At 42.8% G+C, this 71,738-nt stretch overlaps 5 protein-coding genes across 6 annotated transcripts in view; 1 reads left to right on the forward strand and 4 right to left on the reverse strand.

The window, feature by feature from the left end:
* The window catches only part of LOC101408925 (uncharacterized), a 4,505-nt gene extending 1,788 nt beyond the window's left edge, over positions 1–2,717 (forward strand). Inside the window, exon 2 of the mRNA XM_014790708.2 lies at positions 2,279–2,717. Within this exon, the coding sequence (XP_014646194.2) occupies positions 2,279–2,717 (439 nt within the window). The remainder of the gene's footprint in view (positions 1–2,278) is intronic.
* A 23,182-nt stretch (positions 2,718–25,899) lies between these two features.
* Positions 25,900–26,925, reverse strand: KRTAP29-1 (keratin associated like protein 29-1). Its single transcript, XM_004434870.3, has one exon. It carries the CDS (start codon positions 26,923–26,925, stop codon positions 25,900–25,902), a length of 1,026 nt encoding a protein of 341 aa, XP_004434927.2.
* A 5,167-nt stretch (positions 26,926–32,092) lies between these two features.
* KRTAP16-1 (keratin associated protein 16-1) lies at positions 32,093–33,733 on the reverse strand. 2 transcript variants are annotated; one of them, XM_087440221.1, is made up of 2 exons: positions 33,509–33,733; positions 32,093–33,448 (listed from the first exon to the last, which is right to left on the reverse strand). In XM_087440221.1, exons 1-2 carry the CDS (start codon positions 33,731–33,733, stop codon positions 32,093–32,095), a joined length of 1,581 nt encoding a protein of 526 aa, XP_087296347.1. The 2 variants fall into 2 exon arrangements, with proteins under 2 accessions (XP_087296347.1, XP_087296346.1); XM_087440220.1 differs by having other exon boundaries at positions 32,093–33,733.
* Positions 33,734–38,936: 5,203 nt separating this feature from the next.
* Positions 38,937–39,215, reverse strand: KRTAP17-1 (keratin associated protein 17-1). The gene has a single exon (XM_087440222.1). The coding sequence runs from the start codon at positions 39,213–39,215 to the stop codon at positions 38,937–38,939; it is 279 nt and encodes a 92-aa protein (XP_087296348.1).
* An 18,943-nt stretch (positions 39,216–58,158) lies between these two features.
* On the reverse strand, positions 58,159–63,179 carry LOC101408145 (keratin, type I cuticular Ha3-I). Its single transcript, XM_014790694.2, has 7 exons — positions 62,832–63,179; positions 61,721–61,803; positions 61,051–61,207; positions 59,343–59,504; positions 59,123–59,248; positions 58,716–58,936; positions 58,159–58,507 (listed from the first exon to the last, which is right to left on the reverse strand). The coding sequence occupies exons 1-7, from the start codon at positions 63,177–63,179 to the stop codon at positions 58,390–58,392; spliced, it is 1,215 nt and encodes a 404-aa protein (XP_014646180.2). The 3' UTR covers positions 58,159–58,389.
* Between the last annotated feature and the right edge of the window lie 8,559 nt (positions 63,180–71,738).

Below are 71,738 nucleotides of genomic sequence, written 5' to 3' on the forward strand. Positions count from 1 at the left end.
ATGAGCAACAAAGTCTTGCACACAAAAATGAATGTCTTGGCGTTATCTTATTCATCTCATTTTGTTATGAACTATTGAGGTTTGGAGACAAAAAATGGGAAGTAAGAAGTTATAATCTGCAGATTCAAAAGGCCCTTTTCCTTCAACAGCTAGGTATTTTGCACCTACTGTGCACCAGTCATTGTGCTCATGCAGGGGGTACAGAAATAAACAAAATGACCAGGACCCTGGCCCTTATGAGATTTGCTCATTATGAGTACCAGCATAGAAAGAAACTATAATCCCCTGGGAATGAAAAAGATAAACCAGATTTGTGTTTATGCTTTTATGCTTATAAAATAATAGAGGGAAGACAAAAAATTTATACAAGAAGTCAACTGGAAAAAGGCTTGACTAGGTTAAGTAACTTGCCCGTGAGTGGAAGAACATGGAGGAGAATACTCAAAAACCAAACTCAGATTCCCAAGTCCCAGAGATACATCCTATTGTCTGTTGCATCCACAATGGAGAACAAATAAATGAAAATTAAAACAGAGACGGATAGAAAAGCTGTGATTGACGGAGGTTACTGCAGAAAATGGATGCTGTGCTCTCAAAACAGCTCACAAAATGATGCAAACAGAAATGAGAGGCAACAGGTATGAAAACACTAGATATTTCACTCTATTAAAATAGTATCTAGGAAGATCTTAAACATTCAGCAAACCACTCTGAACTGGATTATAACAAGAAAGAAGAGTTCATTGCCAAAGTCAGTGAAAAGGAACTTGAAGAAATTAACCATGCTAAAGTTCACGACAGCCAGGCAGGGACATGTTCTGCGTGAGCAGAGGTAGATCCCACACAGTGGGAAGGCAGGTGCCTAGGTTTGGAGGAAGATGAACGTGATTTCCTATAAATGGGAGCTGGGAGGGAAGATGGCTAATGAGGACAGGAACCTGCAAATATGCCTTTCAGACTATATAATCACAAGTGAACCCCATGAGAAAAAAACGAAATGTATTTATATATACAGAAATACTTTGTAATATACCTACATAGAATAGGCTACCTTGGGGTATGAATTCACAGTCACTCAAGGTAGCTGGACAACTGCTTGACAGGATATTGTAGCAAAAATCTACAACTTTGAGTGAATGAATGATGTATATTATTGGATTTACGGGTTCCCTTCTGTTGAGACAATTCTCCACCAGTCTCTCTCATTTCTGCATTTCTTTTGAACAGAGTTGGTTCTATGAAAAAGCAATAAAATTAGTAAACCATGGCAACATTATTAAAACAAAATAGAGAGTAGGATCTGTAAATAATATTCCAAATGAAAATAAGACATGACTACAGATTCTAAAGTATTAAAAACATAATAAAATATAAAAACTTTCTGCCAAAATTTTAAATTTTACATGAAAAGGATAAATTCCTAGGAAAAAAACTTATCAAAACTGATATGAGAAGCAACAAATCTAAAGATTTTTATATGAACTCAAGAAATTTAATCAATAATTATAAATGCCAGTCTCCTCCCTCACCCCTCTCCCACATGCACACACACGCTACAGACACTAATGGCTTCCGCCAGTGTATTTTATCAATCAAAACATATTCAAGGAAGAAATAATAGTGTCTTAAATTCTTTTAGACATTATTAAAGGGAATATCTACCCACCTGCTTTGGTTCTGCTTTGCCATATGGAGGAGATTGTGCCAACATCCTCCACCCCAGTGTCTTTGACAGAACTGAGCTACATAGGTGGGTAAGTTGCTACAGAGAGAGATGCCTATAATTATCTTGATTCAGGCTTTGTGGGTAACAGACTTGGACTAAGCATGGATTCAGTTCCTCACTGTGAACATGTCAGCATCATGCCCCTCCCCAGGGACACTTCCCAATCTACAGACAACCAAAGGACAAAGCTGGGGAGAGATACCTGCTCTGACCTCCCGAGGCCAGCAGGAAATAGATCACATGATCAGATGTGATTGAAGCAGGAACGATGCTGATGATGTGACCGCCTTCCTTTTATCTGAAAAAGCTTTCTATGAGTTATTCTCAATTAAGAAACAGATTTAAACACTTATTTTCTAAAGATTCATGATATTTAGGGAACAGCTTCCTCCATGACAACTCCCCCAGTGACTGTGGAAGATAATGTAAACAATAACAAGGAAAGTCCTGCTCATTGGTGCCAACTTTGGGGGTCAGCGTATAAAAGCCCCAGAAGAGAAGGAGTCATCAGATTCTTGAAAACTCACCTCTGAACAGGAGCCCACCCTCCAGCCCTGACACCATGACCCACTCCTGCTGCTCCCCCTGCTGCCAGCCTACCTGCTGCAGGACCACCTGCTGCCAGCCCACCTGCTGTGAGTCCAGCTGCTGCCAGCCTTGCTGCCCCCCAACTCGCTGTCAAACCACCTGCTGCAGGACCACCTGCTCCCAGCCAACTTGTGTGACCAGCTGCTGCCGCCCTTCCTGCTACAGCTCAACCTGCTGCCAGCCCAGCTGCTCTGAGTCCAGCTGCTGTGGACAAACCTGCAGTGGGTCCAGCTGCTGCCAGCCTTGCTGCCCCTCAACTTGCTGTCAAACCACCTGCTGCCAGCCAGCTAGCTCTGGACCCGTGTACTGCCGGAGAACATGCTACCACCCCACCTGTGTCTGCCTGCCTTGGTGCCAAGTCCAGAGCTGTGGATCCAGCTGCTGCCAGCCTTCCTGCTGCTGATCCTCTCACCACGGAATCGTGTGACACAAACCAACCTTCTGACAACCAACCTGTCAGTTCTTCCTTACTGCCACAAGCTCGGTCCAGCATGCTGCTACCATCTTTCTATTAGTCATATTCTTGATTAAAAGGCTCTGTGAGTAGGCGTGGTAAGATGCAGTCAACTACAGTCTAATTTTCTTCATCTTTATTTGCTGTTGATCCCTGTGATAGCTGCAGGTCTAAGGTCTCCTTGACCTATGGTCATTGTGATAGCCTTGCAAAAATGGTCACCACTTTACCTCTAAGTAACCTAAAGCACAAATCCTTGTGACAATTTTCTTAGGTTTCTTCCATGTTTTCTGTCTCTCCATAGTCATTTTTTTCTCATAGTCTCATTGTCCTTCTGTCTTACTCCCTCCTCTTCATGGCTACTTTGCATTGTCTTCCCAGCCTTGGGGAAGCTTCTCTGGTTCCTTCCCAATAAAGTCTTTGCTATCTTCAGCCTATATTGTGATTTTATTTTTTGTACAGCATTTACTTTTAAATCCTTACATTCATGTTTCATTTCACAAGTATTATCTATTCTGAGCCTGACAGTGACCTCTGAACTGACAGAACCAAGATGGTCACCTTCCTCCTACAGACGAATAACAGACGCTTGCTAGTCATGGACAGAATTTGGTCAAGGGCTAGGGCCTCTGATTCTAGCTCCAGGGTCTTGCACTCGCATCTTGCTATAAGCACAAAGAGAACAGTTGTCTGAGCACTAGGAAGGTGTGTGCTTTGGATCACCTGTGTACCATTGAAAATAAACCTTTCCATACGTGGATAATTTTTCTGTTTACGAACATATTCTCCCACCTAGTTCCAAAACCTCAATGACCACTTGCACATGTAAGGCTCATAGGCTGGTTTTAAGAGCCATCCATTATGTTTAAGCATTAGTTGTGTTCCTGGAGCTGTGCTGGCACATTTAAGCCAGAGGTTCATCCACAGACACCTGTTCTTTGATGTCAGGGGATGGCATCCCAGGATGGTCTCTTTCATCTGGCCACATATAGTGTGGAATATAAAAAAGAGATCAAGGGGCCTGCCCCTTGGCGTAGTGGTTAAGTGCACGCGCTCCACTGCTGGCAGCCTTGGTTCGGATCCCGGGCGCGCACCCACCCACCGCTCGTCAGGCCATGCTGTGGCGGCTTCCCATATAAAGTAGAGGAAGACGGGCACGGATGTTAGCTCAGGGCCAGTCTTCCTCAAGAAAAAAAGAGGAGAATTGGCAACAGATGTTAGCTCAGGGCTAATCTTCCTCACAAAATAAGGGGAGGATCAAGTAAAACACATACTCTTGGCCATATTTTATGTACATCTAGACTTTCAGTCCATTTTTTCTCTTAGCCAGAACATTATTGAGGGAATTAAGTATGGACACAGTACTGGGAGTTGAGCTAACCACATCATGGAAATTTTACCTTTGAGCCGTCCACAATCTCTACAAAACGCCATCCTGAGTTTGATGAGAGGAGGCTGAAGCACGAATCAAGCCTAGATGTAGTTGAGATTCTCTGAAGAGACTGCCTGGTTCATGACAGGGGAAGGGCATACGTCAAGGTAATAACATTTGTTAATTATATTTAGATATTGGTCTAAATCAGTGTTCCTCAACCTTGGCACCGTTGACATTTGGGGCCAGACAATTCTTTGTTGGTGGGGTGGAGGGGCACTGTTGCGAGCATCGAGGAAGGGTTAGCAGCATCCTGGCCTCTACCCACTAGATACCGGTAGCGTCCCTTCCTAGTTGTGACCGACAACGCTAAGATGGTGGGGAAAGTGGATAAATGGCAAAACACAACAGTGGAATGTGTAGAGGAATTGTCCAAATGTACAAAATTGGATAATAACAAAACATAACATCAAAACTCATGGGATGCAACAAAAGCAGTGTTTTGAGGGTAATTTATATGTTTAAATCTTTATATTAGAAGAGAGGAAAACCTCAAAATTAATGAGTTATATGCCCATCTTAAGAAATTAAAGGACAAGCAATAGTATTGCCCCCAAACTACATAGGAGAAAAAAAATACTTAAAAGAAGAGTGGAAATTAATAAAACAGAAAATAAAAGAAAAACAGTGAAGTTCAACAAAGCCAAAAGTTTGGTCTTTTTTTTTTTTGGTAGGAAGATTGGCCCTGAGCTAATGTCTGTTGCCAATCTTCCTCTCTTTGCTGAGGAAGATTGGCCCTGAGCTAACATCTGTGCCCATCCTCCTCCGTTCTGTATGTGGGATGCCATCACAGCGTGGCTTGACCAGCAATGCTTAGCTCTGCGCCCAGGATCCGAACTCGCAAACCCCAGGCCACCGAAGCAGAGTAGGCGAACTTAACCACTACACAACCTGGCCAGCCCACAGAAGTTTAGTCTTTTTAAAAAAGTGAACAAAATAGATTAAAACACTGGGAATTCTGATCAGCTAAAAGGATAGAAGACAAAATTAAATAATATTATGAAAGAAAATTGGGCATAAAATATGGATGACAGATTTTTAAAGTAATAACAAAATAAAATTAATTTAATTACCTGTTGCTGTGTTATAAACTATTTATTACTAAAGAACAACAACTATTTACTATTTCTCATGATTTCATGGGCTGACTGAGCTCAGCTGTTTTGTCCCACGTGGTATTGACTGGGAGAAGATAGTCACAGTTCACAAAAGGGGCAAAGGATTGTCAAGAACATATAAATAACTCCCATAAACCAGTAACCATAAACAACTCAGTAGAAAATTGAGTAAAAGATATGGATGTGAATTTCACATTAGAGACAACACATATGGCCAATAAACGTGAAAAAATACTCAAAATTGTAAGTAATTAAGAAAATATGAATTAAGACCTCAACAAGATTCCAATTTACACCACAGTATTGGAAAACAATTTAAAATTCTGACAATACTAAGAATTAGGGAGGACGTGAATCTGCAAAATCTCTTGCAGGTTGGAGGGGAGTGGGTGGAGGTATGAATTTATACAGCCACTTTAGGAAACCCAAATTGGCATTTTCTCCTCAATGAGAGACCTGTCAATCAAACTTACCAATAAACTCACTCCCCCAGCTTTGTTGACAATCAAACATTCTGTTAATTACCTCGTTCATTTGTGAGGCTTCTTAGTGGAGTGGAGCCTATTTCACTTTTGTTCTTTTCTTTGTTCTTTCCTATAGATCAACATGCCGGCTGCTGCTCTGCTTCATCTATTCTTGACATAAGATCGTGATCTCAGCCTTGGAAAGGTGATCATCCCCTTTTTCCTCTAAGAATCTTAAAAAGAAAATTCTTAAGACTGTTCTCTTAAGTCCCTGCAACTGATCAATATCTCTGCAAATGATCGGTATCACTGATGTTTTATCAGTGTATTCATTATTCCTGTGTCCTGCTCCTCACTTCCAAGATCACTGACAATTATCTTCCCGAAGTCTCTGCTGTTGTGGACGATACATTGGGCTTTTGTTTTGCACGGCTACTCCTTTAAAAGTCCTTGCCTGTGTGTTGCATTTCATATTATCTCTTCTAATCTCACAGTAACCCCCACAAGCTGGGCAGAGCAAGGATGATCATTTCCTTTTTATAAATGGGAAAAGTCATTTGCCTCATGTTCTACAGCGAGTAATTGATAGAATTGGGTCCAATATTCAGACAGCCTGACTCCTGATCCAGGACATTTTTATTTAGATTTTGCTGCAAGTAGAAACAACTCTGGTGACTGAGTTTTGAGAAGGTGTACAACTTGAGTTGCTTGTCTACCGTTGGAAACAATGATGGCTTGCACGTGCAAATCACTTTTCTACCTAGAATGACAGTTCCCAACTCCATTTCCCACACACTTATAAACAATAGCAGCTGGTGTTAAGGACTCAAGTAAATGAAGTGAGACCCTCATTGTCTTAGGGCTCTGGTCTTCAACTGAGCAATTCATCTCCATCAAATATTTCCTGGCACTATCCTAGGACATTGAGAAGGAGCTCACCTAAAAATACTTTTGCCTCCATGCCATGGAAATGGCAGTCTTGCTTGGTCTCATTGACCTGGTTTCACAGATTATATTTTCCAGAAATGGCCACAGAGGTAGCTAGAGTCCTGCTTACTCAACAGACACTTACCAGGCTAATTTCTCTCCCTTTGAATATCTGGGCCTGTGACTGCTCTGACAAGGAAAGGACAGAAGAAGAGATGATCTGCGACTTCCTGAAGGAGTTATTAGAAGGATGTAACTCCTTCCTGGCTCTCTGGCTCTTTGAGGATGCTCACTCTGGGAGAAGCCAGCCACCCTGCTATGAGGAAGACCAAACTAGTCTATGCAGAGAGACCGTGTAGAAAAAAACTCAGCTCCCTCCTCCCCCAGCTGACAGCCAGCAGGAACTACCAGATAGATGAATGAACAAGACTTCAGATGATTCTAGCCCTCAGCCTTTGAATCTTCTAGCTGATGCCCCAGACATAGAACATCACTGTCTGCATTCCTGATCCACAGAATCTACAAATACAATCAGCAGTTGTTTTACACCAGTAAGTTTTGGGGTAATTAGTTATGCAACTTTAGCAATTAGAATATGGACCAAAAAAAAAGGACTAAAAAACACTCTGCAGAGCACACAAGGCACATTTTTGATGCCTCCAAATTCTGCATCAATTTAGTTCCTGATCAGAGCATTATAAGGAAATTATATACTTACAGACTTCTAGGAATTGAAGTAACAGCAATGGGTATATAACCCTCCGATCCAGCCAGTTTCTGGATTTTATGAGGCAAAGATGAAGCTGAAGAGATTCGGCGTCAGAATCAGAAAACAGAAGGATTTGAGGAAAAAAAGAAAAGAAACCGAGCACTCCTAGAAGCTGCAGTGGATGTAACAGATACGAGTGTAGTCCTCCAAAGTGGGAGCCAGATTTTCTGAAAAAGAACTGAACAATAAAGAGGGTACCCAGATATTTGCTGGGGAAAAACCTGATTCTGGCTCTGGGAGGAAAAGACTATTTTGTGGCCAGAGCCAATTCCTTGTGGTTAGGTCCTAGAAGACCCAACAGGTAGGAGGGATTCTCTGAAGAGGCTGCCAGGCTATCTGACTTGCTAAGTGCTTGTTTCCTTGATGCATGATTGTTGGAGGGATGAGCTGAGGGACCATCATTTACTGAGTGACTACGAGCATTAGGAATTATATTATCTCATCGTTTCTAATTCATAATCTAGCAATTCACAATCTCCATTTTACAGATGGAAATAGAGGCTAAGGGAGATGAAGTAACTTGCTCAAAGTTGCACCACTAGCCAACAGTTTAGTGCTTCAAACACTAGGCTGTTTGTGCCGCACTCACTGTGTGCCCTGTGCTCCCTGCCCTCTGCAGGCTGGGGAGGGAACATGGGTCTATGAAGCCCTGAACATGAAAACACATTACTTGGTGTTTTCACACTTTTTCATCTCTCTTTCCCATCAATGGTTGGGATCTTGTGCAGGAGAAGGAGAACTAAGAGTTACATCTGGATATTAAACTGGTCCTTTATTTCAACAAGATTCACTGAGTACTTGCTGTGTGTTAAGTACTGTGCCAGGTGCTGGGACTATGGAAGGGAACAAGACACTCACGATCCCCACCCTTATTTCGCTTCTAGTGGAAAACAAACAGGAGATGAAACTAAGCACCAGAAGTGGGGATGACGAGCCTGTATCACTAATAATAGAGGAAGAGTGGTTCGAAAAGGCTGCATCTATGCAGGACTGTGTCTGGCCAACCCAATCAGGGAGGGAAAGAAAGAAAAAAATTCCGTATCAACCCCATGAATCAACTTACTGTGTAGTACAGCAGGTGAATTACTGAAAGAATTCAGATACAAAGTTCCCCAACAATATATGTGCAAAACAATGAAAACCGGTTGCAATATATTGAGTAATTTTTCCAAAAGCCTGCAGTTAGCAGGTAGCAGAACGTGAATGAAGTGACTTCTCATCTATCTGATTTCCATCTCCATGGCCCAGCCTCTTCTAGCCTCTTCTGCAGTGGAGAACATACGGATGAACACAGAAGGAGAGACGCAGAGATGAGCTCTCATTGTGTGGGTATGCTATACATGTTCCTGGCCAGACACAGAAAACTGATGAAGCACCGAAAATGTAGGTCACAAAACAGGCACATATGCAAGGAAAAGGGATGAAGGGACATCCACATCTCTAGGTATTGCGTGGGGGACCGCAGTGCAACTAAAACAGGAGAAAGTTATTAAGCATCTAGGTAAACTACTCTGAGCTTAATTTTAACAATGAGGAGGACCTGGTGAGCAAAGTTAATGATGATAAACTTGCTACAGATCGACTGTCTTAAAATTTGTGATAACCAGTCAGGGAAATGCTTGCTTGACTGGAACTGCATTCTACAGAGCAGGGAGATAATTGCCATGGTTAAAGGAAAAAGAATGTGATTTCCTGGCAAAGGGCACTGAAATAGAGGGCAGAACTAACAAGGGTAGGGAAGTGCTCAGAAATACCATTCTGATTGTACAGACACAGATGCTTCCGGTGGAGAAAAAGTTCAGGGGGCCTGGAGTGAGTGTAGCCTGAAATGTGAAGAAATTCTTTAAAAGTGCTTCCCAAAGATGGAACAGACCACCCTGGGTGTATGAATTTTTGATTGCTAGACATTCGAGCATTGGAACTGACAACCACTTGGCAGGAAGTTTATCAGGATTCCTTCCATGCCTGAGATTCCTTGAGGTCTCGAAACACTCTCTGCCTTGCCCCGTTATTATTTAATTGATTGCTTACTTACATGTTATCATTCTCTAAAGTCCATAAACATTCAAATACATAATGCTTTAAATAAAACATACACACTGTCATGATAATTGGCATTCCCTTGGAAAGAAAAATAAGACTGTCTTCCAAAAGGATTTCAGGGCAGACTTGACAGCCTTGATAAAGTTATCGGGGACCAGCCTTGAGCCTGCAGACTCGAGGAGACCTGATTGTGTTTATATACCAAAGGTGAAGCCACCTCTTGGAGCAGACTCATAGCCAAGCCCATAAAGCAAGGCTGCCTATTTATGAACTTACAGGAGAATTAACTGTAACAGGAACTTCTCAACCACCACATGAGTAAGGAATAAGTATGGAAGTGAAAGGAACCAAATGCTGGGTGGCATTTGACGCACCCATTTCACAATAGATCTTGCCAATGGAACTTGAAAACTCACAGTCCCACAACTATCCATCTCCTCTGAGCAGTGCTTAGCTGTGCACTGCCAACATTTGCCTCAGCACTGGTCTTAACTCTGAGTTTCCACGATTCACCAACACCCTCATTTAAGTTTTACATTTCTTGTATCTTCAGTAAGATCTGAATCAATTCCTCAGACTTTGAAGATATCCTTCTTTTTAAGGTAACTTTATGTAATTTGGTTTTGGTCTCTTTTAATGTAGATTTCGAGTCTTGAGTGATATCTCCCTGTGGTCCACACTTGTCATGCATCCTCACTCATATGACTGCATTGTGAGTATCCAGGATGAAATTTATGCTTTGGCTCATTTCTACCATAATATCTATTTATGATATTTCTAATTGTATTTTCGGATGGCTTGGGGTTTATTTACCTTTCTCTTCTTTTCCAAAATATTTTTTTAAAAAAGTATCCTCAGTCATGTAGAGTCGTCATCAGAATGTTGCATTGATCTTATTTCTCGTGTCTTTGTTCACTGGGTTGTAATCTAACATCACCAGCTTGTTATGAGTGACATACCCATCATATTCCTTCCCTCCCTCCTGTGAGTTACATTAGTGATTACACTTTAGTTAATTTACTCTTCTTATGATTTGGATCCAACACGAAAGTCAATCCCTAGATTAGGCACTGTAGTGCAATGTAATACTGTTATGGAAAGAACAAGTTAATTTCAGAAAACCAGTCTCAGTCTTTGTTTCCTCCATTCAGAGCAGGAATGCTCAATTCTTTCATCACTGGAAACCTCCTCCTTGGAATCTCTCCCATTGTACATGATTCAGAATGTGCGCCTTGAGATTTTTCTCGTGTATGTGCTTGAAAAGAGAATGAATGTTAGATTCCAAGCCCAAACTCTGGGATAAATTTCATTTAATTTAAGGAGAATGGGAAAACTTTTAGAAATGACAACAAAAGAAGCTATTTCAAAGTCAAATTAACTATTGAAGGCACCTGATGCAACAACAACAAAAAAGTCAAATTAGTCACAAAAGAAATAGGAATCTTATAGACTTGGAGGTAACACAAAGAAAATATGGGATTAAGAATCAGAAAGAAAATTATGATTCCCACTTTAATAAAAAATAGACATTACTCTAAAAAAAAAGGGTATTCTGCAAATAGAGAAATTTAGAATATTAAGAATTGTTAGTTGTAGTTGATCAAAGAGATGTTCACAACACTTCAGTCTTTTTTTTTTATTGCGGTTAACACTGGTTTATAACATTGTATAAATTTCAGGTGTACATCTTTATGTAGCCCCAGCTCAGGTGGTTAGAGAGCCTTTGCAAATGATGACAAGATCTACCTTCCTAGTGTGATTCCAGCTCAGTCCTTTAATATTTCTTTAAAAACCATATCCTCAAGGCTGATTGTTCAGGGCCTAGTAACTGCAATCACTCGATATTTCTACATAGCAACGTTTTTCCCCAATTGCTGCATTATTCGTGTTTCCTTTTCCCTACCTTTTATGATAACTTTGAGTGGCCTTTCTAGCTATAATAGAGCCTTTCTGGTTAATCTCTTAATAATCTCTACTCATCTTAAAAACTCTGCCAGATATGAGCCCTGAGTCCTTTAAATACTTCCCTTGGGAAAGCATTTTACACATTTACAAAGTACTTCCAGTCTCTCCCCGTATCCTGTGACCAGAGGCCACACTGATAACCTTATTTGGATAAGGAAGGTCATCTGAGGGTGTTTGCAATTTAGGACAGAATAACTGAGCCAAGTTTTATAAAATTAATCACAGATCTTAGTCAGGATTGTCCTTTCGTTGCCATTTACTAGGTTTCCACCCACCACACCATTAGATTCAGGCACCATTGGAGGGTGGGGGTTATGGTCAGAAGGCTAATCTTAGGTTCTTGATTCCTTTTGTTATGAGGCTGAGCTCCCAATTATTCATTCATAAAGAGGGACTAAATTAAGTGGAATAAAAAAGACTGCGTATATAAATCTGACATAGTTACAAATGTGGGCATGTTTCATAATTGATATTGTGGTTCAGACATAGGCCTTTTGTCTTTGCTCCTCAAATCCCTTGAGCATTTTGGAATTCGTGCCATCAGTCCACTCCTCTCCCTTTTCCTGGTCCTTTGGTGCCTCAGATCTCCAAGCCCGGTCTGAGCTGCTCAGGGAGGCTCCCTTGATCCTTGGCTTCTCCAAGATCAGTGAATCAAACCCACAATTTTAGGTCATTCTCATCGTTATTCCTTCAGCCACCCTATTGCCAAGAACTTATGGGAAGATCTTAAAGAGTCTACTAAGAAATGTGTCTGTTTACAAATGTTGCTGGAAACTGGGCCCTAGAGGGCTGGCCCTGTCCTATCTCAAGACTGACACAACAATCTTTTCTTCCTGACACCACGAAAATCTCTCAATGAGAGGCCTTTTCCAGGAGGAGTAGAATCCTGTGTTAGCTCACCCCAAGCCTTCTCCTTTGAGGATCTCTGATTTACAACACCAAAAGGGCCCACTATCAGACTCTTCCTTCATGCCCAAGATATAAATCAAAAAAGCCGTAATAGTGTAGATAGTGTAAACTAGATAAGGAAAGAATGCCCACTTCATTTATCCTTTATTACTCCTGTGTTCACAGGGGTTGTAACCTGTCCCCACCAGAAAGCCTGCAGACCTTCTTTCTAAACAAAATCATTCCTCATCCAAGATAAGGGCATGATAAAAAACAGGCTCTTCAGTCTCACTCAGATTCTTTCTTCGAACAAAGATCAAGGTGGAAAAAGGACAAATTTCAATGATCTTCTACCTCTTCAGGTTGATTCCTAACAAAGTCAGCCCAGTTCTTCCCAAGCATTTCCCTCTAGGTGCCCAACAGTAATAAATACAGCAAAGCATAAATATACTTAATATCTAAAACAAACAACTAAGACCAAAAAAGAGTATTTTTTCCTCACACAAATAGGTGATTATAAGAAGAAATGAGATTTCACTTAAGATCCATTGGGAAAATTATGATTATGACATAAAAAGGAGGACTTCTCAATATTACTTACGTATGCAAAAGTAATATTTGAACAGAATTGTGTAGCAAAAAAATTGGAAAGAAGGATTACTGGCCCCAAATGGATGTAAACAGTGTAGAAGAAAATTTAGTTTCTCTAAATAAGTTCTAGTTTCCTGACCTTAGACAAATTACTTCCCAAATATTGAAACACTTTCCAAGTGAGGACACTGAATTCTTGTTGGTGATATTTGAAAATTTGGAAATCATGGGGAATCTAAGATATAAAGAGACTGGATGGGTATCAGCATCAGACAAAATTTTCATACAATCTGAGCTGACTGAAACAGGGGACAGACTCTTTCAGGAAGTAGTGAGCATTTGCAGGTTATGTACCAGGATTTGAATTACAAGAACTGTTTTTCTTACTGACCCTTAAAAATAACTTACAATGTCCGTGAAGACTTTCAAAAATCTCTCTCTCAACTATTGCACAATTAGCTATTATACAATAGGGGATTTATTATTGTCGTTGTTGTTGTTTATAATAGCATTTATAGGGTTTTCCATATTTCAAATTATCAAATCTTCATTCTGTTCAACGCCTGAATCACTGCTTTCTCCTCTTTCTCTTTGCTCTAAACCAGTAAATATTAACTTTCTTCGTACAGGTCTGTCCTAAAAGAGGTGCACCTGGTGCATCCATGACAGGTGGACCTCCTTGCATTGAGTGACTTACTCTTCCTTCCCCCTTTCCTGGTAGTTCAGTTCAATGGAGTTAACTTCTTTTCCATTGGTTTGAGACACATGTAAAACAGGGTACTTATATTTATTCCTCTGGTTAAATAATAGGTTATCAGGGAATAGCAGAATTTGGTTTGGAAAAACACATCCTAGTCTTCATTGCCCTTGTTGAACACTTGGGCTTCATGGCCACTAGTGATGGTTTGGTTTTAGCTAATGAGTATCATTAGAAATTGGATACGGGTACAATTCTCCATCCCCATCCTCACCCCTGCTGATTGTCTGAATAATTGGTTAATTTTTCCACCTCTAAAATATCTTCCTTTCACACTTCTTCAACGTGTTTATAATTTGTTTTCTACCCACTATGGTCATTTGAATTGTCTTCTTTGCAGCTAATGCATTTCCCAGTTTATCGCCTAATAAACTCTACTCATCTCGAATATCATTTTGTAACCTAGATTATGTGTACAGTGTGCCCTTCATAAGCACTTGGATTGAGAGGATATTTTGTATTTTCCAAAATTCTTCCATATCTATTCCCACACCACAAAGGCAAGAGGCCAAATTTTAAGGCACTGGGCTCAGATTATGGACCCCATCCAGGGCTGCCTTTGAGTGTAAGCAAGTAGCCCACTGAAAGAGCAACACCCTGGTTTTGTTTGCAACAGCTCTGGACTATTCAGCATTAAATCACTATCATCAAATATTTCTCCAGCTCCAGCTAGCTTCAGGGCATATCCAAGAAGTTTCTGAGAAAGTGGGTTATAAGAGAAACTTACTTCCTGATGTCACTAGACTATTATTATAAGGTGAACCTATTTATATGGGCAAACTAATGAAATCAACAAAAATAACACCAAATGTCATATGCCACACAGATGGGAAAATTCCAGGTGTTACGTTTGGGACTCATAGGCTCTTTACACACGTCTAAAATGTCTTCCTTTCACACTTCTTCAAATGAACTTTATTAAAGTCCATTACGTCAATCTCACATTTGGAATTACCAAAATAAGAGAAATAACACAATTTTTGCTCTTTGGGAATGGAATTTCTCAGGACAAGTCTGATGTGTATCCTGGTTGTTAAATAGATACCAAAACAATCAGAAAAATGACAGGCAAAATTCCATTCTAAAAGACACTGGTAGGAACAACAAAAGACCCCGAATAGCTAAAGGAATCCTGAGAAAAAAGAACAAAGCTGGAGGTATCACACTCCCTGATTTCAAAATATACTACAAAGCTATAGTAACCAAAACAGCATGGTACTGGCACAAGAACAGACACACAGATCAATGGAATAGAATCGAAAGCCCAGAAATAAACCCACACATCTCTGGACAGCTAATCTTTGACAAAGGAGCCAAGAACATACAATGGAGAAAAGAAAGTCTCTTCAACAAATGGTGTTGGGAAAACTGGATAGCCATATGCAAAAAAATGAAAGTAGACCCTTACCTTACACCATACACAAAAATTAACTCCAAATGGATTAAAGACTTGAATGTAAGACCTGAAACTATGAAACTTCTAGAAGAAAACATAGGCAGTAGGCTCTTCGACATCGGTCTTAGCAACATATTTTCAAGCACCATGTCTGACCGGGCAAGAGAAACAATAGAAAAAATAAACGAATGGGACTACATCAAACTAAAATGCTTCTGCACAGCAAAGGAAACCATCAACAAAACGAAAAGACAACCTAACAATTGGGAGAAGATATTTGCAAACCATACATCTGATAAGGGGTTGATCTCCAAAATATATAAAGAACTCATGCATCTCAACAACAAAAAAACTACCAACCCAATTAAAAAATGGGCAAAAGACCTGAACAGACATTTCTCCAAAGAAGATATACAGATGGCCAACAGACACATGAAAAGATGTTCAAAATCATTAACTATGAGGGAAATGCAAATCAAAACTACAATGAGATATCACCTCACGCCCGTCAGAATGGCTATAATCAACAAGACAGGAAACAACATGTGTTGGAGAGGATGTGGAGAGAAGGGAACTCTCACACACTGCTGGTGGGAGTGCAAACTGGTGCAGCCACTATGGAAAACAGTATGGAGATTCCTCAAAAAATCAAGGATAGAACTACCATATGATCCAGCTATTCCACTGCTGGGTATTTATCCAAAGAACTTGAAAACACCAATGCGTAAAGATACATGCACCCCTGTGTTCATTGCAGCGTTATTCACAATAGCCAAGATTTGGAATCAACCTAAGTGCCCATCAAGGGACGAATGGATAAAGATGTGCTATATATACACAATGCAATACTACTCAGCCATAAGAAACGATGAAATCCAGCCATTTGTGACAACATGGATGGACATTGAGGGTATTATGCAAAGCAAAATAAGTCAGAGGGAGAAGGTCAAATACCGTATGATTTCCTTCATTAAGTAGTAGATAATAACAACAATAAACAAACACATAGAGACAGAGATTGGATTGGTGGTTACCGGAGGGGAAGGGGAGAGGGATGAGGGCGAAGGGGCTAATTCAGCACATGTGTGTGGTGATGGGTTGTAATTAGTATTTGGGTGGTGAGCATGATGTAATCTATGCAGAAATAGAAGTATAATGATGTATACCTGAAATCTATACAATGTTATAAACCAATGTTACTGCAATAAACAAAAAATTTAAAAAACAAAAAAGAAGACAATGGTGAAATTTTGAACTGAAAGGTAGGGGATGTAAAGGTCCAGAGAGGCATTCCAGGCAGAGACTCAACAAGTGAAAGGGCCAAAGATGGGAACAAACTAAGTCAATTTAGGTAAAGGGAAGAAAATGCAGATTAGAAGATGTAATGAAATTGGGTGAGAAAGCACATGAGTTCAGAAAGATGGAAAGGTGTCAAATAATTCAAGCCTCATTAGATTCAAGTCATTAGATGCAATCTTTCCTTTTATATCAAGTGTAAGTGTTATCAGTCTTTATTGAGTATGTAAAGCTGTATAGTATTAATCAATTATTTACAATAATGAAAACAACTACATGCAAGATTTATCAAGGCTTATATTTTGCTGCTTATATGCGTCTATCTCTTGGGTATAGCTCTTCTTGGCTTAACGATCCCATGATTTAAGTACAATTAAACAACTACTATTAGAATAATGCATAAAAATTTTAAGAAAAATGAATAGCTTCTATAAAGAATAAATTCATTTAGTGATAAAAAGGCAATGATTGTCAATACATAGTTTTAACAGTTTGATATCATGAAGGAATCTTTGTTCTTTTTTTGTTTTTTGTAATAAAAGTACATGGACAATCTCTTCAAAAAAAAAATAAAAGACACTGGTAGAAAGAATGGCTTAAGCTGTCTTAATTCCTTTTAAAATATTTTCCTGTGTGTGGTTATTGTCTTAATGCCTTTTAAAATACTTTCCGGTATATAAAGATACCAGAAAGAGTTGTAAGGAGCTGTGTATTAGGATTTGATTGAAAAATGCCAAGTAGGGAATACATTAGTTTGAACCATATGAAACTTTCATTTTTGTAGATCAAAAATAATTGAATGTCTGCAATTGAATATCTGAGGAGTGACAGACGTGGCCCTCACAAGAGGACAGATGCCACCACATTCTAAATCCCAGGAAATTTCTTGGTGGAGGCTAAGATATTTAACTTAAAGAATAGTACTTAATTATATTAGAAAGTACTTATTAATTAGGAAGAAAAGTTCATGAACTGGGCTTTAAACAGGGATGGTAGACACCCATGGGAAAAATAGTTCTGGATGCTCTGAGACTGGAAAACACAAACAAAAACAAACAAACAAAAAAACCTCACAAAGGAAAAAAATAAAAAACACAATGGAAAGGTATGTTTTTTATAAAATGATTGTAAGCAGAGTAAGGATGCCATCAAACAGGACAAAGGTCTATTACTTTGTGTTGATGATCTTGTGTTTGTGCTTGAGATATATAAATTAATATTCCTTTTTCTTTTTCTTCCATCTTTCAAACAGGGAAAACAACCAACCATCTGCAAAGGGAAAGAAAAACCCCAGAGGAGGGCACAATATACAGAAACCAGTAGTTTGCCCCAAGGGAGAGGGATTTGGGAGGGGTATTGGGTACCAGGGTTTTCCAGTTTGTGTTCATACATTGTTTTCCCCCTCAAGCATGAATTATTTCTATAATAAAAGAAAAATGAAGATTATAATTTTTCCTTCCAAACCAAATGGGAAAACCTGCAACAGTGAAAGAGAGAGAAAAAGAGAGATTTTAATTCCTTTTGATCTGAATAAGGAGATTAAACATTTCAAAATAACACCAAGAAGTTTAATATAAGTTCCTCACTGTGATGCTGCTAATTTTTTTTTGCATGACACATTTGCATCCACCTCTCACCCAACTCATGATCCACGAGCTATCAACATGTCAGTATCTGGCAAGGAAAATCCAGGATTATAAAAGGGGTCTGTTCTCCTTAGTTCATGCTGAGACCTGGCAATGAGATAAGATCTGAGATCTTCCTGTGGAATGTAGCACAGAGAATGTGAAGACTATGCTAGAAAGACTCTTATTTGGTGTGTGTCTTTTCAGACAACAGGGAATAATCAAATGGGAAAAATGACTAAACATTTATAAGGACAAATAGATTTTACAAGCACCCAGATTTTCTAAATAAATTCACGTCACGTATGCTGTGCACGTTATGTCTCAGAGCACTTAGAGGTAAACCACACATTGATATTTGAGGAATCTTAGAGAACAAGAGACAGCAAACATGTTGAGACAAGCAAATACCCTTCCGTTTTCGAGTTTCTGCAAACCATACACCTGTAAGTTCGATCTCACCTGAGAAAAAGATTCTAGAATGAATTGTTGAAAAGATCCTTTGTGAATCCTTAGAAAAAGATAGAACATGAGACCACTTAGACCAAGTCATGTCAAATAATTTAATTTTTTATTTTTGCTGGATTAGTTATCAGTGAAATTCAGTAGAAAATGAATCTGGATTTCAGCAAGGCAATTGAAAAGGACCCTCATCTTATGAAAAGAGTGCAGAAATATGGATTGAATTCCATGGCAACTGCCAAGATATGTCTCATTTCCAATGACAGCATCCCACTTCGTACATTAATAATAAGCACTTGATCCCTCATCCCAGCTGAGACCCTAGGTAAGAGATGTATTAGAGGGAAAATTGGCAGACAGCTTGGAGCAGATCCACTGGATAGTCTTTTCTGCAGGTACTCAAAGCATCCAGAGGTTACTAGGGAGGAAACACTATGGTTAACTCAAACTCAAATTAAAGAGCCATATATATGAGGTTGATATTAAACCTGAACCTGAAGAACTCTCTCTCCCATGCAACGACAATAAGGACATCACTATGACGAGGGTAGGAATATGAGCTTAGCGATAGGCATGCAAAGGCAGGAGCGGGGTATATCAACAAGAGGGAACAGGAAACCATTTGAGGTGTGACAGAAGCAGCCCCTACAAGAGAGCAGATGTCACCTCACTAAATACGGACTTAGTCATTCAAATTCCAGCTAACTTCCTGGTGGGGGCTGAGATATATAACTTAAAAAATACTTCTTAATTACATCATTGGGCAGACATGACCTAGAGGAAATATGATCTATACTCAAAGGAGGAGGAGGATTCTCCACAGCCTGGGCCAGTTAGAAAACAGCTAGATCTTGAGTTAGGCTCTGATCATGTCCCTTTTAAAGGAATATTGAATAATTGGAAAGTACTTTGAGGAGAGCAACTATCCTGAGAATGGAACTGGAATTCAAATCACATGATGAAGAATGGAGAGATCTGGTGATAACTATCTTAGAGAAAAGAAGACCTTTGGGAGAAAGGCATGCCCCAGTGGTCTCTGAATACGGAAATATCTGTCTGTAGAAGATGTATCTTCTGTGTGGCCTTATGGAGTCAAGAAACAAAACCAATCATGGGAGCTATAAATACTAATGAAGGCAAAAATAAGTGAAAACTCACTCTTGAAGCTGTCCAGAGAAGCAGTGTTTCCTTGGGAGGTGGAGTGTCCCATTCTCTGGAGATGGTCAAGCATAGATTCAAATAAAAGTAATAGGGATGTCACAGAATGATTGTGTAAATAAATAGACAATTTGGCGAACTGATTCACAAGATCCCTTAAACCATTAAGATTTTATGAAATCAATGATCATCCAGGCTTCATTGTCCTGAATTTTGACCAAGGCACTCATCAGAGTAGGAAACCTACTTCTCAAAGTGGCTTTGCCACTAACAAAATCATTCTCCTCTTTCCTCCTCCAAAAACTTTAGTTGTACCGAATTATCCCTTTCACCCTCCTCCCCCCTTCCCCTCTGGTAACCACCAATCCAGTGTTCCTACCTCAAAAGAAAACAAGTATTTTCAAAAAGGAAGTTAAATTAAAAAAATAAAGAGAACAGGAGGAAGCATTTGGAGGTGATGAATAGGTTTAAGGACTTGATTGTAGTGATGGTTTCATGGGTATATATTATCTCCAAACACATTAAGTTGTATACATTAAATATGTACAGCTTTTTGTATGTCAGTCATACCTCAATAAAGTGTTTTTAAAATGTTAAAAAAAAAAAAAAACTTTAGTTGCTTTGAAGTTCACACCATCAACTTGTACTGCAATTACCCTTCCTTTTGGCTGTTTTCTATCAGTTTCCAGGCATTTCCACTCATTCATTTGTAGATCACTGTCTTTCTTGCCACCTCTAGACTAGTCTTTATGTTTAGCGAATTCAACTTCCATACGGATAATTCATCTAACATCTTGACCTCTCAGTTCCTTGGCCTCTTCATTGGCCATGAGCTTTTCTCTCATCCCATTCCAGTTACTCACTACCAGGATAATTTCCTGAACCTCATCAACACAAAGGTGGAACCAACTTGATTATCCAAATGAGAAATCAACCAGTCTATTTCTTTAATGATATTTAGCACATTTAGTCAACAACTTCCTACAAACCATACTGCAGAGTCATAGAGAATACCATATATAGTAATAAAGAAAGGATCTTTCCTTCTCAATGATACTAATTTTTGCAAAACCAATATATTAAAAGCTGCAGGGAAGAACGTATTCTCAGATTCTGGGAAAGTTGGCTCTACGTAAAAGCCCACTCTCCACACCTGACATCATGACCCATTTGTGCCGCAACGTTTGGCGCCAGCCCGTTTGCTGCAGGACCACCTGTTCCAGGACCACCTGCTGCCAGCCCACTTGACATGAGTCCAGCTGCTGTGGCCAAACCTGCAGTGGATCCACTTTCTGCCAGCATTGCTGCAGACCTTATTTGTGTGCTCCCTCCTGTGATGGTCCCTCTCTAAAACCAGTCGTCACTCTGTGAGGAGCCCAAGTCAATCAGAAATGCCACATCTAGGCACTCTGGTTAACAGTCCCAACTAAGCCCAGCCTTCAAGTCATCCCAGCCCAGGCACCAAGCACGTGGGTGAAGAAATCCTCCAGATGATTCTAGGCCCTAGCCATTTGAACATTTCCAACTGAGGTCCCAGACATCATAGATTATAGACTATCACTGCTGGGGAATGTCTGAATTCCTGATCCAGAGATTCCACGAGCATATTGGAAAATGGAGAAAGGAGAATCCTTGTTATGCAGTGGCAGAAAGTTCAGCAACACTGTCACGTGCAGTTTTGTGGAAAGTAGAAAAATGCCTGATGAACTGGGTGATCTAACTAAGGAAATTTCCAAGTAAAATGTTGAAGGTGTTCTTTGGTTTCCTCTTGCTGCTTATAAGGAAACGTGAGAGGAGAGAGATAAATTGAGCGAAGGACTGATAAACAGAAAAGATTCTGAACTTGATTGTTTTGAAAATTCTCAGCCTCTTTAGATGGCAAATGGTGCTAAAATTAAGAAATGACTTCCAAGAAAATATGAAATCCAAGGCACTGACAGAAAAGCATGGTATAAAGATGAAGCCCAGGTGTGGCTATAAGATCTTTTAAGATCTGAGAAAGTCAAAGGTTAAGAAATAAGAATTTTCATTTCAGAAATGAAAAAAATTAGAAACAGTTGGACACAGAAGCCCCTCTAAAGATATTAAATAAGTACCTCTCAGATAAAACAGTGGAGCTTCCAGAACCTCAAGGACATTGTCCTCACCTATCATAGCAGGGGCCTGAGGTAGAGAAGAGTTTACCTCAAAGTGATTTGTGGGAGTGACTTTTGTCTAATGGAGTAAACCCCAAGATAATTTGCAAGAGAACCACAATTTTCTTATAAAAATTATTTATGCAAAAACATATCCAGCTTGAACAGAGGAGTACAGAAACAGTACAGAATGAGGAGAAGTCTTTGGACCCCCAGAATTCTACTGGCAGAAAACAGGCTGAGATTGCTGCTCAGCCACAAACTCATGCTATTTTTCATGAAAAAGGAAAGATGATTCAGTGCTCGGAACCAAGATCCTAAAGGGCAGAGCCAAGAGCCATGGAGAAGTATTTCCAGGCATTGAAACCTAATCAAGGAACTTCCAACATTTGCCCAAGTAGATTTCAGAATTGAACCAATGACTTCTTTGTACCTCTCATTTCCTCCCTTCTAGAAAATGAATGTCTACAGCAGTTAACCTATGCTTGTCCCACCATTATATGTTGGGTATGTGAGAGCCAGATAACTTGTCTCTAATTTCACAAGTCTACAGATCTAGAAGAATTGTCTAGGAGCTGTTCTTAAGGAACCATGTCTGAGGAGATTTATCCACACTTGGACCTGATTTCAGTCGTGACATTCTAGACTTTGAGCTTATGCTGTTATAAGATGAGATTTGGGGGGACCTTAGGAGAGAGGGAATACATTTAGCATGTGAATCATTGTGAGGGCCAAAAGGCAGACTGTAGTAGGCAGCCTCTAAGATGCCTTCCCATTGTCCCACCTCCCGGTGTTCATGTCTTTGTGTAGTCTCTTCCCCTTGAGTGTGGGCTGGATTTACTGACTTTCTTCTAGTGAATAGAGTACAGTGAACATGGTGGGATGTCACTTCCAAGATTAGCCTGTAAAGGGACTGCAAATTCCATGAGGGTGCTCATTCTGTCTCTCTCTCTCTCTCTCTCTCTCTCGGACCACTTCCTCTGGGTGAATGCAGCTGCTATGCCACGAGGACAGTTAACCAGTGTTTGGAGAAGCCCACGTGGCAAGGAGACAATATCTCTGGCCAACAGCTGGTGAGAGCCTGTGGCGTGTCGACAGCACATGAGTGAGCTCGATGTGAATCCTCCCCTAGCCAAGCCAGGATATGACTGCAGCCCCAGCCAACACCTCAGCAACTGCCTCATAAGAGACCCTGAGCTAGAGGTACCCAACTCACTCACACCTGGATTTCTAACCCACAGAAACAGTGAGATAATAAATGTTTGTTGTTTTCAGCCACTAAGTTTTGGAGTCTTCTGTTATGCAGCAATAGATAACCAATATAATGAAAGAGATCCGTGTGTCAAAATGCAATTAAAATCTTTTATTCTTAATAATTAATACATTTTTGTATTAATTATGAATTATCAATTGTGATTGATAATAAACAAATGATAATTATATTAATTATTAATATAAATTTCAATTCTTAATAAAAATTTTATTCTTAAAAGTGGTAATGAAGGAAAAAAGTAAATTACATAATTTTATATTGTGTATGTAAATTCTTAAATTTCCAAAATATAATATTATATATTTTTCAAATACTTCATAAATATTATACATTGTTTATAGTTTTATATAAACAAACAGTGACTAGAAGGGTGCCCAAGGTTGTACCTGAGACGGGTAGAGATAAATGGGACTGGAGAAGAGTACAAAGAGACTTCAACTTTATCAGTAATGTTTGATTTCAGTCATATTTTCTGAAGATCCAAAGCAGATGTAAGAAAATATTAATTCTGGGTGGTGGGTGTTTGTAATATTTTTTTCAAAACTTTCCTGAATTTTTAAAGTTACTCCCCTACCCTGGACATAAATGTAAATAAAGATTTAGTTACAAGCATGTTCAGGCTCAGCAGAACATTGTTTGTAACAGGAAGTTCAGATGTTTTATGGATAAGTTGTAGCAAACCTAAGAGGAGCTCATAAATGCTGTCATTTAAGCTGTTGCCAAGCACAGGAAGAGACACAAAGCTTCCCAACACACCTTTTACACTCGACATGGTTAAAACGTATGGTTTCACATTGGCAGATGGCCAGTGAAAAACATTTGCCAGTACAACAGAGAAATCCGTAATTGGAATCGTAAAAAGAATAAGATAGACTTACACAGGTCAAAAAACTCTTGCAAAATGAAATTTGAACTTCCAGGTATGTCAAGAATTCTGGTATCAATAAGCAAATTATTTAAGGAGATGTAATTCCTTGAACTTATAATGTAAGGAACATTGTTGAAAATTCAGTTCCGGACTGAGGTAAGATGCGTCCCACTTCCCAGAGCCTCATCCTTCCTCTAGCATGACTGAACTCTCCATGAAAAATGTAGGAGAGAGAATTTAAACATGGCATCCATCAAAATGTCCTTTCTGGAAGACATTCCATATTTTGCCATATCAAAGTCCCTCTCTCTTTTTCTTCCTCTTTTTAATTTTCTTTTTGGACTTTGATTACAAATAATTGAGTCAATCATATTTCTTATGGGACACATTATTATCTTTGGAGCTTGCAAGGTCCGTCTCATTTATTTTTTTCTTTATGTATTTATATATCAATTAATTTAATTCCTGTTCTCCTTATGCCCCATTCTCTTCCTACAGACAGCTGTTTATTCTGTTTAATGTGTGTTCTCCGGCAGACAGCCTTCAGACTTCATCTTCACCATCAGATCTCCTGGTCTCCAGCCTGCTGGCCCACACTACTGATCTGGACTTGCCAGCCTCCATCATTACATGAGCCAATTCCTTTTAATAAATCTCTCTCTCTCTCTGTCTGTCTATGTATCTATCTATCTATACACACACACACACATACATCCTATTGGTTCTGTTTCTCTGGAGAACCAGACTAACACAATACCCATGGAAGGAATTACCATTTGTTGCCTACCCGCTCTCCCAGTGGTGGACAACAGATTTTCTTTAAGATCTATGAAGATCATAACAGAAAGACCACAGGGAACATCGTCATATGTGTCCCCCCATGGACCTGTGTGAGAATTTTTCGGATTTCAGACAAATTGTTTCACAGACCCACAGCCCCTTGATTAAAGGGGGGGCAGATCCCCTTGAGGAAGGACTCTGTGCCACTGCTAAAAGTACACACTGTAAATTTCCTCTAAGCTTTCCTCAAAAGAAAACCATCCAACCATTTAAAAAATGTTTAGATTCAATAATTACACACTAGAAATACAATTCCCTTAGACTAATTGTTTTAAAAACTGTCTCTTAAAATGTCAAGAACCTAGCAAACAACCTCCAAAAATTTCTAAAGAGTTTTTAATTTTATTTAAATTGGCCATTAGGTGAATTGATCATTAAAAGCAGTTTCAAGTGAATTAACCCTTGGCTATTCTCCATGGCTGAAACCTCATGCTTGTTTTAATCTGTGGCTTCCCTGGACCATTTCTGTCTTTGGCTTCCCAAGTCTATTCACTGTGGGGAAACTAAGGCCACTCAACTCAAAAGAGCTCTTGGTGTTGTAAAGATTGGAAGCCAAAGAATTGTTTGTCCTTACTCCCTTCCGGCTTGAGCATCTATAATTCTAGACACCAGCTACCCTTGCAGACCAATGCAGACCTACGGACTTAGAGGACCCAACATCATTGTGTTCAAATGTAACCTGAAGGAAATCTACGTAGGAGTGTATTGAAAGGAATGAAAGCACTCTGAGAGCTTTATTCATTATGCCTAACCAGTCATATTTTTATTAGCAGTTGGTAGCTAAGGAGTCTTCATTAAAAGAAAGAAAAACTGGAGAGAAAGCTTTGCTGAAGCGAAATGAATTGACATCGGGAAACGCAAGCTATAGTGTGGACCATGGTTGCTGAAAGGTTCTCCTTGGTTAAGGAGGATCTCTTGGTGGCTTGACAAGCCCTTGTCAGCACCTGGAGAGAATGTGGAGCTGGACTCGGAGTAAAGTTAGCAAGCAGAGAGCATGCATGCTTGGCCAGAGGCAGGCACCAGGTGGTGGCTATGCGCTTGTAGACAGCAGCAGACGTCAGGGGAGGTGTGAAGAGTGCTTCCTCAACAAAGCGTTCCCCTACAGAAGCTGGACTCCTGGCTATCTAGGAAGTCGGCAAGCAGGTGCAGGCTTTGCAGAGACTTGAGGGAGTTGGTCGGAAGCAATTGGAGCCACTACTGGACAAATTGCCTAAACCTGTCACACAGCAAGCTGGTTGGTAGGAAGGGGATCTGCAGCCACTTTGGTTGCAGGAAGTGGGTCCACCACAAGTTGGTTGGCCAGAAAGCATGGTTCCACAGGAGGCTGGCTTACAAGAGTTCTTTACAGAACAAGGGGGCTGGCAGTTATCCACTGGCTGGCAGAAGAAGGATATGGAAGGAGCTGGTACGCAGTAAAGTGGCCAGGAAAGGAAGGACACGCAGTAAGTAGGATTGCAAGAACTGAACACACAAGTCGATGGCTGGCAGGGAACTGATTGGCAAGACTTGAAAACATAGCAGATAGGTTGGTAATAAATTGATTTGCAAGGCTGATCTTCACCACCAACAGGTTGACATGAACCTGCTTGGCAGCAAGTTGGCTGGCATGGACTAGCCGCACAGATGGTTGGTGGGCAAGATGTTTCAGGACAGGAAGTTACCTCAGCAGAGCAGGATGGCTGGCAGGACTTACTGTCACAGCAGACTGATTGGCCACAAGCTGCCTGGCACAATCCGGACGTGTAGACATGTTCCTGACAGGAGCCTTGTTGGCAGGGGCTGGGTTCACAGCACTTTACCTGATAACCGGTGGACTCTGAGCAGGAAGGCTGGCTTGAGCTAACCAGACAAGGAGACTGACCAGTGTGATATTCATAGCACACTGTGCAGGAGCAAATGGGTTGGCAAACAAAACCCACACAAGAAGTTGCTGGAAGACAGGTAGGTTGGCAAGAAACACGTTCACAACCACTTGCGGAAGTGCTGGATGGCTGACAGTTTTCTTGGCATGTGACCAGTTGCCACGTTCTGCTCTGGCAGGAACTAGGCAAATAGATACCTTTTCGGAAGCTGCTGTCATTTGAGCATATGGAGATGGTGGCCACAGCTGGAACGGCCGCGGCGCCTCCAGGACAACAGCTGCCCTCCATGGTGCTGGTGCTAATCCTGCGGGGAAGTTGCAAACTCAGTATACCTGAGTTAGAAAGACATCTAATGCCTAGGGGCTTTTATAGTCCTTCGCTAGGGGTGTTGGCATGACATAGAGCATCTTTCCTTGTTGTTGTTTCCACTCATTTGCATACAAACATCTGGTTAGCAGGCTTCAGGAGCCTGGGAGATGTTGTCCCCACATTAAAAACTTGTCTATTGAGTTGGCAGTTTTCTCTGCTGAGTTTGGATTCCTTGATGCTACTCCTGCTCTGGGATGAGCTGTCTCTTTTACAGGATGTTCTCCAGCCTCCCTGAAGCTAGCCTGCCCCTGCACTAACCTCTCATCAGGGGGCCGCAGCCCAGCCAAAGCAGCCCGCTCCTCCGCCAGGAATGCAGTTCCGCACCATCAGGAAATGAAGCTCTGACCCAATTGAGAGAGGAGGATGTCAGAGATGGCAAGCAGAAAATCAGGCAGTGCATCCCAAGAACACTTCAGTGTCTCCACCTCTTTCTAGAACCTTCCCATTTGGCTTTCCTGAAACTCAACTTTACTAGTACAACTAATAATAATAACAAGAGTAATGCTTCCATTTTTAGCATACTTACCATGCACCAAGTCCTTGACTGCATTTTTTCATTGAATCTTTGCAGTGATCCTAGTTGGTGGGTATAATTGTCACCACTTTGCTGGAGGTAGCAAAACTAACTTAAAGAGTTTAAATCATGTTCCCCAAATTACACAAGTAATAACAGGTAGAAATAAGATTCAAACCTAGGTTGGGTTGACCCTGAAACGTCTGATCTTAACCACTGATTAGACCTTCTGGATTTTGGTGGGGGGACAACTCTAGTATAGTGATTGAAGGCTGAACCCATGAGCACGCTGGCTCATGGGTTACAGTGACTGTAACCAGCAGCTGGAGCAAGCTGTTACGAGTACTTCCCTTTTCTTATCAATACACCCAAAAGCAATCTTTTAATTTGGAAATTAAAAACTGCAAAATGTTTCATCAAGAAATGTTAAGCTCATACTATGGAGTCAACAGCATATGAAGTCTATAAATGTAAAAACACAACAACCAAAAGTGATGTAAGGACCTCACTGCAAAGCAGTTATTAGGTTAAATCAACCTCTTCCAAGAGGGATTTGTGAGGGGATTCCCTGATTCTTCCCTCCTCCTCGGGGCTTGTCCGGGCTCTGCAGCACCAACCAACTTCAGCATCCCACACCGGTCCACGTCCTGGTCTGCTTCAGCCCAGAAGTGCATGATGGAGTGGAAAGAACATGACTGTGGGAGCCAGAGAGAGCTGCTCTCAATTTCCAGCTCTGCTAATAACTCACCCTATTGGCCATGTTAGCTCCTTACCCAAATGTTCAAAGTACCCAGAGTCCCTCAGCTGCATTGCCGTTGCTCAGGTTATTTTTGTTCTTATTGGCTGCCTCACAATTATTGGAAATGCTGGAAGGTGATTTTCAAAGTACCAGATGCAAAGTTGCTTCTCCTTGGCATTCTCCTGCTTCCCATTTCATAAGGAAGAGAAATTTTTCTGATCAGAACCATGCCTGGAAATCCCTCACCCTTGTCATTAAAATGCCTTTCGTCCTACCATTGTTTTTTATATCACAGCATTGATCATTTCTTTTGCTCTCCATTTCATTGCTATTCATTTTGGCATCTCCCAAACTACAGGGATCCCTGCACTATGTTTAATTCCCGAATGCCTACATCCCAAAGCTCTCATCTCCCAAGAGGAAATATTTTTGGTCTTACTAAATAGGTCACTTAAAATGGGAACATGAATATATTTGAGAAACCATGTCATCTTCCATCTGAAAAAGGTGCCAATATCCTATACCCGTACATACCACTTTTATTGTTTCAAAGCAATCCATTTTTATATTTATATTTACATATTTTTCTCTGATTCTGCTCTTGCCTCCTCTCCTTTTAAAAAAACCTCTCAATAGGTTGGTAAAAGGGTACAAATTTCAGCTGTAAGAGGTGATGGATGTGTTAATTAACTAGATGGGAGGAATATGATATATACATATATTAAATCATCACAACATACACTTTAAATATCTTACAATTATATTTGTCAATTATACCTCAATAAAGCTGAAAAGAAAAGAAACCTCTCAATAGATAGAATTTTTGTTTTGCTATCGTTCAAGGCACTAAAGACATCTAGTGTATCACCAAAGGCTGTTGTGATCACATCAAGAAATATGGTGATACATAAAACACATGGGCTTTGGACAGAACAAGTCGTTACCCCATTTAGTCATTTGTATGTTACTTACTTGCTGTGTGATTATCCTGAATTTTGTGTTTGTCATTCCCTTGTGAACATATATATTATATATATGTGTGTGTATATATGGTACATGATGTATATATTTGTATATATGTATGCATATGTATATGCATTCATGTATGTATACTCATACATACACGTATGTGTGTCTGTGTTGTTTTTGAACTTTAAATATATATGTGGTCTCTGAGGCTTGTTTATATCAATCAACATTACATTGCTAAGGTTCATCCATGTTGTTGCATGCAGCCATTGTTCTGTCATTTTCACCACAGCATAATATTTTATTGCATCAATATACCACAATTTCCTTGACTCTGTTGATGGCCACTTGGATTGTTTGTCCTTCATATTCTTCATCTATAAAATAGGAGAAAGAAATCTTATGTCACGAAATTGTTGTGATGTACATGAAACACTGAGTTCATGCTTCACACAGAGATTTAAAACCCTGGCCAGCTCCTCTCTTGACTCGAGAAAGAAACAGAGATAAAGCCCAAGGGCCTGATGAGACAGTAACTCCAACACCAATGTGCAGGGTAAGTTTCACTTTGACTTTTTTCCTCTGCCCTTGTCTAACCCAGTGGTTCTGAAACAGGGGTAATTTTTGGCCCCACCCCACCCCACCCCAAGGATGTTTGCCAATGTCTGGGGAGATTTTTGACCATCACATTCAGGGGATGCTGCTAGCATCTTGTTGGTAGATGCCAGGGATGCTTCTTAGCATCCTACAATGCACAGGGCAGCCCCCACAACAAAGAATTATCCAGCCCAAAATGTCAATAGTGCCAAAGTTGAGAAGCCCTGGTCTATGCCCTACTGTGTTTAGGATAGCCCAAGCTGCACCTTGAAGACAAGAGATAGCCCTTCATTCTGTGTACTAAGTGTAAGGTGTCACTACTTTGGAGAGACACTGTCCTTAGAGATTGTAAGAGGCTATGTATAGAGTTTACACAAAGAGTGTGCCTTATAGGGACTAGGAGAACATAAACAAAGCTCTTGCACAAGAAATCCAGGTGACTTCCTCATTGTAAGTTTGACCCCCCCACTTATTTGCATCATACTGTAGACTCCAAAGCCATTGGCTTCCTCCCCAGTCTCCCTATATCCAAGACCATGCTCCTCCATTCAGTTCTCCACACCGAGGGCAGAGGGACATCCCAAAACCCAGGGCTGTTTCTGTCACTGCCCTGCATACAGTCCCTCAATGCCATCATGTCAGCCCTGCACCAAAACCAAACACCCCTGTCTTTCTTACAAGGTCCAACAAAAGCAGGGCACTCTCTACTTATCTGACCTCAGAGCTCATCACTCCTCTAAGCACCCCTCTGCCTAAGCCTCACCTAATGAACAGTGTGTTCACAAGCCCCATTCATTTGTATATGTTTCCTCTGCCTAGAAAGCTCTTCCTTCCTGGTTTCTAACTGGTTAATTCCTACTTGTGCTGAAAGATTCAGCTTCAGTATCGTATTCCCCAAGAATCCTTCCCTGGTTGCCCCATGCCCTGCTGAGTTCACAGTGCCCTGTGCTCACCTCTATCGTATTCCTTAGCACAATGGAACATAGTAATTGTCTCTCTGCTTGTCTCCCCAATGGAGAGTGAGCTCCCTGAGAGTGAAGACTGAGACTTTTGTCTTCTCATTCCTAGAGCCTAACACAATCCCTAACAGCTGTCTCATAATGCTTGTTGGATGGATGAATGGATGAATGTGATGTAGTTGAGGGCAGGCTGCCCCAAGATGTGTCACTCTGATATGTGGATTATTTTGAGCTGAAGACAATAAAGGCTCAGAAGATTCAGAGAGAAACTTTGACCTTCCTCCCCAATAACTGCCTAAAAGGATTTAAGATAGAAGACCTGTCCCCAGGGCAAGCCATCACCATAGATAACTCTGGGTATCAATAGACTGGGAGGGTCCTTGCTAAGCCCATTCTTATCAAAGTTCTGTTTACATTTATAATGGAAATCTCCATTTGTAAAGGTATCTCCCTCTCTGTACCAGGAAGAAGGGGGGACAACCTCATCTCTAGAAACTTATCAGTGCGGAAGGTGTGGCCTTAAATCTGCATAATAACCTTACTGCTGTTTACTGTACTTTTCTGGTAATCTCCTGTAGCTGACTCCCCCCACGCCCAACATCCTCCTTTGTCTTTACCTGAATCTGTTTAAGAAGAGAACCTCCACCATCTTGTCGAGTTACCCAGTTTTTCCGGGTTTCTCCCATGTATACATGTTATAAAGCTTTGTTTGATCTTCTCCTGCTATTCGGTCTCATGTCAATTTAATTTGTAGCCCAACCAGAAAGGACCCAGAGTGGGTAGAATATAGTCTTCCTCCCTTTAAAATGAATGAATGAATGAAAGAATGAATCTGCTCTCAAAGATGAAGCAAGTCAGCTGACAAGAATATGGCATTAACAAGAGAGCAATGAGAACAGCGTGTCACTTCAACTTAGCCACGTTTATTGGACAGTTAAATATCTTTATCACATTGAAGAGATCCCCAAGAAACATGAGCACACCCAGCAAGAGGACATGCATGAGGACAGAAAAAAATTTATGCCAGGAAAGACACTTGGGATGATGTGACAAAGTAGCTCTTCTCAGTTGGTGGCAGCAGCAGACAGGAACCAGAATATCCCCCTCTCAGTGCCCAGGAGGCCTTCGTTTGTACCACTAGGATACTGACATTTCTGATGAGTTCTTTGAAGCATAAGCAAATGACAAGTGATGGTGCAGATGGCAAAAGATTCTAGCTAAGTCATAATGAGCTTTGGGGAAGACAATCAAGTTTTCTCTCTAGCTAGTGGCTTGCTTTGCAGAACCTGGTGAGCTGAGACCAATTTATCAGTTGGCAGGTTTGGTGGCAGCAGGCTGCCTGGCTGTGGCCTCACGGGTGGTTGGGCTGGTGGGTTTGGCCTCAGTGGGCTGGCAGGGACTCTTCTCTGAGACCTCCCCTTTGCGGGATGTTAAGTCAGCACAATCCGGTTGGCTGGAAGTGGACTTTCTACAATCCCGTTTACAGGGGTCGGCACAAGGCAGGTGGGAGCAGACTGGGCGGTAGGAAACAGAAGTGACATAGGCGGGGCGGCGCAGGATGGAGTAATATGGGCGGTAGCACACAGGACGGTAGGATATAGATGTCACATACGGCTGCCTGTAGGTGATGGGTCCAGAGCAGATTGGGCGGCAAATCGGGCGGTAGGAAATTGAAGTAGTACAAGGCTGTTTGCTGGAGCTGGGTATGTAGAAAGTCTGAGAGCAACTTGGTTGGCAGATGGCAGATGCAGAAGATCCCAGGCGGCAGCAGAGAGGTTGGCAGGAGGTAGATGGGCAGGAAACGGGCTCACAGCAGACAGACCGAGAGCGCTTGACTATGTAGTGGGTAGGTTGACATGAACTGGACACAGAGACACTTGGCGAGCAGGGCCTGGGCTCAGAGGACATGGGTTGGCAGATGCTGGAGATGCAGCAAGAGGGCTCTTGGCGAGTGCTGGAGACACAAGGTGGCTCACAAGGGCTTGGAACACAGCAGACAGGGCGGAGGCAGACAGGCTTACAGACCAGAGCCACACAGGTAGCTGGCTGGCAGATGCTGGGCTCCGAGCAAGATTGCTCCTGGCAGCTGTTAGCCACAGAGCAGACAGATGGACAGCAGCTAGGTGTGGGGCACGCTGGCCGACAGCCAGTGGGCTCACAGACCACTGGTTGGCAACAGCTGGGTTTGCATACAATGGGCTGGCAGGGAGTGGGTACACAGAGGACTGGTTGGCAGGAAGGGGTCTCACAGCTCACAGGTTGGGCATAGCTGCTCACAGAGCAGGAAGGCTCACAGATAGTGGCCTCACAGCTCACAGGCTGGGCACAATTGCTCACAGGACAGGAGGGCTCACAGATAGTGGCCTCATGGCACACAGGTTGGGCACAGCTGCTCACAGGACAGGAGGGCTCACAGATGGTGGCCTCACAGCTCACAGGTTGGGCACAGCTGGTCACAGAACAGGAGGGCTGACAGATGGTGGCCTCATAGCACACAGGTTGGGCACAGCTGGTCACAGAACAGGAGGGCTGACAGATGGTGGCCTCATAACACACAGGTTGGACACAGCTGGTCACAGGACAGGTGGGCTCACAGATGGTGGCCTTATAGCACACAGGTTGGGCACAGCTGGTCACAGGACAGGAGGGCTCACAGATGGTGGCCTCGCAGCATACAGGTTGGGCACAGCTGGTCACAGGACAGGAGGGCTGACAGATGGTGGCCTCATAGCACACAGGTTGGGCACAGCTGCTCACGAGACAGGAGGGCTGACAGTGTTGGGAGCCACAGCTAGATGATCCGCAGCTATCTTGACAAGTCACCAGTTGCCACTTCTGGCTCCGGCAGGAACTGGACAGGCAGACAGGCCCTCCGCAGCTCACGTCAGTGGAGCAGAGAGAGATGGCTGGCACAGAGGGGCATTTCCCAGAACAGCTGTTTCCAGACATGGTGGAGGTGCCTCTGCTTCCTTGAGAGTGATGAGAGGTTACTGCCTGAGCTGAGAGAGCTCTCCGAGGCCCTCGCTTTTATACCCCCTCACTGGCACGTGCTGTTTGGAGCCCCTGCATCTTTTCCTCATTGCTGTTTGGGCCAGTTTTCAGAGGAACATCTTATTATGGCCAGGTTTGTTGATCTGGAATTGGTTTGCCTACCAATAAAGAAGCTGTTTGTTTATTGACTTGCTAAATTTGGAATCCTCAGAGCAACAGGTCATTTTGAAATAAGCATCATCACCTCCAAGCTGAATGATCTGTGTTTCTGAGCATAACGAACAGGGGAAGAAGAAAGGAACTTATCATTTATCCATCTTCTAGTCCTCTGTTCCAGGCCCTGGGCTGAACACAGGAGATGCCCACATGAATAAGACCTAGTCACTCATTCTCCTGGATCTCACTCTCTGGTGGGCAGACAAGCATGCAGGCAAACTCACTGCAATGCAATGATAAACCCAACAATTGACACACAGGGATGGGAAAGAGGAGCAGCAGTGAGCTCTGTGGGAGAGGGGATATCAGGGCTGGATTTTAAATGACTGTGCTTTACAGTCATGATGTAAAAAACAATGTAAAAAAATCTTATTTGAAACCATCCACAATCCCATGAGACAGGAATTCATCTCCCCTCATTACAGGTGACGAAAAGGAAGGGGGATTGGAATCAGAAAGTTTCAGTCACTTGCTAAGGATCCCACACAACTTGCCCCCTAATCTAGGGCTGCTCTCCTTCCTCCTCACCACACTGTCTGAACCAATCTTTCTCAAGAGGCTTTGTCAAAGCCACATGTCACAGGCTCAGCCCACAATGCTATCCTTCATCCTGTTCTGTGAGCAACTCTGCCACAGACCACTGGTCTACCTGGCCCTGGAAAGCACTTGACCTAGCCTCTCAGCATCTCCTCCCTCCTTTCCTTCCACCCAACCCGACCTCAAGCATTCAGTAGTCCTCCGGAGTCCTTCTTGCCGTGATTTTAACAGCTCCCCAAAGAAAGACACCTCCAAGATCCAAAGAGAAAAGAGGAGAGACAAGAGGTCTTTTGCAAAGACATTGTGAACAAAAGCTTTCTCAAAGCATTGTGTCAATGCTACTACTTGGGACAGACACGAGATAAGAAACAAACCCTAGGTTTCTAAACATTAAGGTCCAACATCCTTTCTCAGTGAAGGAGCTACCATGCCTCCACAATGTGCTTTCAACATCAATGCAAAAGGCAACCTCTCCTTCGGAAAAGCTGAACCACTGTGCCATCCATTCATCTCTCTTTTCATTCATTAATTTATGCAATCATTAACTCAGTTTCTCTTTTATTCTCTTTTATTCACCCATTCAACTCACCCATTCATCTATCCTTTGTGTGAAGGATACAAAAAGATGAGTTGCAATTCCTGCCACAAAGAGCTCAAGTTTAGAAGAGACACAGATACAAACACAAACAATTATGGTACAGTATACGTACAAGTACTACAACAGATGGGTGCACAGCCTGCGATGGAGGTACCCAGGAGAAACACCAACATGGTTTTGGGGAAGTTAGAGAAGGCTTCTCAAGTAATAAGATGGCCAAATTGAATCCTCAAGGCAGAAGGATGAAAAGGGGCGTAAGGGCAGGAAAAATCAGCTGTGGTAACCAAAGACACAAGAGGGTGATACATTTGGGGAGCAACAAAGAGTTTCATAGCCAGGATGAAAAGTGCAAGGAGACAGGGAGGGACAGTGACGGGACTAGGGGGTTACCAGGCTCTCAGTCATGAAAGGCCTTGTGAACCATGATCAGAAGTTGGCTTTTATACTGACACCAGGGAGTCTTGAGCAGGGGAGTAACTTGACCAGGTTTGCCCTTTGGAAAGGTCTTTCTGGCTTTGGAGAAGGAGGGCAAGTCTGGAGGGAGGGAGATCATTAGGGGTCCGGGGCAATTACCCAAAATCTTCGTGGTGACGGACTGAACTGGGCAGTACCTTGGGATTAGAGTGATATGAGGCAGATTCTACAGGATTTAGCAGTTAAAAGCGGAAGATTAGGAACTAGCAGTGCCATCCTTTAAGATGTGGCTCCTAGGCAGTGGGGAAAAAGGACTTTGGACAGCTTTGCAGAAGGTAAGGCAAAGAAGGACTCCCCAAAAACCACATTTCCAGCTCCTTCCCAGCTCCTCTCCTTTCCAGCTCCTCTCCTCCATCCACCTTCTCCTCTTCAGCAATGAAATTGCAGATGGAGATGGTCCTCCTCCAAAAAATCCCTTATAAGCTCTCTCAGCTGACAAACTTACGTAGCGTCATCTATAATTCTGGAATGTCATCTCCTCAAAGAATCCCTCCCTGCTAAATGAAATAAGACACTCTGTTAACTATCTAGCCCATTCCCACTTTATTCTTTTCTGTAGTTCTGGTTCCCCTTGACATACTAAGCACAAGGAAGGCAAGGATTTTGTTTATTCACTGATGTATACACAGCACCCAGAGCAGTGTTTGATACATAGGAGGGTTACAATTAATATTTATTAAGTGAAGGAAAGAATGAGGAGCTCTATGGACAGCTAAGGAAGGCAATTCGCTGTCAGTAATTCAAATAAATTACTACTCTCTACTCACCCATCTGGGAGACCATGGCCATGAGCAAGGGAAGCATCAGCCACCCTGAATCACAACCACTCAGTGCAGACCCATTGGCCCCTTGGCAACTTTGTCCCATTGGCACATTCCTGCTCTGGCCATGGCTTTGTCTTGGAGGTTAAAGAGCCAGTTCTTAGCACGCTAATTCCAGCTAGAGCAAAAAATGACCTAAATAGCAGAGCCTGAAACTCAACCAGGACAGACTCAAATCTCGAATTCTCTCCAAAGGCAAGACACTATTAATAGTGGGTTTTTTAATGAAACCAAAAAAAATGAAAACACAATGAGCTTCCATTATACACTTGCTAGAATGGCTAAAAATAAAAAGACTGACAATATCAAGTGTTAGCAAGGACATAGAGTAACTGGAACACCCAGACATTGTTGGTGGGAACACAAAATGGTACAGCCATTTTGCAAAACGGTTTGGTCGTTTCTTATAAAGTTACAAATTCACTTACCATTCACCTAGCAATCCAATTCCTTGGTATTTCTCCAAAATAAATGAAAACATATGTCCACACAAAAATTTGTACATGAGTGTTCAGGGCAGCTTTATTCATAATAACAAAAAATTGGAGAGAACCCAAATGCCCATCCGTAGATGAGTATTTTTTAATGTAGTTTATTTATACAATGTAATACTATTCAATAAAAAGGAAAGAACTATTGATAGCTGCAACGTGATGAATATCGAAAATGTTATTTTAGGTGAAAAAGATTTCACACTGTATGATTTCGTTTATATGAAATTCTAGAAATGGCAAAATTTATAGTGAAATAAAGCAGATGGATGGTCACCTGAGGCTGGGGTCGGGGGTGAGGAGTGTTGCCTGCAAAGGGGCACTGGGGAATTTGGGGGTGATGGAAAGTTCTGTATCTTGAGTGCAGTGGTGGTTACTTAAGTATATTCAATTGTCAAATCTCATCAGACTGTGTACTAAAAATGGGAACACTTTACTGTATGTAAATTATATCTCAATAAAGTTGGCTTATAAAAAATGAAACAATTTTTTAAAGGAAAAAAGTAAAAGCAGCATAATTCCAGTTTTATTTATAAATATGCTTAGAAAAAAGTCTGGAAACATATACATCAGTAATAAACTCTGAGTGGCGAGAATTCAGGTAGCTATTATTTCTTCTTTATATTTTTCTGTATTTCTTTATATTTTTAGGGATCATTGCTATGCTTACAATCAGAAAAAAATATTTTTGTTTGTTGAATGAAACATAGCTTGTAGGAATAAAAATAAATATTGTTCTGTCAGGGCAAGAGCAGAATTAGTTTTATTCCACTTGCAGCTCAAGGTCACGTTTAGCAAGAGGTTGAATCAACTATCTTTTGAATTTTAACCTTCCAGATGGACCCACACACACCTGAGTCAGGCCCCGCCTCAGAGATGTACATTCACTTCTCTCATCCCTGGGACTCGAGCTGAAGAAATACAGCTGGTTCCAGGACAAGAAAACCTACCCCAGAAAAGGGAGACTTCGCCAAAGCATGAGGCTAGAGGAAGGAACCAAACTCCCCAGAACATTTTTAGAAGCTGTGTGTTCTCAAAGTTTTGAAACAGGAATCCCTTCCACTCAGAACCAAGCTTGTTTTACCAAGGCCTCTTCTACTGACTTTGCTAGAAAGTTCTCACCAAACCTGAAGCCCTCCTGCAGAACCGTTCCGGGAGAATGCAGATGGAAGCCATGCCCCTCGTTTAAGGTGAAACTTGGCCAGCATCAGCATTCACCGGAGAGCTTTCAAAAACACAGGTGCCAGAGCCCCCATCCTAGAGTTAATGGATAAAGTCTCCAGCAGCCCAAGGATCTGTATTTTTAAAAGCCTCCCCGAGTGAATCTCATGCAGCACGTGGAAGCTTTAGTCTGCTTCTGTGGTTCCCAAACTTCAGTGCATAAGAATTATCTGGGGTTCTTGTTAAAAATACAGATTGCCAGGCCACACCCTGTGGATTCTGATTCTGCATGTCTCAGGGAGGGCTCCCGAATCTCCACTTTACCTAGCCCCCAGGTGATTCTGATGCAGGTGATCCACAAACCACATTCAAAAACCCTATTGTAGGTGCCAGAGTACATTTTCCCGGCTCGGTGTCTAAGAGGGAGCTGAAGGAAGAGGCTGGAGAACTAATTTGGTTATGCAGCATGCTCGAATTTATTGGGAAGTTAACAGAGAAGAATTTTTGTATCTCAGAAGCAGCAGAAAGCTGGGAGGAGGCCTCAGTCCCAAAGAAACCTTGAGTAAGAGGATGCCTTATAGTGACAAGACATTTAAGTTCATGAAAATTAAGTCATGGGGGTTCACCCTTTGAGCTTCAGGGATCACTTTGGGTGAGACCCAGTTTTAGTCCTCACCAGCATGGCTCTTGTTCTTAGTGCCTTGAACACCAGGGCAGGCACTGGAGAACAAGCCCTCCTCTACAAATAACGCCCAAGGCAGGACACTGTCTTGGGGGCCTGGAAGGTCCTGGAGACAAGGGGTCTCCACCTGAAGCAGATGGAGGTTTCGCCCAGACTGCCTCAGTGGAGGGGAGCAAGGTCTTCACTTCGTGTCGCAGACAGGCGTGGGCTGGCAGCAAACAGGGCCGCAGCACCCCGAGGGGCCACAGCAGCCAGAGCCGCAGCAGCTCCCGCAGCCAGATCCGCAGCAGCCAGACCCGCAGCAGCCGCTCCCGCAGCCTCCACAGCCAGAGCCGCAGCCACAGCAGGACCCGCAGCAGGACCCGCAGCAGCCACAGCAGGCCGGCTGGCAGCAGCACACTTCACAGCAGTCTTGTTCTTGAGGGCAGCAGCCGAAGCAGTCCCCTGGGCAGCACCCCATGGTCCCGGCTGGTCAGGCGGCAGGTCAGGAACGCGGCCGGAGGTCCCCAAGTCTGGCGGTGGCCAGCTGACAGCAGCATTTATATCCCCTCCCCAGAAGGTGTTGGCACAAGGGACAGGATGTTTTCTTTGTTATTATTTATGCCAGGTTTCACAGGAACGTCTCATTAGCTGCCTGTTTATTTTCCAGCCCTGAGTACCTCAACTCATTAAAAAGCCCCACTCGTCCCGACTGCTGTTTGTCCAGAGGGTAAAAACACATCTTCGAAAAGACCTGTCATCATGGCCAAACATGGGCCAGCCACTGTTAGCCTAGGTTGCAGAGAGGAAAGGGAAGCTGGCTGCAGGCTCTGGCTCTGCAGTGGGCGCTCCTCTTCCACGCCTTCTCTCGTGGCAAGGTGGCAGTGGACCCTTTTTGTCATGGATGCTAGACCTGGAAAACCAGAACAGCCAAAGGTGGATGCCCTGTGCCATCTGCTGCAGGCAGAGGCTGCTGTAGGAGGTCTGGTCACGTGGCTCCTCCCGGGTAGAAAGGGCATCCTCATCCCAGCCCATGTGAGCAAGGCAAATATTTGTGTCTGTGTGCAGTATGTGGAGTGTGCTGCACATTTGTTTGGGCTTGGTCAGCCAGCATCAATCATGAGTAATAACTGCTCTGTGAAATGGAGACTCACCATAAAACTGCAAGAGACTGGGAGCCATGTTCTCTCTGGGCTGCAAAGTGAATTGGACACTCACGCTTCTCTTTAAAGGGGCTGGAAGAGCAATGGTCAAAACCTGCCACACCCCAGACCCAGGGATTTTCTGAATAGAGGAAGGAGGAGATGGAGAAGGAGGAGGAGGAAGAGGAGGGGAAGAGGAAGGAAGGAAGGAAGGAATATCCTTCCTTCAATTCATTCAATATCATTGAATATCCCAAACATCGCATTAAAATGGGAATGTTGTGTGCTTTTTTTAAGAGCTCCAGCTTTAGAGCCCGTCTGGCAGAATGAGGGATTAGTGTACAAAATACCCAGAGTATCATGCCAGGGAGTAAAATGCCTTTGGAAGAAGACTAGAATCTACAGAGGATTCAGGTCCACATGTAAATTCTGACGTGGGTTAAAATTCCTGTCAAGGCTCCTTTCAGGCCCTTGGTACCTTGTTATGATCTTGGAATGATCATGGCAGCCCTGGAGCCTACAGGCTGTGCCCTCTGGAAGGCAGCACCCAGAGAAAGGGAGGTGGAGTGAGAGGTGGGGATGGAAGGTGGCAATGGGCTGGAGACCTGGGTCAAGGGACACTGCCCCTCCCTTTTAATTCCCTCCCCTTGGTAGATGGGCCTGGAGGTAAGGCTTCCTCTAAGATGGGTTAGAAGGACTGAGAACGGGGGTGAAGGGAATGGAGAGGGTGGGGGTGAACAGGTTACTTGGATCTGATATGACTCGCAGGACTTTACGGGATATGGAATTTTAGACCTGGGGGGAACCCCAAAAGATCATGTGCTCCAGGGTTTCTAAACCAGATTTTACATTAGAATTGCTTAGGGTGGGGGCTTTTGAAAAATACCGATCCCCAACCTGTACCCCAGTCCTGTTAAATTAGAGTATGTGCTCATGGGAGCTTGAGAAGCTAGTATATTTTAAAGTTTCCCAGATGACTCTGATTATCAAATAGGTTAGGAAACATTGATATAATTTAATGCCACCATGACCATCACCCCCAAGCACTTTTTTTCTACAGAAGATGATACCAAGGCCCAGAGAGGACACGTTAATGATAGATTGGACCCATAACCCAGATGTTCTGTGTCCTGGTCCAGAGTCCCTTCCACTACTCCATGTCCACAGATGGACACCTCTGGGTAAGGATAACACAGCAATGTCCACTACAGACACTCCTCTTTATTCTTTTTTAATAGTAGGTGATTCATTTACATGGGAAAGGTGCAAAAGATTATGCAATGAAAAATCTCCCTCCTTCTCCTGTGTCCCGCCAGTCAAGTCTCTCGTCTCTCACCCACCATCCCCTCTGTGCCTGAATTTCCTCATCTATAAAGTGGAAATGATGATAATAATAGTGCCAACTTCACGGTGCAGTTGTGAGGATTAAATGAATTAGTATATGTATGTATAAAGCACTTAGAACAGTGATTGGCCACATATCGTTTGATAAACATTAGCTATTATATTATTTATAAACAAGAAGATAAATTGATAGATAAATGCATAGATGTATAGATATCAATATGGTGTTGTTCATTACCCCAAAAACGGTAGCGTAATATACACACTGTTGTTAACTGTTTTTTTCCTGTTAACAAGGTGTCTTAGAGATGGTTCCATATCTACGTTCCTCATAGTATTCTGTTGTACTGATAATTTATTTAACCAATTCTCTATCGAAAGACATTTGTTTCTAATATTTCTAATATTTGTATCTTTAATTTTTATCTCTATTTTATTCTATTTTAAGCTTTAATTTTTAAAATATTTTGCTATTATATAACTGTTTGCTTACGTCATTTTCATGTATCTGATATATTCCTCCTATAAACTCTGGATCAAGAGAAATTGATGGATCAATGAGCTTTGGCATTTGTAATTTTGATGGGTGTTGCCAAATTACCTTCACCAACTTACACTCCCATCAGCCATGCGCAAGAGGACCTGTCTCTTCATACTTCACCAACACAATGTGTGATCAAAGTCTGTGACCTTGTCAATCTGATAGGAGAAAGATAGGATCTTGGAAGAGTTTTAATTTTCATTTCTATCATTGTGCATGAAATTAAGCAATATTTCGTATGCTTAAATGCTATTTATGTTCCCTCTTCTGTGAATTCTTTTCACATCCATTGTCCACTTTTCTAGTGGATTGTTGGTATTTTTCTTTGATTGATAGGGATCCTTTGTGAAATAGAAAATAAAAGCTTTGTCTGCATTATGAGTTATAAATATTTTTCTCAGGACGTCATTGGCCTTTGATGCTAATAATAATAATGTTTATATTAAAAATTACATATCTGCTTACTGTGGAATTTCTGGAAAATATAAAAAATTAAAGACAAGAAAATAAAAATCATCCATAACCCATAACCTCACAACAAAGATATTTACTGCTAATATGTTAGTTTCCCTTTTAGAGTTTTTTCTAAGGATTTGCATATACATATTGATATGAATGTAGATAGCTATACATATAAGCATATATATATCAGGTATGAATTTCTAAATCCATGTTCTAAGGTATGTTAAAAATATATAACTTTTTCTCTAAGACTGCTTAAACCTATTTCAAGCCTTCACTCTAGCTTCTGGGATGAGAAAAGTCAGTTCTGTACAAACTCAGAAATCATTCAGAATTTCTCCCTCCCCATCCTTCATCTGGAGATGATATCTGAGCTTTGGGGGGCTTGGACAGTATCATAGGATTAAAGAGGGTGACAACCGGTTCACAGTGGGCATCCACTGAAATGTACATGGTGCTCTCTTATTCTTGGCCACGCTCCTCCCCCTGATGGCACCAGCTGAGATACCCGAGTTCTTCCGGCTCACCATGAATTCTGCATCCTTTCATCACCCCATCTGGGAGGCCCCAAGGTCTTCTGTGTCTGACCACTCACTCTCCTCCGCCACAGAAGTCTAGTTTGAATTACATAAGGTAAGCGTTGACTTGAATCATTCTCTCTGCATTTCTACAGTAATAACCCTACCCTGGGGGCAGTGGATATAAAAAGACCCTACTGATGCCCAAGTTGTGAGGAAAGAGCAGCAATGAAAGAAATTGCAGAAGAAAGGTAAGACTAGTGAATACTTCAGGGTTTCATCCGGACACATATTTTTACAAAATCAAAACCATACTGTGTGAATTGATTTATACACTGAGTATTGTGCTTAGCCTGAGAAAATGCTCATGAATGTGTTGATTACTAAATATTATGAAAATTTGGGAATTTATATTTTCACGTTGACGTAAACCTTCCCTATTGTTGGATATCTTTGTTTCCAATTTTCCAATATTAAAAGCAAAACACCAAGATGATCTTCCTGAAGTGTGACTCTTTATGCATCTTTCGTATCTCCCTAAAATAAATTCCTAGAAACGTAATTACTGAATCTTCAGCATATTAATAATTTTAAGGCTATTAATAAATATTGAAAAATCATCCTCCAGAAAAATTATCCCCATTTGCGCCCATTTCACAGTGCCTTCACCAATACCAGTTGTTATTTTTTTAATCTGTCAAGAGATTTGTAATGATTATACTTCAATCACGAAGTCTCATTGTAGTATTTATTTGTACTTAAAGCTACTCATCTTTCCTAATTTATTTATAAGAGTTTATTTTATGCTAAGTATATTAACTTTCTTTTCTGTCACTCACACATGTTGCAAAATTTGTCCCAGGGTATCATTTTCTATTAATTATGTCAATGATACTTTTATGCATAGAATTTTCTTTTTATATAGACAGACTTATCTATATTTTCTTTTCTGCTGCCTTTATGCCTGAAACTTCTTCACCACTCCCCAACGAGACAACTTTTATTTTCTTTTAATTTTTATAGTTGTATATTTTACACTTAATGCTGTTACTCATCAGGAATTTATTTTGGTGTGTGGCAGATACTGCTTCACAAAATTGCCCTGGTTCTCCTAATTGGGGAACTTGAATGCCTATTAAATGAATGCTTAGTGTGCAAGCAAGAACAGGATGGGGAGGTAGGGCAGGAGTCATTAAAACGTAGGCATGGTGCCTGTTCTGGCGGCCTCTAGTGTTCATCAGGTGACACTACACCTGACCTTCTGGTGTTTTTTGTAGAGACCATCACAAGAGAGGCCCTGATTCTGGCTTCACCAGGAGCAACTCAAAACCTTGATTTGATGTGAGAAGCTTATTGTATTTACATTGCACTGATTTAAATGATGTGTCCGATTAACCATCTCTAGGCAAATGAGGTATGTTTTCAGCCCCTCCCATGTGCCAGGCACTGCACTAGGCACTTTATATGTGTTTTCTTGGTTAATACTCAAGATAACTGTATACAATAAGTATTATTATCCATATTTCCTACAGGAGGAAACTGAGGCTCATAGAGGTCAATTACTTTAACTAAAAGATGCAGAGGTTGGATTTGAACCCAGATCTGTTTCTGAAGCCCATCCCCCTTCCTCTAGATCAGGCTTTCTTGAGGGAACCATGATAATTTGCCTCTTTGTCTTAAGGTAAGTCTTAGAGTAAGAGTATCTTCAAGTGATTGGAAGTTTCACAACCACAGAGACCATGGCTGTTTTATTCACCAATTTACATCCAGTGGCTACTGCATGGTAGACTTTCAACAAATATTTGTTAGATAAATGAATAAATAAAATCACAAATGAATGTGACATGACCCCTGTAGTGTAATACAGTCAAAAGTGTCAATCAGAAGAGAGTGGGGTCTCTGCCGCCATTCCTCACTCGCCTTTCATTGTTATCAATCACGCTTCCCTCAATCTTGGGTCTGGAAGCAATGCTGTCCAATAGGACTTTCTGTGATAATAGAAATGTTCTATATCTGCTCTGTCCAATATGGACTCCACCGGATGCACATGGCCACTGAGCACTTGAAAGGTAGCTAATGTGATGGAGAAACTGGATTTTTAATTTTATTTAATGTTAATATATTTATATTGAATTAGTCACATGTGGTCAATGACTTCTGTACTGGACAGTTTAGCTCCAGAGGTTCTGTGTCAGATGATATGGCAGGCTGGGTTATTTGGATTAACTTGCATCATGAAAACAACTAAATATGCTGTATTTTTTTTAAGTTTGAATCTTCTTAAAAGCATCAAAGAGCTGACAAGATAGTATGAATGGTCAAGTAATTATCAAAGAATTAAGCGAAGGTAAGTATTCAGAGAGGTGAACTGAGCACTGAATCTGCTTCTCCCTCAAGGGCATTTGCTGAACTTGGCAAACTTGAATTGCAGTTTTCATGACCTTTCAGGGAGACAGAAATAGAAGAGAATGTCTAGGACCTACCCAAAGTAGAGACTCATCTAGGAGATCCTCCCCTCCCTAAAGCTGGGACCCCAAAGGGCCTCACCCTTGTTGTAATGGTGAACCAGATATAAACTCAGCCCACTCACTCCTACCACCAGGGCACGGTGAGTAAAGTTGTCTTGCACATTACCTGGACAATTCAAAAAACTTCAGGCCATGAATTTAAAGAGGGTTCTGACTGCCAGTGCACTGGCAGAAACAAATGCAAATCCTTTCTGGACAAACACACCATCATCCCATCTCGACAGGGTCCCACAAATAATAGTCCAAGGAAAATGAGTGTAGTAATCATTCGTGCTATCCACCAAATATTTCTGTCTTTCTGCCATTCAGAAACATGGCAGGAATGGACTTCTCTAACTCCTCTGAAGTTAGGCATGACCAAGTGACTTGGCTTTGACTAATAACATGTGAATGGAGGTGATGTGTGTCGCACATCATTTCCAGACCGAAGCTTTACGAGCCACTGCACAATTTGCCACTTTTTCTTCACTGTCCAAAGCAGATTTGTGAAAGTATATCTAGAGTTGGAGCTATTATCAGCCTGGGTTCTTGAGTAAATATGCTGAGTAGAGCTTCTTAACGGCTTATATTGGACACAGACCGTGAGAAAGAAATAAACTCTTATTGTGGTAAGATCTGGGAAATTTGGGAGTTGTTTGTTACTGCAGTAACCGTATCTCAGCCACCCTGACTAATCCAATGAACAACTCACAGTCGTACGTAACTAATCACACGAGGAAGCAAGGCACCATGAGGGAGAACCAGTAGCAACAAGAGAGCGTAAGCAGACCACAGTTCAGATAATGGAATTATCAAATACAGATTGCAATGAAGCATGTTGCTATCTTTAAATGAATAAAAGACAAGCTAGAAAATATCTACAGGTGTGAGCTTTGGAAATATAACTGATAAAAGCAACTCAGCCTTGTTTAGATCCACTTAGCATTTTATGGATGCTGGGAAGTCAAGATGTAACTATCTGATGCTTCCTTTTGGTTCCCACCGAAGGAGAAGACAAACCAGAGGCCCTGGAGAAAGTCCTCGTTCCCGTCCCTCCTGCTGCATAACAAACCTCAAATAGAGTGACATAAGTCAACAAACATTTTATTATGCTCATGGATTCTGTGGGTCAGGAGTTCTGAAAGGCACAGCAGGATGGCTTGGCTCTGCTCTGTGATGTCTGGCTCATCGTCTGGAAAGACTTGAAGGCTGGGGGTTACTTGAAGGCCACTTGGGCTTCCTCATGGCCCAGTGTCTGGGTTCCAAGCAGCCCAGGAGAACCAGGCAGAAACTGCTTTGCCTTTTATGAACTATCCTCAGAAGTCACATAGTGTCACTTGCTCTGCAGTCACAAATTCACCCAGGTTTGAGAGGAGGGTCTATGTCAATAGGAGGACTAGCAAAGTCGTGTTGTAAGAAAAGTGTGGGGATAAGAGATATTATTGCACAGTCCTCTTTTCATACAGTCTGTCTCTTCTCCCAGGTAATCCTTTCCCTAACCTGTGGAATGCTAATATCCTACAGTCAGTGTCCCTTCCTCTTCCCTCTCCTTTCTCCCCAAGAACAAAACCCAAAACCAAGAGGTCTGGTATCAGCCATTTCCTCAAGTTGCTAATAACCCTTTGACTGAACCATACAGTGCATTCTCATGCTATTTCTTGCTCTCCTCTCACTCTCTCTCTCGATTCTTCTCTTTCTCTTTCTCTCACTCTCATCGCCCATAAGCAAGAAACTAGGGGAATTATTTGAAGGGAGTCGAAGGAAGAAGGAGAGAAGCCCTCTCAGTTGACTCTGAAGGCAAATTTAATTCAATACCTCCCGGTTAACTGAAGTCAAGGTAGTGTGAGGACCAGAGAAGATGGTCCGTGTTGAATGCACGCTCATCTCCATTCCCCAGTGTCCTATTCCCAGGCCTGTATTTTATGTTTGGGATATACATGCCACCACAAACTCCATTACCTGCCATCTTGTAACTCTCCCTCCCTGTATTAGTCAAGGTTCTCCAGAGAAACAGAATCAATAGGATATTTGTAGATATATATATAAGAGGAGAGTTATTATAGGAATTGGCTCATGTGATTATGGAGGCTAAGTCCCATGATCTGCCGTCTGCCATCTGGTGTAATTCAGTCTGGGTCTGAAAGCCTGAGAACCAGGGATGTGCCAGGGCAGGAGAGGATGGATGTCCCAGCTCAAGGAAAGGGAATAAATTTGCCCTTCCTCTGCCTTTTTGTCTATTCAGATCCTCAAGTTGAGTGATGCAACCCCCACCCAACTCCTTCACCCCACCACCCCAGCCCCTCATTTGTGAGGTTAGATCTTCTTTACTCAGTCTACTGATTCAAATGCTAACCTCTTCCAGAAACATCCTCCCAGTTACACCCAGAAATAATGTTTACCAGCTATTTGAGCATCCCTTAGCCAAGTCAAGTTGACACATAAAATTAACCATCACACTGCACAAGCCCCATTTTTCCGTCTACTTCTCTTGTAAAATTTCTGACAAATAAGGATGTCACCGGGAGATGTTCTTTTTTTTTTTTTTTGTGAGGAAGATCAGCCCTGAGCTAACATCCATGCCAATCCTTCTCTTTTTGCTGAGGAAGACTGGCCCTGAGCTAACACCCACGCCCATCTTCCTCTACTTTATATGGAACGCCGCCACAGCATGGCTTGACAAGTGGTGTATTGGTGCGCGCCCGGGATCCGAACCTGGGCCGCCAGCAGCAGAGCACGTGCACTTACCCGCTACACCACGGGGCCAGCCCCGTCACTGGTAGATATTCTTAAGAAAAATAAAAGATTTGTATTTGAAAAAGGAAACTCCATTCTGAGCAGGAATGTTTCCTAAGACAATGAATCTACTAGACAGATATCTTAGAGAAACTTACATATCCACATGTAGTCACCCTTCGTAACCACACACTTATTTTATTGATGCTTCCCTGGTTGAGAGCATTTCCATATTTGTCTTTGGACATGGTACTTCCCAGTCCATCACAGAGAGGGAAATATTCCTTGCGTATAAACCTTGTACGGTGCTTCCAGGAGAACCCCAGACTTCTTGTCATAAAGCAGTTAGATTTTTTATCAAGTGGCTTTTGACGCACTTGCCCCCCTTTCTCCTTATCATAATAAGTATGAAAATTGCAAATACCTTTACAAGACTACCTTTTTGCAAGGATCTGGACAAATGTCATTTGTCATCACTCTGTGCCTGTGGCTGTGGGTGTCAGGACCAAACACAAGAATGTATATCCTCCTGGTTACTCAGCCTATTCTAATCACCCTAAGTTTCCATCAGGTAAACAGCAACACTGTTAAGACTCCAAGTTCTAATACCCAGGATTACCACAGCCATGACTGGCTGACGTAAAGAGATTAGCTTGCTTTTCCACCCAATTCTTTTGTGTTTGTTTTGTTTTGTTTTGATAGCAATAAAATACTTTAAAAAAAAAAACAGCTAGACATTAAAACAAGAGAAAACAAACAGAGAAAATATAGGTTAAAACCTGTGCTTCTATACTTAGGATTAGTGGCTGTTAATATTTTTTTGTATTTGCTCTAAGTGTGTTTAAAAGATCAAGTAAATATAGCGTTAAAGATAGCATCGAGAACGTTTTTGACTTTCACACCCATTTGCATTCCAATCCCTTCTTCGCAGAGACAAACACAATCATAAATTTAGTATGCATATCCTCCTAGTGTTTTATGCTTTTATAAATATATATACAAGTCCAAGATTTTTTTAAATATAGGCATAAACATTAACTAGCATTTTTCAATCAACTTATTTAATTGGATATGCGATTAGTGTGAGTATGAAAGAACTTGGTTCAACCAAGAGGTTCACTTTTTCACCCAGTCTTCATTTGTTGTTGGTCACAGCCTAACTGGAGAGGAAAAAAAAGATTCTTTAGACACACCCTGACTCTCTCAGTAAAATCCCAAGCTTTCTGGAATATATACCTTTTTTGTCCCTTTTGATCAGCTTTCTGTCTAGCAAGAGATGCCCCATCCACTGCAGAGAGAAGAACAAGGACAAGACCAAAGCGTCCAGGTCTTGGCGGGGTCACTGGGCAGAAGCACTGTGACATGGGCACAACGGACAGCTTTCTGGGTCTGTGCTTAAGTGCCTCCGAGAAGAACTGCAAAGACTCTTGGCATGAATTCAAGCTTTGTGTGGTCCAACCACTTTAGTTCTTTACTTAATTTCTGTTTAATATTGGGCTCAATCCAAAAGATGTGCTCCGCACTCAGTTCTTGTCACCAAAATTCTTTCACAGTGAAGTTTTGTGTCTAATCCTGTGAGTGTCATGGTTGTTAATGTAGGCATGATAAACTGCCTTCCAAGAACACAGTGCCGAGGTTAAGAGAGGGCGGAATTACTCCCTTCTCTTCAGCAAAAGAGAGTCATGTGGCTACATGTTTCCTGTTCTCATAGTCACCCAAATGCATCTCCTCCTAATGAATAAAAAACATTTCCTGCTGTGTGACATTACTCAAGCAACCTCTCTGCTTCATTTTTTCGTCTGCCCTAAATAGGTTATTAATTTCAGGCCGGCAGGCTATTATTGGTTGAGCACCTATCGTGTGCCTCCTATGTGTCTGCCATAAAAGGCATCACTAGGATCAGTTAAGAAATGTGAAAATTTTTCAACGTTAAACTATCTGACCTGAGGGTCAATCTAGCAGAGACAATGGCCTGGATGGAGTCCAGGGGCCAGGCTTTGAACAGGCTGCATGGTTATCTCAAGGCTGCCATATGCAAGTGCAGAGTTGTGCCAGGCCCAAGAGCGCCCAGCTGTGGGGTTGCAGAGAAGCTGAAGACCAGCTTATGTGCTGCTTGCCAGACCAGGCACCTGCGGGGTGTCTCCTCCCAGAAAGGGAGCCATTCTCTAACTCACCAAGGGCACACGTGGGTTACTATAGACCTGGCTGGGAGGCCAAGGGCAGGAGGAGCTGGAGAATGGGGTGAATAGTGTCTTGGGGCACCAAAGATCAGACCAGAAAGGTTGGATCTACCATTAAATCTAAGGGGCAAACATGGACTAGAATTGGGAGACAAAGGAAGGGAGTGGCAGAAACGAGGCCACAAAGACCAAGTGATAAGGTACATTGAGAGGGTCTAAGACAATTGCAACAGACAGGGTCAGCTTGCCTGACCCTTCTCTCTTCCTTCCTTCCTTCCTTCCTTCCTTCCTTCCCTCCTTCCTTCCTTCCTTCCTCCTTTCCTTCCTTCCTCCCTTCTTTTCTTCTTTTCTCTCTTCCCCCCTGCCTCCTCTCTCTCTTTCTTTCTTTCAGTACCAACTTTAGAGCAGGAATGTGAACCCTCAGTTAAACACATAGCATAAGGCAGACATGCACTTTTCTAAAATCCCTGACTCCAAATGTCGAACCCTGGGAGCCAGTCCTGCTAGCACAGAGCTCACCATATCTCAGCTGCAAGATTCTGGACACTTCCCCACCTGTCCTCCCACCAGCCCACCTGTGTTTGTGCATTTCAGTTCGAGATATGCTGCCTTAGAGAACCAATCTAATTGAGAACTGATCAAGAACAGACTTGAAACTCTCCCATCTATGCCCTCTCCCCTGCCCGCCCCCCAGCACACCCTTCTCAGAGGGAGGGACTTCACTGTCCGTGTTGGTGTGTATTTGTACATTACCACACGCAGCCTGAGACTGCACTTCCCGAGGAGACCCCCTTCCCTGCCTGGCTGTTCAATGACACACCACACACAGCTCTGTCCCCTAGCGTCCAGGTCACTGATAATCAACATTCCTGCCCACTTTTCCCTGTGGTCAGCTGCCAGCCAGGCTCCACAAACAACCCACGATGAGTCAGCATGTGCAGGTATCGAATTATTATTAAAATGAAATACAAATACATTCAATTTTATCCAGGTCTTCAGTGATAAACCTAATTGTTGCTTTCCTGTGTAGAAAATAGATCTAAGTGGAAACCAGCTCCCATATGTGATTAAAATTACTGTGTCTTTGACATTACCAGGTCTGTGCTTTACTTTGATCTTCCCGTTGGAAAATTCTGATTGCTACAACCAGGGAAAATTCCATTAGCTTAATATTCTTACCTGTCCATCTTCCTCCTAACACAACACACACACACACATGCACATAGGCAGGCACACCCCCGCACACGCACGTCGGAATTCATATATCTCTGATTCTCAGCCCTCAGGCTCAGAGTCCTCTGCCTCTTGCCCCCATCCAGCCATTCTGCTGCAGCCCTCAACTTGAGGGAACTCAATACCAGTTTCCTAACCTGTGTGCCGAAGGCCTTGAGTGAGCAAAACCTTTGACTCTCAAGGCTGTGGATGCCCTGTCCCGATCACTAGGAAAGGGGGGTCAGAGCACAGGGATACAATTTCCTCAGGGTCCCTGAGGACGTGATGAGAAACTGTGTTTAATGAGCATTTACTATGCATTGGGTTAAGCACCTTTACCAACATAATCTCATTCTATCCTTATAAAAAAACTATGAGGTGGCCATTGTTCTCCCAATTTTACAGATTAAGAAACTGAGGCTCAGACCAAGTAACAAGCTGAGGGCTGAGATTCAGATACAGGTTACAATTCAGATTGAAAACTAAAGCAGTCCTTTTCAAACCCAAGATTTTTCTGGGGTTTGGTTTATATTCTTTCTCTTTTCATCTTTTACCATTTTTAAAACTTTAAACACACACACTCCAATGTGTCACACTCCAAGTGTTAGCTCCTCAGGGCCGCTACCAGCTTCATTTGTGCTGCCGCATGAAGTCATCTTGGTAGACGCCAACATTTCCCTGCTGCCGAGCATGGTTTAATTTCTTATGTCCGTCTGTGACCGGGAAGGTGGTAATCTTCCCTGGTCTTCTTTAAACTTCAGATCCGTGCTTGTCCCCACGTGTAAAAAGTGAGCATGAGAAAGAACTACCCTGCACACCTGCCGTGGGCTCAGACAAGAGCCTGGCGAGGCCAGGCCCACCTGCCTGGCACACGCCCGCGTCAAGGTGTCAGTGCCGCGAGTTTTGCAATAACAAGGGACAGGCCATATCATGATCATATCTTCTTATAGTTTTAGCAATTCTTGCAACTTTTGTCACTTCTTGTCTGACTTTCCTGTTCTTGATGAGGCATGTGAGCAGTTGTCAGACATCAGTGACTCTTTGAAACAAAACAGCACAAAGCATTTGACTGTAACTGTTGTGTGCTACCCCCCGGCTTCAAATGTTAGCGTTCAGCAAATCTATTTCCCCCTCAGTTGCCAAAGGGCTCCTTTTAATAAAGGTGTCAATCAAATCCATTCTTTTAACTCCTAAGGCTTCCCTCTTCACTTAAAACAAAATCAGATCCTCCCCAGAGCTAGGAGACCCCACATGCCCTGGCCGCTCTTCCCAGCTCATCCGTCATTGCATCACTCCATCACCGGCCTTCCTTCCTCCTTCAGAGGCACCAGCCTCGTTCCCCCCCTTGACCGGCTGGTCCCTCTGTCTAGAATGCTCTTTCCCTCTGATGTTTCTTCTCATTTTCCAGGTCTCAAGTGTCACCTCTGGGAGAGAGCAACCCTAACCGTGGACGCCACTATCGCCCAGACCCATATCAATCACCTGCTTCCTTTTCTTCTTGGTGGTCACCACTATTTAAAATCCTCTTCCTGGAGGCTGGCCTGGGCCCACAGTGGTTAAGTGCGCACGCTCTGCTTCAGAGGCCTGGGGTTTGCAGGTTCGGATCCTGGGCGCGCACCAATGCACTGCTTGTCAAGCCATGCTGTAGCGGCGTCCCATATAAAGTGGAGGAAGATGGGCACGGATGTTAGCCCAGGGCCAGTCTTCCTCAGCAAAAAGAGGAGGATTGGCATCAGATGTTAGCTCAGGGTTGATCTTCCTCACCAATGAAATAAAATCCTCTTTCTGTTTTACACGTTTACTTATTGACTTGGTCCCTCTTCTTTCCCGCCTGTGAACTCCAGGAGAGCCTGATCTTGTCTGTCTTCTCCACTGAGACATCACTGGTGCCAAGAACAAAACCTGTCTCAGAGTCAGTGCTTAATAATATTCATTGAGCAAACAAATGAGTCCAAACAACCTCATTGCTCCCATTGACTGAATTTCTAAGTAAGTATTATAAATATATCTTAAAATTAAAGATATACTAGTTAAACACTGCTCTTTTATATACGAGGTTCCCTTTCAATTTTTATTTGGAAAAAGAATCCTGTTATTGTTTTTTAATTGCTTTTGGAAACCACTGTGCCATAGCATCCTCTGGAGTGTTTCAAGATAAAGTGAAGAGAAGGAGGGACAGGGAGGAACAGCAGAACCAGACCCTGCTGTCTCTTCCCTGGCTACACCGGGGATTCGAAAGGAAAATTACCTCCTGGACCGGCCACAGGCACGTACTTTCCTGGCCTGGAAGAAGCCTCTTCCCCACTCCGTTCATCTCCAAACCGCAAAGTCTCTCCACCATCTCCAAGGTGTTATCTGGCATTCCGTTCTGAGCGGAGGAAGACTTGGGCTTCAGGGAACTTTAAATGCACATATCTGGGAGGCCTGGCACAGCGGGGTGGGTGAGGGCCAGTCCAGTGAAAGCCATGACATCAGCTCCCACGTGAATGGAGGGAGAATGTCAAAGAGCTGGATGGCTTTGGGGGTTAAGCCATCAAAGTCAAGTTCAATATGGGACAGGGGAGAAGAGTCAGATTTCAGGGCTGGGAGGGTGACAAACTGACTCCACCACTGACCCACAGGTTTTTGCCAAGTTTCCTTAACCCATCTGCTCTCAATTTCCCCATCTGTGGGATGGCGATAATTCCCTGCCCTCCCAGGTTTAAAGCATAGACTAGGTATTAAATAGATGTCGGCTCCTCTCTTATCAAGTATTCAAAGCCCCAAACTGCTGCCATTGGCCCTGGCTTCCCTCTGCCATCTTGCTGGCCATCTTATGAGCCAATGTCATGGGGGAAGAAGGGAACAGTCAGGCGATCTGTATTCTTGCTCCAGCCGCCCAGAAAACTCAGTTTGCTCTTTCATAAAATGCAGAAGGGGCCAGTGCAGGGAAAGGGAGGACTGTAAAGGAACATGAGGAAACTTTGGGGGATGGTGGACATGCTCATGTGGGGATGGTGCACAGGTGTATACAGGTGTCCAAAACTTATCAAACTGCATGCTATAAATATGTACAGTTTATTGCATGTCAATTATACCTCAATCAAGCTTTTTTTTAATGGAGATAGTAATACCTGTCCACGTCTAGTACATAGAACAAGCCCAAATGTGGTAATGGATGTGATGATGTTTGATAAGGAAATACAAATGCCCATATATAGCAGCGGTTCCCTGGGCTCTCAGAGACACATGACTCACAGCTGAGGTCAAGGCTGGGAGCACGCACTCTGGAGCCAGACCACCCCAATCTGAGAGCAGGCTCCTCTTCCATGATCTGGTGATCAAGGGCCACCAACCCATGACAGGCATGGCTATGGGGTCAGCTCCTGAAACACGGGTAGATGAGGAGCGAAGAGCGGGCTGAGGAAGAGGGTGGGATTGTGTGTCGCTCATCTTAAACAGTGTTTCACGTTCAGGGACCTCACAGAGCAGCCCCACCTCTGGTGCACCCAAAATCACATAATATGGGCGTCTCGAAATAGTCAAGGACCTGGGTGAAGAAAAGAAAGCTCATGAGAGGAATTCTGGTAACATTCCTGAGATGATGAGGGAGACAGATTTCTGGGGTTTAGGGGCTATGGGACTTCCCAAAGTGAGCAACAATTCCCACAGAATGGATCTTCCACATCTTCTTGCCCAAGTGTATGTCCTGGGTGCTTACAAGATGCTTCTGCTCTAGGTCCTCCCTTGGGCCTCTTGGTAATTCATTCTGTGAGTGATTCACCAGGCCACATTTTGCCTCCTTCTCAGAGACACACCATAAAGCTACCCTGAAAAGGGTACAGGTGCCTGTAAGAGACAAGAGGTTAAACTGTGCTTCCAGGAGGAGAAAGGGGCAGACCGGCTAGGCAGACCTACTTCCCTTTCCCCATCTCCCCACATTTCCCACAGACAATACTCTTTTCATCGCTCACCCCAAGACTTCCTATCACATTCCGTTCCCTATGGTTCTTCCTCTCATGTCAACTCCATGCTGCTCTGGGGCCTGGAATTCCATGGGGAAGCTGGGAAGAGGGATACTTGGAATAATGAAAAGGATTCATCACCCTTCCGGAAGAGAAAGTCGGTCCTGCACTACCCCAGGGCCTTTCAGGAGAGCACTCCCGGCTGGGAAAACGGGAGTCTGGGTTACATCAGTGAAAGGCGGGAACAAAAGCACGTTGTAGGAGTCTGAGTGGAATGTTTTATTGGGGAGACAATCTCAAAGTTAGACTCTCAGAGCCTAGGAATCAGTATTCAAGGTCAAAGGGTCAGTGAAAATAATACCAAGCCTTATGCATGTACAGCGTTGTGCCGTTTACACAGTGCTTCCACCCACGTTGACCATCACAGCAACGCCATGAAGCTGGCAGGCCCGGTGCTCCCTCAAAGGAAGAGTCTGAAAGTGAGGGAAGTTAACAACTGTCCAAAGTCAAGACCCAAAAATTCTGCCTCCAAAACAACCCTTAATTCTTCCGCTACGTGTCACGCTGTCATCTAGGGGGTGAGACCCATTGCCCAGCCATCTTGTTTACTTCACACAGAGGGCAGAGCAGGTGAGGAGGCGATTCCCAGGTTCTGAAGCCCTTGCCTCCTTGCTGTGAGAGCCCTGTTTCTGAGGATGCCTGGCTAGGAACTGATGACCTCAGTGATGGTGATGTTTATGTTATCTGCAAGGTCACACTACTATTAAATACCAGAGCCAGGATCTAACTCAAAACTCTGGTTCCAGAGTCACATTCTTTAAGCGAAGAACATCAAGGCCACTGGATCAACAGGCCCCATCAATACAGTCGGATGCACTGAAGAAGAAGCACTTGCCTCCACATAGCACTTTGCAGATGCTTTCACGCTTGCTCTCAGAGGTCGTGATTTCTGAGCTGCATCTCAGAACCCTGTGAGGAGGCATGAAGGTCAGAGAAGGAAAGGAACTCACCCAGGGGCCAGAGCAGAGTCAGGTTTGAGTATAGCACAGACCAGAAGCATGATTTTTTCGCTTTTCACAAAGGACAAGAGGAACTTGAGGCCATGAGGGTCACATGAGTTGTAGCTCCTCCCCCTCATGGGTGGGGTTAAGCCTGCAGGAAGTCCAAGCTCTTCCTGTCTCTCAGACTGCATGGGGGAGCCTGGATGCTCGACTGCGCTGGTATCGCCAGGAACAGGACATTTGCATGACCCAGGCAGATGCTGTAGGGAGAGGAGAGAGTTAGAGGGAGGGGTGAGGCCCAGAGTGAGCCGGGCACAGGCTCTCTGTGAATCCGGAGCTCCAGTAGGGTGACTTGCAGGCACTTGCTCGGCTCTGATGGCCCAGAACAACCCTGGGAGAGGGGCCCATGGCATCCACCCAGTGCTTCAGGCACACAGTTTCACACACCATAGACATCTTGGGTGAATTTACATGTCAAAAAAATGGTATGTGTGTAAATTTCGTGCTATACCCTCATTGTGAAAAGGAAGGATCTTTTGACCAAAACTGTCTTACTCTCAACTCTTTAATAACAGATGTGGCACTCCAAAGAATCTCCACCCACAACTTTATGTCAGGTTGAAATGACATATCCCAGTCCACGCAGAGTGCAGGAGGTGACGGAGGGACAGGGCTCACCAATCCTCTGGGTTTCACAGTGTTTCTTCTTATACTCCTACTGGAAAAATTTTGAGTGCACACTTGCAAAATATTTCTTATTTTTATGCATTTTATAATATGTGTATATACTACAACTGTAAAATATTACACATATTATAAAATGTACACTATACACTGCTAATAAAAATTTTTAAAGGAATAAGTAATCTGTGATAAAACTTTTTAAATTATATTTGTTTTTATTATTAAATGGGCATAAACATTTGCCCGCCTAATATACCATGATTATATAATTTGAAAGAAAATATCAACCTTAATCACATTTTGGTGAGAGGAATATGATTGAAAATGAGTCTTTTTAACATTTTAGTTTGATGATTTGTATGACATTGACTTGAAAGTCTGGATCTGAGTACAATATATTTCTGCATATTTTAATAATTATTATGAGATTTTTAGGCACAAAAACAGTCTTTACTTGAATTTGATGGCTATGAAAAAAAAACTCTCCAACATGCAAAGATTGAATTAGAGGAACATCATTGTTGGCTCAGTATATTTTTCCTGGTTCTGTCTAGGTTTCAATATTTTCCTGTTGCCAAGAGGCACATGATTCACATCTTCTCTCAGGATTCACGTCCTCCTGATGTTGTCCTACTTCTGTGAGTCTCTCACATACTCCCTCTGAAGAGCTTGACAGAAAATGTTTGCAGATACTCTTGTGTGCATTTGCCATTCCCTTCCCACCATCTTCTTCCCAAACATGAAAGCCACATCAGTGCGACAATGATGTCTGCTAGAGACCTTTCTTTGAGGGAAGTCACAGACCATATGTTGGGCTGAATGATCTCTTCACCTGATGGAAGAAGACTAGTTAATTTTTATTTATACTAGACAACCAATTTTGGAATTAATGAATGAAAAGGACAATTATCACGTTTGTGCCAGAATAAGAGTTTATTAAGAGGTTAACAAGGGATCTTTACTGCATCTCCAAAGACCAAAACAGTGACAAGGAAGATTTTTTCCAATTATGTTTTGCTTCATAGCATACCCGTCAGCACTATCGCACTTAATATAATTCTGTTTCCATCACATTTAGGTAAGTATTTGTTAAAGTATAACATGTTATGCAAATGTGTCATTGTGATAATAGATATTGCATGATCCTGTTGCAGATTTCTCTACGTGACTCAGAAGACAGACTGAGTCAGTAAGTGGACTTTGCAGTCTCTTGTGCTAAAGCGTCAAGCCAGGGAGTTCAGTGGAAGGCTAGAGTTGACACTTGGAAGCTGGTGCTCGTAAAAGTTTCTTCCTTTGTCCAAGGTGTGGTCACTGTAGGAGACGTTTGGATGCAGTAGGGCTGAGATGCGATTTTGGAGCCCCTCTCCTCCTCCTGGCACCGGGACCTCTAGCACACAAAAGTGTTGCAAGGCCCACACCGAGTGCGTGGGGCACAAGGATTGGAGATGCAGGACCCAATGGACTTGTCACATGCGTTGGTTGTGGCACATGGGTTGCAGGGGAGCCTAGAGACAGAAAACCATTTGGGCAAGTTAGGGTAAAATGAGATGAAGAGCTAGGAAGATACTAAACGCACTTTGTGTAAGAATATCATTCTTCCTCAGAGCTCCTCCAAGAAAAGCTTGAAATTATAAATTCATTTCTATCAAGACTTTTGATCGCTACAGAAAACTCTTACACCCCCAAGGAAAATATTACTAGTCTCATACTCACTTGCAGTCCTCGCTCTCCAGCAGACCCCGGTACGTGTTGATCTCACTCTCCAGCCGGGCCCGGACGTCCAGCAGCACCTGGTACTCCTGGTTCTGACGCTCAAGGTCACTCCTGATCTCCGCCAGCTGGGACTCCACGCTGGTGATCAGGCCCTGCACCTGGGACAGCTGGGCGCTGTAGCGGGCCTCCGTCTCCGTCAGCGTGTTCTCCAGAGAGTCTCTCTGTGGGGGGATAAAGAATGTCACAGAGTTCTGTGAAGGAGCCACTGCTCCTTCAGTGGGCTTCTCCACGGGGCTCCCAAGAAGTCACAGCTTCAAGAGTCAGGGAGAGTGTGGCCCAGAGGGCATCCCAGTGACTCCGATTCCCCAACTTCACATTTCTCAGCAGGATGGCTGAACAGTACCCACCAGGTTGTGCTGGGCCTGCAGCTCCACCTCCAGGGCGTTGACCGTGCGTCTCAGCTCGATGATCTCTGCCTGGTAGGACTGCAGCTGCTCTGAGCTGGACACCACCTGCCTGTTCAGCTCCTCGGTCTGAAACACCACAGGGGAGAAGACAGGATCAGACCCTGCCTAAAGGGCCCCACGAGGCCTCGGGTCCTGAGTGACCACGTGCTGAGATGCCCACCTGGGTGGTGAACCATTCCTCCACGTCCCTGCGGTTGGTCTCCACCAGGGCCTCATACTGACTCCTGGTCGCATTGAGCACGCTGTTCAGGTCCACAGTGGGGGCCGCGTCCACCTCCACGTTGAGGCGGTCTCCAAGCTGGCTACGCAACGTGTTGACTTCCTGATGGAAAAAGGCAAAATTTAAAGTATCACAAAGGATCCTGATGCTCTCCTCTAAGAGAATGCAGTTGAACTTGTGATCACTATTAAACTTTCAATAGCTTGGTTCCCTCTGATCCTCTAATTGACTGGGTTCTGCCTTCAGTGACTAATCTGTGTATCCTGCTTTACAAAGTGCTTTCAAGTCCACCACCTCTTTCCACCTTCGTGTCAGTGCGCTACCCCTCACTTAGAGAAGTGCAGTGATCGGCCTCCCAGCTGACTTTTTGTTTTTTTGTGTGTGTGTGAGGAAGATCAGCCCTGAGCTAACACCCATGCTAATCCTCCTCTTTTTGCTGAGGAAGACTGGCTCTGAGCTAACATCTATTGCCAATCCTCCTCCTTTTATTCCCCAAAGCCCCAGCAGATAGTTGTATGTCATAGCTGCACATCCTTCTAGTTGCTGCATGTGGGACGTGGCCTCAGCATGGCCGGAGAAGCGGTGCGTGGGTGCGCGCCCGGGATCCAAACCCGGGCTGCCAGTGGTGGAGCACGTGCACTTAACCGCTAAGCCACGGGGCTAGCCCCTCACAGCTGAGTTTTAAACCGTGGGCCCCAAACACCCAGTTCAGTGTTTCTGCTAGTATACCCCATAGCCTCTTATGTTTGATGCTTAACCGTGGGAAATAAAAAGGATAGAGTCTGGCTAAAGAGGAAATAAAAAATGCTTACTTCAAAATCTGCCATCCTGGGATAGTATAGGCATCACTGGAGATTCCATCAGCATAGATTTTGCTGAAGGAAATAAGTATCTGTTCATTTCACTGCTCATCTCTTCACAGAGCCAGCATAGCTTGGTACTCAGGCTTAGGTGAATGTCAGATCGATTTGAATTAGGTCTCATCTCTACCACTCACTACATGGCTTCTAGAAGCTTCTAGAAGCCTCAATTTCTTCATCTGTAAGTAAGAACTACCTCTGGAGTTCTAAGGCACTTAGCCCAACGTTTGACACACAATAAGCACTCAATTAATATTAATCATCACTATTTACATTGTTCTGGGATTTAAGGTTTGCACAAAAATATCTGTCTTCTTTATCATGCAACTAACCAAACAATGATAGTGAGCGTTTTTTCAGTGTTTCCCCCAGGCAGCACTGAATGGCAGAAAGAGTTCTGGACGAGAAAAGGAGAGTTGGGTTTTGTTTCCAGCTCAGCCCTCTCTGCTGTGTGGCCATCCTGGCCTCTCCAGTTGCTAAGTGGAGAATTGGGATAAAAGATCTCTGTGGCCCCATCTGCTCCAACGTGGGAGCAGAAGAGGCTGTGGGCACTGCCCAGTTGCTGACTTTTCCTTATTATGGGGCTTGCCAACTTCCTTCACTCTTATTTCTGCCTCTGACAGAAAAATCCTAATCTCATATCGTGCATTTTTAGATTACTCATTCTCTATAAATCTCCTTTTGTTTGGAGACTAGATTCCTCTTCAAGTTGAGCCTCTCCCACACCCTGGGGCAGTTGGAAACAGGCCTTGGCAAGTTTGAAGCTGTTGCTCTTTGGGGAACCTCACCTGCTCGTGGTTCTGCTTGAGGCAGAGCAGCTCCTCCTTCAAGGACTCTACCTGGGCCTCCAGGTCGGCCTTGCACAGGGTCAGCTCGTCCAGGATCCTGCGCAGGCCATTGATGTCCGACTCCACCAGCTGCCGCAAGCCCAGCTCCGTCTCATACCTGGGATACAGGAGCATCAGGGACAGGCCAGGCAGAAACAGGCCTGGCCTTGACCCTGGTCTGGTTTGTCAGACAACTGGAACTTGGGGCTTGTGGTTTTTACAGCCATCTCATTCATTTAGGTTTTCAACACAGAGCTCTAGCTCCTAGAGGAAAATGCACTGATAATTATATTTTAATAAATAAACAGCCAGTGGATTTAAGGGGATAGAAGCCCACAAACTGAGATTTCCAAAACTGATACACTTCCCACATTCTCCTGATTGCATTCTGTGCATAGCAGAGCATTGGAGGACCATGACTTCTACACTAGATTGGGGGATATTGCTTTACAGAGAAGCAAGAGGAGGAGAAGGCACCTAGAGAAGGGATCTCTGAGCTCTGGTGAGCAATAGCTCTGTGGATCTTGGGGAAAATGTCTTGGGAAAAGCTTTGTCAATGTGTGTCAGTGTTGAGGACAGGCTAAGGGGAAAGAGACAAGAGAGAGAAGACAGACCCCACTTGCCCACTCACTTGGTCCTGAAGTCGTCTGCGGCCAGCTTGGCGTTGTCAATCTGCACCACCAGCCTGGCATTCTCAGACTTGGTGCACAGGATCTAGAAGACCCAAAACACTCTAGAATGAGCTTGGTTGTTTTTAGCCAACAGCAATCCCTACTAATTCACTTATATGGAAGGAACAGAATGAGAAATCACAGTAGATCTTATATAAGATTATTAAATGCTGTCCATGTGCAATAGGTGCTCAATAAATATTTGAGAAATCAAATTTGCAAAAAAGAACACTGAAATATGCAAGAAAAGTATCAGTAGATATATTGTCTTTCTTTTTCTTTCCTAATTAGCAAAACTGAGAAGCTGATAATAATAAAAACTAACATTTATTCTTAAAAACTTACAATATATCTGGCACGGTTCTAGGAGCTAAAGATACAAAAATGAGTAAGCCTGGATCCTGCCTTCAAGAAATTTCCAGTCCAGTGGGGAAGATAAACACATACACCAGCAGTTGGAAGCAGCTGGGTCAGCGAAGCAGCCATGCCCTCTCGGTCATCCTGGATAGCTTGGCACCATGTCCTCCTAGGTAGTGTCCACTCTTTCTGGTTTTAGCCAACCACTTTATGCCCTCGCTGGACACTGCACACCAGGAGAAGCCAAGAGGCATCTAGGCCGGAACTGTAAAGCAGGATAATTAGGTGCCGGGAAGAGGATGGCAACAAGAGGTCAGAACAGTCAAAAGCTCAGATGAGGGAGAGAGAAAACGGTCCAATCCTTACAAAATGTTCTGCTTCCTAAGCTTCCTTCTTGGGCTCAATCTTTTCTCTCACCTCAGGGAAACAATTCCAGAGCTTGGGAAATGCATGGAAGCATTTAGAGGCAGCTTTTAGTTATAGCTTATTTATACAAAGTGCTGCTATCTCCACATAGACTAACCCTATGCAAATATTCAGACCTAGCAGTCCTGGGCCTGGAATAAGATGGATCCTCAAGAAAAGAAAATGGAAAAGCCAGACTTCAACCCATGGGTTTCAATCAAACCAAGAGCTCATATTGTTTCTTAACCATATCTCAGATTCTCTCCTTATAGCTTCCTGCTGGAGGCAGTGTGGTGCCCACCCCCTCACCTTCTGCTGGAGCGCCTCGATGGTGCGGAAGTAGGACTGGTAGTTGGCGCACACTTCCGGCTCCTGCTGCTGGCTCCGCTCCCGGATGCGGCTCTCCAGCTCCGCGTTCTCCCGCTCCAGCTGGCGCACCTTCTCCAGGTAGCTGGCCAGGCGGTCGTTCAGGAACTGCATGGTCTCCTTCTCGCTGCCATTGAAGGAGCCCTCGCAGAACCAGCTGCAGCTGCCCACGTTGGCGGGGATGTTGCAGGCCCCGGGCAGGGTGCAGCTGCAACAGCTGGGGGGCACGCAGGGCCGGGCGGAGAAGCTGGAGCGGCAGCTCAGGTTGGGCAGACAGCAGTTGTAAGACATGGTGCTGGAGGGAGCGAGGGTCTCAGCTGAAGACAGAGTCCAAGTTGTTCCAGGAGCTTGTGGGTCTCCTGCCTCTGGGGAGCATTTATACCCCCTCCACAGAGGGTGTGGACAAGCAAGGCAGCCCTTTTTTCTTACTCATTTGGGATTGTCAAAAGCCCTTCCCCTCAGTTTGTTATGTTTCCTCAGAAGAGTCCCTCACCTCGTAAAAGACTTTACTCAGGCTTCTCGCTAAGTCAGGACTTCTCTTCCATGCTGTGCCTCAGTGAAGTAAGAGCTTCATGGTGTGGCTTCAAAGAGCTGGACTCATGGATGCCCTGGCCTCCATTAGTGGGGCGTGACAGGTCCAGGGACACCATTGCTATTTTGCCTCCTGGCTTGGTGGCCCTGACTCCTTGGCAAGCCTTTGGCTCTTCTCGCTGAGAGAGAAAAGAATAGTTCTTGCCCATGTATCTTTTGCTAGGTCAAATTTCTGAAGGCCAAATTCCAAATTCATGATTCTCAGAAAGAGAAATTGATCCCTTCTGGGACAGTGAAAACAGCCTGGTTCCCAGGGGTCCTGTTTCCTGATATAGTGGGTGTCATCCATATCCATGAGAATGTCAATCAACCAAATAACAGATATTCACCAGGGTCATACTTTGTACACTGTGAGGAATGGAAGATAGGACCAGGACTATGATCAGAAGGAGCTCGCACTTGTTCAGCACCTGCACAGGCCTAAGATGGTGCTAGACACTTTTCACAAACATGATCTCATTCATTCCTCACCATGACTCTTCAAGGTAAATGATATTATTCCCGTTTTACAGATGGGCAAACCAAGGCATATAGGATATGGGTTAATATGTTGTGAAGCCAGGACTCCAAAACAGATCTCTCTTCTTTCCATCATACCACGCTACTTGTTAAAATGAACTACCTCCTTCCCTAACTTCTTGTGACAGATCATCTCTTCCTCCTCTCTGAACTCTCATCTCCCCTTGAGCATGGCATTGTCATGACTTACATGCATATCTCTCTCTCTACTTGAGTTCCCTAAAGGAATGGAAGGCCCTTTATATGAAGGACCATGTACATCTCCTTGAGGAGTTTAGGCTTTATCTTAAGGGCAGTGGGGAGCCATTGAAGAGTCTAAGGAGAAGAGTGATGTAGTTTCATTCTTGATAAACTGCGTTTGAAGGAACGGTGGAATCTCACAGGGAAATGTTCAGCAGGTCCTTGGAGTTTCAAGACTAGAATTCATGACGGGGATGATAATGACAGGTATGATCTTAGTGCAGATGTGAGAGTCAGAGAAATGAGCCAAGGGAGAGTGTACAAAAAGAAAAGCAACAAGAGGCTGAGGACCAAACTTTGGAGACTTCCCCAATCAGAGGTCAGGAGAAGGAAAAAGAGTCAGAGAGAAAAGGAGAAACGGTGGGAGAAAATGAAGAGAGCCAGTTCATGGCATCATAGAAGACCAGGGAGGAGAGAGCTTCAAAGTGGAGATGAAGGTCAAAACTGTCAAGCGCAGCAAAGGGCCCGGTAAGATCAGAACCATGGAGAGGGTCTTAGATACATTGACCAGCAAGTTACAAGGACCCTTCCAGGGTCACACGGGGGTGCCTACTGTGTACAGCACCTGTGCTCTTAAGGTGACACCCGCATTGGTGTCACCGAACTTTGGTAGACCGAGACTTTAAACACCCTGAGTCGAAGTGTTCGTTATTTAGAGAAGTCTTGCCACAGTCAGTTTGTACACCTGATTATAAAGCTTGTGAGCTTTGGTCTTACCAATACAGACTTTCTACGATAATTAGAGTGTGTGTTAAGCAGTTTAAAGATGTCAAGCTTGTTTGGATTTGATGATTCATAATACTTGGTGATTTAGGAACAATTACCCAAGAAGCATAAGCAATCGGAACTGTCCATGCATATAACTCCACTTCTGTTTTGTCGCAAGGCATAAGGTGAGACTTACTTGATATCCTAAAGCGAGATCATGAAGAAGGAATTCAGTTATGTGCCTAAATACATTGCCCAGGGGGCCCGCCTGGTGGCGCAAGCTGTTAAGTGTGCGCGTTCCCCTTCAGCAGCCCGGGGTTCACAGGTTCGGATCCCGGCGTGCACCAACACACTGCTTGTCAAAGCCATGCTGTGGCGGCGTCCCATATAAAGTGGAGGAAGATGGGCATGGATGTTAGCTCAGGGCCAAGCTTCCTCAGCAAAAAAAGAGGAGGATTGGCATCGGCTGTTAGCTCAGGGTTAATCTTCCTCACACACACACACAAAAATAAATAATAAAATAAATAAATACATATATACATACATTGCCCAGGCTCCTTACTGTCGTCCTAGCAGAAGACAGAGCAGAACTCAGAGAAGAGTGCTCACAGCAGAGTCCACGCCCCTCATCTACAGCTGCAGATCAAACACCAGACTGCTTTGTGTTTGGCTCTTCCTTTCCTCTCTTCCATCTCCTGTGTAGATCCCAAATGGCAAAATAATCAACAGAGAGAGGGAAAATCTTGGAACAAGAGTGATGTCAGGGATCTTAATGATCATCTCACCCAACCCTCTCATTTTACAAATGAGGAAACTAAGGCTCAGAACGGAGAAATGGCTCGTCTTGGATTGTGTAGTTACAATGCACATCTACTGATCCCTACTGCATTCCCAGCCCCCATCACCATGCTTCAGAAATGTTGAATAATTTCACAACCCGTCTGACCTGTTATTACCTAGGGGCAGAAATCAAAGGAAGTGAGAGAAAAACAAAAAACAGGAAAACAAAATCTTGTTATCTAGAGATTTGCTCTGTTGAAGATGAATGAAGGGTGAATGTGGAAATAACGATAGAATTCAGCAATACTGAAGTTCCTTCTTGCCTCTCTGATTTCAATTGTTATTTCTACATTGATCATACAATTATATCCCAACAGTTTGGAGCAATTTATATAATTATATCCCATCAGATTTGGAATTATATCCCATTAGTTAGAGACACTTAGAACCACAACTGTTCAGATGATGGTGACTCTACTCAAGAGCAATACAGTTACCCAAAATAAAGTACACAAATATAGTCATAACAAAATTAAAAATGTGATTTTAACTATGAGGACAATTGAGAAGTAAAAAGAACCACACTCCAGTGATGACCCCGGATGCTTTTAAATGATAGGATTATGAACACTTTTTTATTCTTTATACTTTTTGTTTTCCCCAAATTTTTTGAAAATATGTGTGTTACTTCTGCACAAGAAAAAGAAATAAAATTTACATTAAAAATTCCAAAAGGAAATTTTTACAAGTCTTCTAAAGAAGTAAAGAGTTGTAAAAGGATCCAGTAAGGCTCCTATTCCAATATAATCACTAAATTGCACTTGAGTTTGTCATTCTGGAAATAAAGGCTTTGTCATGATTGGCATTCACACCCTTGTGATAACCGCTGATTTTGCCAGTTCCAAAGAGGAGCTATTAGGAGGGGATGAAGGTAAACCAAGCTTCCTATGAGATCAAACGGCGTGTAGCTCGTGAGTTGACTGATGCGTGGTCTGAGCTTCAGGTGAAGAGAATGCAAGAAGGCACAAGCCTTGGAGAAAGGTTCTGCCAATTGACTGCCACCCACAGTCCAAGAATATCGAGTATTAGGATCCCTCACTGAGCCACATCCTTAGACTGGACTTCCCACACACATATGATGGTGACATTTCTTTTCTGGAAATAGTGTCTAAGTCAGATGAAGTCTAGAATCTTAGAATGTTAAGTTACCAAGGATCTAAGGAGTCATTTCACCCAACTCTTTCCTTTTACAAATGAGAAAATGTTGACCCCAAAGAGGAAGTGACTTGCTCAAGCTCATACAGAGAGTTTGTAAAAGAGTCTAAATTGGAAAAGGGTGAATTAGAAAGGAGAGGCAGGGAACAAGGCCCTTAGTCTTTATCAGAGAGTTGGAACTCAGACCATTGAGAAAAGCCACAACTCTCAAAAGACAGCACCCTTAGTGAAAAGGTAAACTAGAATAAAAAAACTATGTTCATTGTCACAGGAAGATTTGGGGGGGAAAAAACAAGCTGAACTGTCTCTTACTGGGCTCTAAGTCTAAAACATTATGCTATGTAAAATAAGCCAGTCACAAAATACCACATATTGTATGATTCTATTCAATGCAATGTCCAGAATAGGCAAATCTATAGAGACAATTGTGGTTGCCTAACCCCAGGGGGTTGAGGAGAATGGGGACTGACTAGTAATGCGGACAAGATTTCCTTGGCGGATGATAAAATGTTCTAAAATTGTGGTAATGCTTACACAACTCTATTAATATGTTAAAAGCCATTGAATGTTTTACTTTATACAGGTGAATTGTATGACATCTGAACAATATATCTATATAGCATGAATTATACTTCAATAAAGCTATTTTTAAAAAAAGAATTCAGAAGGAGAAGATAGACTAGGACAGAAGTAATATTCAAAAAATATAATCGCTGAGAATTTTCCTCAAGTGTTGAGAAACATGAATCAATTCAAGAAGCACATCAGTCCTGAGTAGGAAAACAAAACTAGACCCACCCCTAGACATAATGCAGCAGAGCCACACACGCTAAAGACAAAGACGTGATCTCATAAACAGCCAAAGAAAGAAAAAAATAAGCAATTACCAACAGTGCAACCACAGTTAGATTGACAATAGGCTTTTCAACATCAGCAACAAGACCCAAAAGACAACAGTATAAGGTCTTCAAAATGTTGCAGGAACATAGCCATCAATCTGGAATTCTATACCAACAAAAACCATCATTTCGGAGTGATCACTAAGAAAAGACATTTTCAGATCGGAACTGAGAGAATTTATCACTTATAGATTCTGTAAGAACTACCAAAGAATGCATTTCAGAAAACAAGAAATTGAAACCCAAAAGGAGGAAGAAAGTACAAGAAGCATTGTAAGCAAGTAAATATGAACACCTTAGCAATATGTGCTAAGTCTGATGACACTCATCAAGTTTGAAAGTAAAAACAGATTTCTGGGTATACAACTTGGTGCTTTTATATATATGCATACATTGTGAAAAGATCACCACAATCAAGCTAAATAACTTATCCATCACCTCTACATGATTACCTTTGTGTGTGTGTGTGTGTGTGTGTGTTAAGAACTATCCCCTTTGAAAATGTCAATTATACAATACAGTATAATTAACTATCATCACCATGCTCTATGTTAGATCTCCAGAACTTATTCATCTCATGTAACTGACTCTTTGTACCCTTCGACCAACATCTCTTCATTTCCCCCACCCCCAATCCCTGGCAACTGCTATTCCACTCTCTGCTTTTATGAGTTCAACTTTTTTAGATTTCACATATAAGTAAGATCGTGCAGTATTTATCTTTCTGTGTCTGGCTTATTTCACTTAGCATAATGTTGTCATGTTGTCGGCGAAGAGGGAGAATCCCCCTCTGCCCTTTCCCTTAAGGTTCTTATGGCTGGCCAAATAATTAAAAGACAGGTTAGCAGGAGAAAATAATACCAAGTTTAATAACATGTATACATGGGAGAAACCAGGGAAACTAAGTTTCTCAACAAAATGACAGAGATGTTAATTTTAAATATTATCTTCAGCTAAAGACAAAGGAGGATGTTGGGGTGGGGGGGTTGGGATTTCAGAGGGGAAGAAGACAATTCACATAAAGAGGGAAATGTAAATGTTTGTCAGAAAATTCTTTACAGGGCTACCTATAGAGAAGGTGGCCGGAGAGACAGAAATCACGGTAATCAAGAGTATGTAGATTTAAGTCCTCTCCTTCTGTACTGATAAGAGTTTCCAGAGATAAGGTCATCCCCCGCCCCTTTCCAGTACACAGAGGGAGATACCTTTACAAGTGTAAATATTTGGTAAACAGAACTTTGAAAAGAATGGGCTTAGTGAGGACCCTACCAGTCTGTCCATACCCAGAGTTAAATTCCTTTAGACAGTTAGTGGGGGAGGTCAGATGTCCATCAGAGAAAATAATCAAGGTAAAGAGATATATTTCAGGGTGGTCAATTTTGATTTCCCACAATGTCCTCCAAGTTCATCCACGTTGTCCCAAATGGCAGGATTTCCATCATATATACATGTGTGTATATATATGATATATATGTCACATTTTCTTTACGCATTCATTCATCAACAAACACTTCAATTGTCTCCATGTCTTGGCTGTTGTGGATAATGCTGTAATGAAAATGGGAGTACAGCTATCCCTTTGAGATACTGATTTTACTTCCTTTGGAAAGAAGTGATATTTCAATAAAGTTAAAAAAAAAAAAAAAACAGATTGCTGCCCCCGGGGTTTCCCAGTTAGTAGGTCTGGAGTGGGACTGAAGAATTTGCATTTCTAACAGCTTCCCAGGTTCCCAGGGAACCACACTTTGAGAACCACTGCTCTAGAGAAACACTCAGGTGCATAAGGAGATATTGGCAATGATGTTCCTGCAACACTGTTTATAATGATCAAGAAAGAAAGAAATATCCAACTGTCCCTCAGTAGTGGAATAGGTAAATAAAAACATGATTTGTTTTCATTATGGAATACTACATAGGAGTTAAAATATATGAAAGGAAAAACATGTATCAACATAGATAAATCTCAGAAACATAATGTTGAACGGGGAAAATTAATGGCAAAATTTATACCGTTTATATTTTCTAACTTAAACTGCTAAATTGAAACACACACACACGTACATGGATACATCCATGTATAATTTTCAGGAATGTTTTAATCAGAGAATAATGCACTATGAAGTTAAGATAGTGGTTACGTCTGGGGGACAGAGGGAAAGAAGGATGGATAAAGGTGGGGTTTTATCTCAACCTATAACATTTTATTTCCAAAAAAAAAAGCAAGCAAAGAAAACCCACAGCAATGACATAAATACGGCACAAGGTTAACATCACTCAAATCTTGGTTGCAGATTTGTAGGTGTCTTATTATTTTTTTGTACTTTTATATGTTTGAAATATTTCGTAATTTAAAATAAGAAATAGGAGCATTGCCTTGTTACACTAGGTAGCGAATCACCACCATCAGCAGTGGACTTCAGGGCCAAGTGACTTGCCCAGTATGTGAGGGAGGAGTAACACTGAGCCCTACCCAGAGTCTCAGAAACCAATCTGGCTCTGTCCTGAGAAAAAGTGATTTCCCTGACACTCCTTTCTCTTCTCCCCCAAGGAAAGCACCGTGGCAGGGACAAGGACTCAGGACAGCCTCTCCTGGACCCAATTCTCCCGCTGAGACAGCCCTGTCAAACATAGAGACAAAGCTTTGTTTAACGCTTTCCACAGTGAACAATGAGAACAAAGTGTATTTACTGTCTTGAGAAATTTGAGCTCTCACTTATGAGGCGTAAAACAAGGGGTTTGAGAGGCATCTGTCCCTGACAAAGGCAGCTGCTGGTAACTGTTGGTAGACAGTGGTCCCAGCATGTTGGAGACAGGTGGGATAGATTGAACAAGGGTATTTGTACCAGGTGTGGAGGTGGTTCCTGGGAATGAACTTGCCCTGGAGGGAGAGAGGCTAGAAGGCACCAGCTGGGTCTGGGACACTCTGAGCACAACATAGAGTGTCACTCAATTATCTTCCAAGGTCTCCTGCCTGAAGTCTGGCTAAGGGACCTCCAACAACATCAATGACAATGGAGTGAACATGAAAAGAACTAGAGTATGAGAGAACAAGAATTTTTTTTAATTGAATATATTTGAGAGAATAGGAATTTAAGACCAACATTGGAGCGGGCATCGTCACAGCAGAGGGAGATAGTGTCAGCTTCATCTCAAGGAAAGAAGACATAACTAGCAGTTTGGCCAAAGATTAGGGCAGTGGCCTGGCACAGACCACAGCGGGCACAGCTGTGGGAGCCATTAACCTTGGCAGACATCAGTGTGCACCAGTAGGAGTGGGCACCAGCAGAGCTGGCACTTTTAGTACTGGCAGAGACCAGAGACCAAATATCCTAGTTTGGTTCTAAAGAACTTTGGGGGGATGAGGGGATCTCAAAACTCAAATTTAGACCCAGTGTTAAAAAACTCAAAACATAAGAGAAACACTTTAAAAATCTGCTGGTTATTACTCAAATAGAAGATAGCACTTTCTACTACTATGAGTTCTCCAATATTTTCCAAAGGAGAGTTTCAGAGATATTTGAGGTACTAATAGCATCACCTCTCCCCAGGTGACGGTTCTGAAGGGTGTATAAGCTCTGGGTGCTTGTTGGAAGTCAGTTTTATTCTCTCATAGTCACAACTCACACAAACTGACATTCGGAGAATGAGCTCCAGGTTCAGTCCTGTCATTGTCACTTACTATGTAAGAGAAAAAATTAGTCATGGAGTTCCTGGCTCTTGGTTGGTGTTCAATGAGCATTAGCTCCTGTCTCTCTTCTTGCAGGCACTTGGAAAAGAAAAAAGTGGAACTTTCTAGAAATGTTAACCATTGTATTTTACTGAGTAAGGTCCCATAGTGTATGTTCATCATATTCAGATGAGGCCTCTTGCCTTAGTGGTCCCACTGGTTCCCTGCTGG

Source organism: Ceratotherium simum, chromosome 16 (genome assembly GCF_057802395.1).
Source record: "Ceratotherium simum simum isolate JZ-2026a chromosome 16, ASM5780239v1, whole genome shotgun sequence".
In the NCBI taxonomy this organism is placed as follows: Eukaryota; Metazoa; Chordata; class Mammalia; order Perissodactyla; family Rhinocerotidae; genus Ceratotherium; species Ceratotherium simum.

What these genes read in the sequence shown, in the direction of transcription:
- KRTAP29-1 (XM_004434870.3), bottom strand. Translation starts at nt 26,925, where the DNA reads ATGGAGGGCAGCTGTTGTCCTGGAGGCGCCGCGGCCGTTCCAGCTGTG.
- KRTAP16-1 (XM_087440220.1), bottom strand. Translation starts at nt 33,733, where the DNA reads ATGTCTGGAAACAGCTGTTCTGGGAAATGCCCCTCTGTGCCAGCCATC.
- KRTAP17-1 (XM_087440222.1), bottom strand. Translation starts at nt 39,215, where the DNA reads ATGGGGTGCTGCCCAGGGGACTGCTTCGGCTGCTGCCCTCAAGAACAA.
- LOC101408145 (XM_014790694.2), bottom strand. Translation starts at nt 63,179, where the DNA reads ATGTCTTACAACTGCTGTCTGCCCAACCTGAGCTGCCGCTCCAGCTTC. An exon ending in TCGAGGCGCTCCAGCAGAAG is followed by an intron (nt 61,804 to 62,831) that starts GTGAGGGGGTGG and finishes TGGGTCTTCTAG; the next exon opens with ATCCTGTGCACCAAGTCTGA. An exon ending in CTGGAGAGCGAGGACTGCAA is followed by an intron (nt 58,508 to 58,715) that starts GTGAGTATGAGA and finishes TTCTGTCTCTAG; the next exon opens with GCTCCCCTGCAACCCATGTG.